Here is a 57,074-nt window from a genome sequence, read left to right as displayed (position 1 = left end):
GCCGGCGGGCCGGGGCCGGCGCGGCCTCCTTCCCCCTCCAGCCTGCTTCCCCCTCCAGCCTCCCCGGGCGGGCCCCGACCGTGGCGGTTTCTCGCTCGTTTTCCCCGCCGCCGGGCCGGGGGGCCGCTCCCCGCCGCCGCAGCGCCATTTCCCGCCGCTCGCGGCTCGGCGGCTCCCGGCCAGAGGCCTCGTCCCCAAGCGCCTGCCCGCGTGTCCCCCCCGCACCCCCGCCCGGGGGCACCCCCGGTTCGGCCGGGTTTAGGTCTGTTAAAAAAAAAATATATATATACATATATATATAGTGTTTCCCTGCGGGTCATGTGCAAAAAGGCATTTTCCACCCCAAAAAGCCCTGTCCCTGGCCAAGCTCGGTGCGGACGGGCCTGATCGGGCGGCTCCTGGGGGGGCAGGGGGCGTTTGGGGGGGTTTCGGAGGGATTTGGGGAGTTTTTTGTTGCGCCGCTACAATGAGTCACCCAGTGCCCGCTGCCTGCGCCCTCACACCGCCCCCGGATTTCTGATTTTTAAATAAAATTTGCCGAAATTTGGGTACTTTGGGCTAGTCTCCCGTTTCCTGAGCCGCGACTGTCTCAGCAGGTGCCTGAACCCTCACACGGGACCATCCCTAGAGAGCAAGAGGAGAAACCCGCGGGAAATTTAAGGGCATTTCTTATCAACCAGCAGTTCCTTGTCGGGTGCTTCTGCAGGCCTTTCCATTTGGTGTTTATTTTTCCCGTTTTTCCCCCCCCGCTCGCCGGGTTTTCRCTGTCTAAGGCGAGAGGGCAGAGCCCGCGCTCGCTGGCACGCGCACACATGCCATCCCGCTGCGGCTCCAACAGCCTCTGCACCATTTCCATCTTTGGGCTTGCTACCGCGTGGCCGCCGCTAGACATCCCTAAAGCTTCCCAAAAAGCAAGGAAAGGGACTCGATGGCTGTGGACACACAGTGCCGGGGCGCTTTGGTAGCCTGAGATGAGGCTGCTGCTGGGATTTGCTTGGGATCCGTGCAGGAAAAGCGCSCAGGAAAACCCAGGCGTGGGTTTCGTGCTGCCTCTGTGCCGTAATTCCTCTTTTTTGCCTTATTTTTCAAGCATGCAATAAGAAACCTTTTTATATGTTCCCAATGCAAAGTATGTTCTCTTCTGAAGGAAGCCGCCTTGTTTTGGCGTGGAGGAATGTCACGCACGGCAAATGGCTTTCAGCRAAGGCTTGCAGGGGGACACGGATTTTGGGAAAACCGCTTCCGATGCCGGAGAGCTGCTGCTGTGGAGGCCTCCAGCAGGGCTCCCCAGTGCCCCTCYGGAGCTGGGATGGATCCCTGGAAGAAGGGCAGGGAGAGGGGTGGTGTAAACACTTGTCCAAAACCTTCCTCGGAGCATGGCCCGGCAGCCTGCTTGCTGGAAGCAGTTCCACCTGCTGAAACCAGAACGGATGGATGAGGGAGACCCGTGGGTTTGCCTTATCTTAAAGCACATATATCTTGGTTTCCATGCAGAGGAAGCAGACCGGCACTGCCCTATCCTGATTCCGCCTGGAAAAGGGAGCAAATGTGCAGGGGGAAGGGGGAGGAACAGAGTTAAGTGGAAGATAACGATACAGGCTGTGAGTCCACCTTGCTTTTGCGTTACTATAACCTTTAGTATTCAACGAGACACCCCTTGGTTTTGAAACCGTACARAGTTTGGTTTTATATGTTTTTTTTTTTGCTCTGTATTCTGCCCCATGGCAATTCTTAAACAGATTTTAGATGCTAGATGTGGTAGACGTGGTGTAAATGTTTATGCTCTAATTGAATCACGGTAAAAATAACCGCTGCTTTCGTAGCCAACGTTGGAAGGCTTCTGAGCGGGAGGTTTTATTTAGACAAAAAGTAAACTTCAGTGAGTCCTTAAAAGTTCCTCTCTTGCCCTCCAAGTGTTGCTTAGCATTAACAGCTTGGTAAGGAGCAGGCTTGCATCATGGGACGATGGCTAAGGAATCTTTTCCGCTCTCGTTTCTTTGAGGGATAAATGCTGAATTTCCATCGTTCTTGAGGAAAAGCTCTGTCCTCGCTCTGGGGGTCTTGGGGAGTTCTGCTCGGGTAAGGCAGGYGGGGTGGGATGCACAGAGCCTGGAATTGGGATTGTGTCCGGCACGGGTGCGTGTCCACCGAAGGTAAGTGCCGCGGATTTGGGGACGGCAGCGGATGTGACTGTGGAACGGAGCTGGATGGGGTGCCATGAGACCGAGCGCCGGGCAGCTGCTTGGGGCTGCTGCAGAACCCCACCGCTCTAGGAGCGACAACAGTCCCCGGCGGGAGACTCCCTCATTTTCAGGCTCCTCTGGGCTTTTCCTAAGGCCTGAAGTGAAGGGGCTGGCACGGCCGAGCGGCCACGGGAAGGCTCCAAACTGCTGTATTRGATGGAGGGAAACCTGCCCCGCGAGGAACGGCTCCCGGGCTGCCCGGTGCTTCCTCGCGTGGGACCGGTCCCCGGCGGCCGTGTCGCCGTGGGTGGCTCTGCTGTGCTTGCCGGCACCGCTAGGTGCCTCTCGGCTTTTGCGAGCGGCGCCGCGGAGGCTCCCGGCGGCGGGCGCCCGGCGAGATGCTCTTGTGTTTCTTGTTCTTTCCACCTACCTCTGCTGTGGCTCTCCCTCTCCCAGAGGCTCGCTCTGACCGTAAGGGTAGGAGCGCTAATTTGTGCATATGGTGCGGGAATATGGAATTGTTTAAGGCAGCGCTGTCAGCGGCAGCGCTCGACGTGTCAAGAGGCGCATGCCAGAGATGCGCAGGCAAATCTTACAAGTGTAAAACCAGCCATCCTTCTGGTGCTGCTCGTGTAGCCGGCCCGTGCCGGGAGCGCGAGGCGGCTGATTTATTTGCCGCCGCATGTGGCTGYCAGAATCAATGGCTCAAAATGATTTCTAGACTTGCTCAGGCTGTTCTTGGCTCTGCGAGATCACGTTTGGGGCTATAAAGTTGGGCTSCTTCTTAGCCTCTTCCTGTCTCCGTGGCCGGGCAGGTGCCGGTCGCCTCGAGGCCGCTGCTCGTGTTTATTGCCCGCTCCTCATGCTCAGCTGCAGGTTGCTCGGGGGCAGAGGGGACCAGGAGCATCCTCATCGTGTCCCTGTCCTGGCAGCTCTGCGGGACAGCGGACGGGACCTTCATGGTTAATGGTTCCTCAAGCTATCGCYGAGCGCCCATGAGCGCGACCCTTCCCCATGAGCCGCCCTGGCCGCTTTGGTGCTCTCCGTTCGGCGGCTAAGCAGCAATTCCCGCTTATTCCTTCCTGTGAGGATGCAGGCAGCTCCGTGATGGAGCCGGTCATCGGGATCCCGTTCTCGCGCCGTGTCCAGGGACGGCGTGTTCCGAGCGGGGCTGCACGTGGGAGCGCCCGGCGGTGGCAGGGACCTCGACGTGCTCCGCTGTGTCACCCGCGGCGCTTTTCTGTCCCGTGCTCCGCTGCTGCGCTCGGCCAGGCCAGCCGGCCTCTGACAGGCGGCCAGTTTTATTAGTGCTTTTAGCAGAGACCAGGATCCCACCTCCTTTGGCTCGAGAACAACCTCCCGGCTGAAGTCTGGGAGCTGCAGATATTTGTGTGCGTCTACTGGGCCCTGTGTGAGGCCAGCTCGGGAAAAAAAAAAGAAAGGCAAGAAAGAAAAACAGAGATTTGGAAATGCATCTGGGACCCCTCGGGGGACAAAAGAATAACGCCTAAAGAAAACAGTTGAACACTTAAGGAAAACATCTTGCTTTCATTTGCTGCCTTACCTTTGGGTTATGGGGATTCCCTTCATTGCAGCTTGGGATGAGTAGGACGCAGGTAGGCAAGGAAGAAGGGGATCAGTGGGACCAGGTTCAAAAAAGAAATGAAGGAAAGGAAAAATATTCCAAGAGAATTGCAAGGATATTCCAATAATATTTTCCCTTGATTCCTGTGAATGTGGCTTTAAATATTGCTTTCATTAAATGCACGGCTGCAGTTGGATGGGGTGGGAGACGATCTTCCAAGGCCTCGATCCCCAGGCCATGAGAGGGGCACCACAAAGCCCTCGCGTTAAATATTCTTGAATTTTGAGGTTGAAGTATAAAAGGTGGAAGGCTAGACTTTTAAACTGTGTCTGACTCTTCACCATTCAGCTTCAGACATTTTATAGAAACCTTTATTATTATTTTTTTCTCCAGAAGATATTACTCCCTCTAAAACTCGAAGCCATTTCTAATGTCTCTATTTCAGCACTCCAGATTGCTACTCGCTTCTAAATAGAATTATTAGTCTTGGACTTTTTACTCGTATTTATTGCTTCTGATGAAGGAGAAGGTGTCAGGAGAGGAAACCGAGTGGAGGCAGAGGAGAAAATTTAGCAGAAATTAAAAGAAGGTAGAACAGGCAGCAAAGACATTGATGATTTTTTTTTTTTTTTTTCCCTCCTATTTTTCATTTTCCTTAAGGATGATTGTGCTTCTCTGAAGGCTGCCTCCTCTATTTGACATGTTAATATTTGATCGGTGGCTGATGGCTGAGGGCTCCCATTGCTGCTGGTTTGGCCGGGGAAGCGACGGCAAGCGCTGGTTTTTGTGGGATGCTGCAGGGCACCTAAGGAGGGTCACGGGGCAGGTATTTGAAGGCTCCTTGCCTGGCACCAGTGAAGCCTCCTCGCCCCCAAACTTCGGGGCTCCCTGTTGTGTTGAGGAACCCCCGTCTGTGACGCGTGGGGTCGGGAGCATCATCCAGAGGGGTCTGCGAAGCGGCCACCTCCGCGGTGCTGCCCTGGCCATCCTGCCCCAGCGTAATACTTGTTAGCGTGAGGTGCTGAGGACTCATCTCCATCGCTGGAGCATGTGATAGCTCGAGGAGCTGCAATATTACAGTAACCATGGCGACCAGTGACTTATCTGAGGGAGTTTGACTTTTGTTTTGATTTTAAGTGTCTTAATTGTAGTTTAAAAATCAGAATCGGAATGTGTTTTTTACTTGGGCGTGAAACCAAAGGCATTAAATGATTTGCATTATTAAAATACCTACAATACCACCTTGGAAAGATTCTTGGAGAAGGCCCTTAATATTCATCCCGTAGGTTCTAAATAAAGTTACTCCACAGCTTTCTGCTAATTCTGCTGCCCTTGCTGTAATTYGTTTTCTTCCTGCACACTTGAGTGCTCAAACAGGGCCCTTTTGTGATCCAAAGGCCTTTGTTTATCCAAGGAAAAGTGCATGCATCCAGGGAAAAACAGGGGCATCCCATGCTTTACACGCAGGCTCCTTTTCCTCCATCCTGTTCGGTGCCTCCGCCACAGGCTTCTACCTTTAGGGCCCGTGTTTGCCGTCGAGGCCGCCCCTTGGAAAGCTGCCTTGCTTCGGAATCCTGCCAAGCCCCTGGAGCGTCTCCTGGATGAGAAACTGTCGAGCGCCGCCTGCCCAGAGAGAGAGAAAACGGGGGTGGCTGTTGCTGGGGATGCTCAACTGGGATGCTGAGAGCCTTGGCAGCGCCAGGACTATCCGTCCTTGCGAGGAAGACTATGGTACAGAGGAGGAGTAGCAGGAGGTCAGGCGCTTGTGCTGCCAAGTGTCCCTCCCGCTCCCTCCGACGGCTGCACTTRGAATCCAGACGGGTTCTAAGTCCCCCCAGCGCGTGCGCAAGTTGCAAACAAGCTGAAATAGGAACTCATGCTCGGTAAGCTTTTAATTCCCGCTTTGATGTTTTTAATCATCAGCGAAGATTTGGTGGAAATGATTCCTTAGCTGGAAGCACTTGGGCTCTGCGTGGTGGAGGCGTCAGGGGCTGGTGGGGATGATGCCGAGGTCGCAGCATTCGGGATGCAGGTCTCCTTGGGCCCTCTCCTGAGCTCAGCTGAACCCGTGCCTCAATTTGGCCTTCACTGCTTGGAGAAGAATTGATGCCGCTTGGCGTGAGCGGCCCTGCTGCGTTTGATTCCATACCTGTAACACGGGAGCGAGTTCCTTTGGTTCTGCTGGGACTCACGATGCCCGACCCAAACCTGCTGCTCGTGCAAACAGGTCTCTCCCAGAGCAGAAGTCCCTCACGCACCCTGCTCCTGTCCTCCATCCGCTTTACGTTTCCCCCTGCATTATCAGGAGTGGCTGTAGGGAGTTTGGCAACGCGATGACTATTTGTGCGGCCTCGTCCTGAGCGGCTCCGCAGGGGAGCGCGGCTCCCGTATCCGTGTCCGCAGTCGCGGAGCCAGGCTGCCGTCTCCACGGGCTGGTGAGCATCCCAGGTTTCCCCATGCTTGCCTCCTTGGAAGGAAGGAAGCTGCCACGCGGTAAGTCGGGCCAGCAATGAGCCCTGAGCGCTGCTGCTTATTGCTGGAGAGCTGCTTGTGTCCCTGGTTTTGTTATCCCATCCCCTGACTCTTTCCAACCTGATCTGCTTCCCGATGGGCTCTCCTTGGCCCCGAGCCCTTTTCCTTCAGCCTTTACAAGCATCGTCCCCCTGAGCGATGGGGCTGCCCCGGGCCGTGCTCCTGGCCATGCTCATGCAGCTGGGCGAGCAGCGACGCTCCGCGCGCACCTGCAGCGGGTGCTTTATACGAGCAGCTTTCCAGCGAGCTGTATGGGATTTTTGTGTCAAGCTCTTGCTCTTCTACAGAATATTTCCGAGGCCAAATTGCGGGTTGTTTCTGGAAATCCTCCTCCGAGCACTGGTTCCCGTGCATGTTGTTTTCCTCCCGCAAAGTGGTATGTTGAAAAGTTCAGAGCTCTGTTCGAGGTGTAAATGGATCCCTACGATGCCCATGTGAGCGGCCCCATCTTTGCTCGCCCCATCGTGCCTYGCTCGGGGTGCCGGGAGCAAAACTGCTCTTTCAGAGGGGCACAGATAGAGCCTCCAGCAGCCCCRTCCGCTTGTGCGGGAGCGTTTCGGCTGTTCCTGGCACCGGGAGGGCGGTCGAGGCCGAGGGAGTCTYGCAAGGCAGCGGCGCCGAGGGAGAGCCTTTGGGAAAGCCAAGGAAATATTTACACTGGGAGGAGACTGTTTACAGGGCCGGGCGAGCAGCTGACGTTGTTTAGAGCGGCCAGGGCTGTGCAATATTTTGCTTTCGCCCTCCTCAGGAGGGTCAGGCCTAAGGAAAGGATCAAATAGGGTCAGCAGGGCTGTGCTTGGGGCGTGCCAAATATCCAGCAGCTGCAGACGGGGTTGGTAGCGAGAAGAAAAAGCAACTGCAATTCAGTCTCATGCTTGAAGTCAAGGTCAGAGTGGACTCGGGTAGACTGGTGGGGACGGCAGCATTTGGGGAAGTCTTGGCCCCGTTTGCTAACGGTTGGATGGTTACTGAAGCCCTTGTGTTCTGYGGTGTTGGCAGGTTTCAGTAATAAGAAAATGTGATTTAAAATTTTGGAAGTGTCTTCTGTGCTGGGAGAAGGGGATGAAATCAAGGTACCGATGCTGCGAGGTCCCGTGTGGCTRTTGAGCTGGGAATTTGCTTTCAAACCGCTCCATGGCAAAGCATCTTCCCCAGCCCACTCTGTAGGTAAACCACATATTGTTTTAATTTAAACCCGGCCTGTCTCTCTTGTTCTGTTTTTAGCATGGCTGACAAGAACAGCACCCTGAAATGCACGTTCTCTGCTCCTGGCCACAGCACCACTCTGCTGCAGGGACTGGCCTCGCTCCGAGCCCAGGCTCAGCTGCTTGATGTCATCCTCACTATAAATAATGAAGTGTTTCAGGTTCATAAAGTTGTCTTGGCCGCCTGCAGTGACTATTTCAGGTGAGAATCTGATAGGGAAGCAGAAGCAGGCATTTTTCCCTTGCTGTTGATGTGTTTTTCCCCTTCATTCCCTTCCCTACATTCTCTCCTTCCTCTTCTAGGGGAAAAAGCCTTTGGAGGCCCTGCGGCCACCCAAAGCCGCGGGCCTGGAGCCCGTCCTCCCGCACGCAGATGAGCTGGTTCTGCTGCAGCAGCTGGGCAAAGCCCCATGCTCCAGGCTCGACCCTTCCCAGGCAGCCTTAGTAGCTGCTCTGCCTGCTGAAGGAAACGGGCTGCTGCCTCCGAGCTGCTTCAATGGCGAGGTGGCAGCGAGGGCTCCAAAGTGAGTCATCGCCCTGAAGGATGGTGCCCACTGGAAATCACAGCAATGCTGTTTTTAAATACCACTGGTCTGTGTGTAATGCTTATTGTCCTGCCTTGTGGGTGTATTCTCCGGACGCCTGGGAGATGGGGAGGAATTGCCCGTGTTGTGTCAGCAGGACACAGAGATGAGTTTCCTTAGCCAAATTAATGCAGAACGAGCCAAGCGCAGAGCCAGAATTCAGCTGAGTACAACCCTTAATCCATTCTGTCTTTCAAACCCTCATTGCAGCTTCTCTTTGACTTGCAGTTACCTCTTTCTTGAGCCATAGAAGGATCTTTCCTGGCAATACCCAGAGCAATTTCCACTGATGGACGTGCTGAGGGCAAGGGAGGGATATAGGGGGGAGCACGAGCTGGTTAATGACCTAGATGTCAAGCCCTGAAAAGTAGGGGTGCAGAAGGCCTCACCAGAAGGCCTCATCTACAGGGGTCTTCTCCATCACCTGAGCACATTAACTTGCTGAGCACGTAACCAGGACCAGGGGACTTCAGCATGGGCATCTCTCCATGTTTCTTTCTACCATTTCTTCATCTGCTGGTGGTATCTACCGCACACTTGTATTTTCAAGGCTCTTCAAGGGGCTTTCTCTGTTCTCACTCCTGGTAACAAGAGCTTGGGAGGCTTGTCGCTCTTCCTAACAGGCATGCAATTAATGATGGATTATTTGATCTTCCACCAAATGCTAATAGCACTATTTGTATTCAGAAACGCTGTGTGCAATGCCACTGCTAGTGTGTTTTCACTGTCGAAATATAATTGCTGAGTAGGTTTCTTGCTCTAACTTCTGTTGTGTTAAGGAAGGTTGTCCTGGGGAACAATGGCAGAATAATCCAGCTATTGAAAATAGTCTGTTTTTATGCACAAGGAGGGAGGGAAAAGAGTGGAATAGAGGCATTTATATAATCAGCATTTTAGAACCATAACACTTTTTAAAGGGATTGCATTCTGCGTGATGATTTGCCCTCATCCTAGCAACAATAGTGCTTCTTGTTGCCACTGCACGTTCAGCTCCGCAGCTAATGCATGAATTCACATATGTCCCCGTGTCCCCAGGGGCCAGGGCTCAGGGCCGCACGCTGTTCTGTGCCATGGGATACGCAGGGGGGTTTTAGCAGGCTGCTCTCATCTGCTCTGTGGACGAATAATTCCTGCAACCAGCATTGCTGGTCACTCGGCTGTGGAAAGCTGATTCCATATGCAGATATTTCCCTATTTAGGTCATTTAGCTTCAGTTTCTGCTGGACTGCAGCAGTTCTTTGAGCATGGTTTGGACAGGAAACTTGGAACTCCTGTCTCCTGACAGCATTCCCAAGCTATTCCTTTCTTCCTGTGTCGATGCAGAAGGGGTTCAGCATTTCCTCTGAGTATCGTGCACCTTGGAGTCCCTGCAGCTTCCTAGAGCCACTCTAATGGGGTCGTACATCCCAGTGAGCCAAATTTTCCCTTTTTCGTGCTTGAAGAGTATCCATGTTGGAAAAATGGCCCCAAATGTGCTCAGTTTAAAAGGTTTTATCGTATTGCAGCCTTGCTAGTTCTGCTGTGGCCTTTGTGCAGCGGCATTGCCTGGCCAAAGCGCTTGTCACAGCTCTTCCAGCAACCTGTTTCGACTTTGTTTTCCCCAGAACTGCTCTGTGCTACTTGTTGAGTAGCATAAACAGCACAAACCTTTGGCCCCGAGCTACCTCTATGTAACAAAACTGCTGAAATTTAATGTAAGCATATTAAGAAAAAAAAAAATGCGGTTTTATCCCCATCACACTCACAGGCCCTGTATCTGGGAAGCGCAGTGGGGCTCCAGGAGAGCGCTTTATGGGATGGCTGTGCACAGCCCTTGGCTTGGTATGTGCTTCCTGTGGAATTTCGGAGCCTCCCAAGGAGGCCATCTAGGACCTAAGCTCTGCCTGGCCTGGTCAACCGATGTGCTTGCAGCTGTGCCGCAGGAGGAGAATCTTTTTCTTATTAGGATTGTTTTAATTGCCTGCAAGCCCCCTGCTGTTGTACTGCAACATAACAGATGCTTTCTGAAGTGGTTGCAGCCCATGTTTTCTTCAGGTGTGGGGAGGGAGCCTTGGAGGAGGTTTTGTTCTGCTTACCAGAGCTCCTCAAAAGCCCTGCCTGCACCTGCAGCGTTTAAGCCGTGTAATCACTAGGGTGCAGCGCAACGGGCTYGCGGAGACCCTCGGGATCGCTGACCTTCCCAACACACGTGTCTCCCCAAAGTGTGTTCTTTCCCTGTGCTCCCAACTCCTGCATGCTTAAAAATCAGGTATTTAGGGTTATGGGTAACAGATCTGTTGCAGATCCCTTTGCTGATCCATTTGCTGGTAAGTTTGTGAATTCGCTGGCCCAGATTCCTGTGCTTCCAGCTCATATAGTCCTGCCTATTTCTTGGAGCGTTGTCCTATGGACCGCTCTTATTTATGCTGTCAGCAACTGCAGGATTGAAAAGCTTAACTTTTCTGGATGTTCTCCCTCAATGCAATTTTGTGCAAGCTTTATATAAGTAACTCTTTATTTCTGTTRGCTTTTAAGGCTTTCACCTTTTCATTTTTTTTTCCCCCTCTCAACTCCCTCATTCTCCCCCAAAGAATCAATGTGCTGAAAAGCAACAAAAACACCTTGAACTGATGCATCATTTACACAGGTTTAAGAGAGAGGGAAATGTTTGTTTGTGTTCTTGACCTTCAGGGCGATGTTCACAGGAGGCATGAGAGAAGCCAGCCAAGATGTGATCGAACTGAAAGGTGTCTCTGCAAAAGGCCTGAAGCACATTATAGACTTTGCCTACAGCGCTGAGGTGACTCTCGATCTTGACTGCATTCAGGATGTGCTGGGAGCCGCCGTCTTCCTGCAGATGGTGCCTGTCGTGGAGCTCTGTGAGGAGTTCCTCAAGTCTGCCATGAGCGTGGAGACGTGCCTCAACATCGGGCAGATGGCCACCACCTTCAGCCTCGCCTCCTTGAAGGAGTCGGTGGATGCGTTCACCTTCAGGCACTTCCTGCAGATCTCCGAGGAGGAGGATTTCCTCCACCTGCCCCTCGAGCGCCTCGTTTTCTTCCTGCAGAGCAATAAGCTCAAAAGCTGCAGCGAAATCGATCTGTTCCGCGCTGCCGTGCGCTGGCTGCAGTACGAGCCGGGCCGCCGCGCCAGCGCCAGCCAGGTGCTCTGCCACATCCGCTTCCCGCTCATGAAGTCCTCRGAGCTGGTGGACAGCGTGCAGACCTTGGACATCATGGTGGAAGACGTCTTGTGCCGGCAGTACCTGCTGGAGGCCTTCAACTACCAGATCCTGCCCTTCCGCCAGCACGAGATGCAGTCGCCTCGCACGGCCATCCGCTCGGACGTGCTGTCCCTCGTCACCTTTGGGGGCACCCCCTACACRGACAATGACCGCACCGTGAGCTGCAAGGTGTATTACCTGCCCGACGCCRGTGGGCGCCAGTTCAAGGAGCTCACGGAGATGGAGGTGGGCAGCAGCCACTCGTGCGTGGCCGTGCTCGACAACTTCGTCTACATCGTGGGAGGGCAGCACCTGCAGTACCGGAGCGGCGAGGGCGCCGTCGACATCTGCTACCGCTACGACCCGCACTTGAACCAGTGGCTGCGCATCCAGGCCATGCAGGAGAGCAGGATTCAGTTCCAGCTGAACGTCCTGCGCGGGATGGTCTACGCCACCGGCGGCAGGAACCGCTCCGGCAGCTTGGCCTCCGTGGAGAAGTACTGCCCCAAGAGCAACGAGTGGACTTACGTGTGCTCCCTGAAGCGCAGGACGTGGGGACACGCCGGAGCCACGGTGGGAGACAAGCTCTACATATCAGGAGGCTACGGGATATCCGTGGAGGACAAGAAAGCCCTGCACTGCTATGACCCTGCAGCGGATCAGTGGGAGTTTAAGACCCCGATGAACGAGCCCAGGGTCCTGCACGCCATGGTCAGCGCCAACGGCAGGATTTACGCTCTAGGAGGCCGCATGGACCAYGTGGACCGGTGTTTTGACGTCCTGGCCGTGGAGTACTACGTGCCTGAAACGGACCAGTGGACAACCGTGAGCCCCATGCGCGCAGGGCAGTCGGAAGCCGGCTGTTGCTTGCTGGAGAAAAAGATTTATATTGTAGGAGGCTACAACTGGCACCTGAACAATGTCACGAGCATTGTGCAGGTCTATAACACGGAGACTGACGAATGGGAAAGGGACCTGCATTTCCCCGAGTCTTTTGCTGGCATAGCCTGCGCTCCCGTCATCCTGCCGCAGGTGACAACGCAGAGGTAGTCGCGGGTGYCCGTGCAGGGACGCGGGCTCCCCTCCTCTGTGCAAATGGTGGGGTGCATCTTGTGGGGGCGGGAGGGAGAAAGATCCCTGGCGCTCCCTCCTCCACAACAGCCCTCCTCCTCCTCCTCCTTCATAGTGTTCTGGCAAGCGTGCTCCATCAGAAGCACTTGTCAGCTAGTTAGACTTAACAGATGTTACAGCTGGAAAAAGCATTTTATTTTATTTTATTTTATTTTATTTTATTTTATTTTATTTTATTTTATTTTATTTTATTTTATTTTATTTTATTTTATTTTATTTTATTTTATTTTATTTTATTTTATTTTATTTTATTTTATTTTTTGGTGGGGGAGTGAAGTTTGCCAACTTTCCATCATTTTAACAACATTATGTCTTGCAAACATTGACAGCTCAGGAGTAACTCAGTACTGTGGTATGTTTAAAGGAGTTCGATTAGATCTTTTTTTTTTTTTAATTAATAGTTCCGAGAATCACTGTATGTTGATTTGTTATTTCTTTTTCAACCAACAAAAACCAAAATCTGTATAACATACTGACCTCCAGAAGCAATAACGGGACAATGGGAGCGAGGAAAGCTCAGGTGCCTGGTTTCTGAAGGCAGGTGCTTTCTTTTCAAAGATTTTTGGGTTTGTTTTTTCACTCTCCTTTTCCTGGAAGRGGAATACTCATCCCTGCCCATCTCTGGGCTGTGTTGGTTCTTTGTGCTTCAGATTACTTTGCAGTTTCAAATCACTTCCACACWCCCTCCAGGTATTAGCATGATAGTCCAGTCTAGAAACTCCCTTAATTGGGACACCCGAAGTTTGCACCAATAAAGCCATTTGGTAGCTTGATTATGTATAAACGGGCATGATTTTTATAACTGCCAATCATTTGCTTGTCTTACCTGGCAATAAGAGCTCTGTTCACGTGTGCCCAAGCGAGAGCCGCTGCGGGTTCCCTGGACTTGTCCATCCGAATCTTCTCCCTGCAGCAAAGGGGCTGGGTGCTGCTTGTCCAGGGCCTTGAAGGTTTTCTCCCTTGGCCTATAAATAAGATAGTTGGTACCACGATATGATGGAAGTCAAAGTGACRTGGGTTTTGTTGCCATTGAGCACTTAAATGAGCAGATTACTCTTCTGTGTGTGCTGAACGCACATTTTATGCTATTTCTTAAGCTTTTCCTCTAGGTCATTTTTCCTACTGAATTTGGTTGATCAGTGAATTGAAGATATCTCCTTTTTACCAGATATTCTGTTTCAAGGACTTTGTTTTGTATCTCTAACTCTGATTTTGAGTATGCAGCCCCCTTTTGTAGAGAAACTGTTGCATTCTCTGTTAAATAAATAAGGTGCTGCAACCTTTAGAGACAATATGTAATATGTTTTGCTAATGAATCATTGATCAGGTTTATTTAAAGCATGAACTCCATACCTCAAATTCACTTAAAGATCTTTTTCTCTGATAACTGAATCAAAGTAACGTTGAATATGATAGAGTGAGGACATGTGCTTCTCAGTTAAGCTTGGCATCTGAATTTTAGCTAAAAGGATACGGAGTTTTATCCGTGTATCTCTCTGCTTGCTGGTTTGCCAATAATAAATGAATGACGAATCCTTGTTTTGGAGCAGTGTGTAAATTTACCCCATTGCAATTAATTTACCCCATTCTCTCTTCATTTGATCTGGCGTGGAAGCTAGAAACACTGCAGAACAGCCTTGGCAGATATCAAATGCATTTTGGACAGAGGAGATTTTACTCAGTACAGGCTTCAAAGTTGCAAAATAATGGATTTTTAAATATAAATGCTTGCTTATGTTTATGGAAGGAGTGTTTTTTTTCAAGGTGAATAGCAAATGGAGAGTTATTCGCTTCTCTTTTTGCCAATAGGRTTCAGCTTTGTGTGAGTATGCCAGTCTCCCATTGTTGCCTCCCCAAAGTGCTCAGTATTCTTCAGTTTTCTTCCCTCTTTTACCCAAATCTTCCTACCAATAGTCTTTCTATGGCAGCAATTGATGGTCTGGGATCTTCTCTAATGATGGAGGATTTTCTGAAGTGCTCACAAGCCATTCTGAACCCATGCTGTGACCACATTAGCAACTCTTCCTAAGGAAACTGTTTTAATTTTCACTTCGAGCTTCTAAGGTATGTGTATGGGGAGGGGGGGAGGAAGAAAAAAATCCTTGAAAAGTTGTATTTGAGTTTTACTTTTAATGTCAACCTTGCAAAAACGGACTTGACCTCTGTATTGGTTTGTCTTGGAGTGGTGGTTGTGTAGACAGGAGGATTCCCAAAGCCATTCTGTTAAGTGCAGCTCGATAAACACCGAGCTCGGATCCGGCCTTCCCACTCCCCGGCATGGCGGGATGGGTGCTGGGAAGAGCCTTCCGGACTCTCTTGCTGAGACTTGGGACAGAGCACTGCTGTGCACCATCCCTCTTTGTTAAAGGAATGTGCTTTTTATAGAAATAAAAATGATTATTTTTCATAATGTTAGCTAGAAATATTCTAGCTGTTCTTAGTTTAGCAGAGACTGGCTAAAATATTTGTGAAAATGCATGGCATCCATATGGATAATAAAGTTTTACTCCTGTAAAGCATGCCTCTGAGCTGTTATGTACATAGGCTGCGAATTATTCTGAAAATAAACCAATCTGACCGTTTTCTTGTATTGAAACAACCTGATGCAGAGGGGAGGGTATTTATGTGAACATTGAAGTGATCCTGAATATTGATTTTGCTGTGGTGGGATGCAGAGCTTAGTACTCCTGATTCAGCTGGAAAAACGCTCCATGGGATGCGCTGTGTGAAACGCAACCGGCCGGGGCTCCTCTTTTCTTTTAAGAATGAACAAAGCCGAATAAATGTTTGATTGCACTCGCAGGCATTTATTAGTCTCAGAGCAGCAATAAACGTTATGGGGGTAAACCTGATTTGGTACATTTTAAAATACCCTTGAACAGATGGGGAACAGTAAAAGCCCAGCATCATTAGCTCTCGGTATTTGCGTGTCCCCTTGGGGACTCCTGTCACGGCCGGCATAACAGCTTCTGTCTTCTCTGATGTTTTATGGGCCTGAAATTGTACTTAAAACTATAAAGGAGGAGAGCACTAGAGCTCTTGGCAGGGCGCAGACTAGCGAGAGATGGGGAACGGCTGCGTCTGATTAACGGTGTCGCTGACCCTTTTCCGAGGGGTCTGCTGCTCAACATCGCACTGTCACTCCTGCCTATCCGAGAACCTCCCTGCCTCTCGTCCTGATGTCTCTGAAGTTTACGGGTGGCAGGCATCCTTGTTTCTTTGATTTAGGGTGAATGGAGCCACTTTCGCTAAGCTGCGGGCTCCCCATGCGCCGCTGCAGCGGCTCCGGAGCCCGGCACAGCTCCGCAGACGCCCGGGCTGTCGCGTCTGCCACAACGCCCCGAGCTGCTGAAATGCTGCAAACTGCAGGGACGTTCATCATGCTGCAATTACCGAAGCCAGGCTACTGTCAAAATAAATAAAACATGTTCCCCAACGCAACTCTAATTATGATTTTTAGCCAGTTGTGTAATGTGCAGAACTTTTATTTACCATCAATCTTCCAGTTGCTTGCACAAATGAATGAGGTTTCATCACTTGTGACTTGAGGAGCAGGGCAAGTTAGTGGGACTGAGCAGATTTACAGCTCAGCGGCGGCGTGTTGGGCGCGTGAGGACGCAGAGCCGCTAGCACTGCCTTCCTCGAAGTCCCTGCCATCTTGAGCTTCACCTGGGAGCGCGTACAAATACATCTATCTTTCCCTTAATATTATTTTTTTTTTTACAGAGACAGCTTGGATTCTGCTATGCATTGAATACTGAGTAGGCACAGGATCATCCCACGGACTCCTGAACCATTTTTTCTCCTTCCAAATTAATAAGAGAATTTCAGTAATGCAAGGTTGGTGCTTTTGAGTTGAGTATTTCAACTGTTGGGGGCTTTTTGGAGAGGTCTTAAAAGTTTATTTATGGGGACAGTTGTGATTTCAGCTGCTGCAACCCTGAATGCACTGTGCAATGATGGAGACCCTGCCTGGCCTTTCTGCTGGGCAGAGGCAGCTGCTGCTTTAGGTGTGCAACCTGAAATTACCCTCAGTCTGTAAAACTAARGCTGAAAAATCAGTACAGAGCAATGGCAGGGGAGGCTTATATTAGTGTGTGCAGTTTGCAGTGGAAAATAGAAAAGCTGCTGTGGCAAGAGGTATTAGGAAGGTTTTATAAGCTGTAGAGAGCAAATCAAGGGTTCTTGGCTTGGTCCCTGAGGCTTYGCAGTCACTCTTTCACACCCAGGCTCATGTCATGTAATTAGCTGAAAGTGTTTTATATGGCTTCTTAGAAAAATTAAAAAAAAAAACTCCTTTTTCTTCTCTTGTTTATGCAGGCCACCAGCCAGTCTGCTTCTGGCTACACTGCTTTGTATCTGGAGTAATTCCTTTGAAGTCACTGGACTTGCACTAGATTAACACAGGAGTACCTAGAGGAGAATTTATCCTTTCAGCTGATTTGGTTTTGATCTCTATCTTCCCGCCACATTGCTTTGAACATGTACTGGGAAGTACTGTACACGTGGTTATCTGATGTTTCTTCTCAGGCTGCTAATCCCTGTGTCCCGACAAAGTTTGCAATCATTYCCTTTATATTCGTGCTCGTTTTTCCTCCTTGCTGTGGCCTGGGGTCCTGTTGAAACACGCGATCCTCATCGTGGATGCAGACGTCAAGCGTTAGTGCCATAAGGACAGTGGTTTACAAGTGGATTTAGAAAGCAGTGTATGAAGCTCGCTGAGGTTTGAAGAGAGACGTTTGTCCTGTGGTGCAGCTAGTGTGTCCGTATCTTAATTTGCTTGTGTCACCTCTCTCATGACAAAAACGTGAGCCTGCCATTCCTTAGAAAGCAGAGGAAAGCATGGGAGAGGAGCAGGTTTAGTCCTGGGTGAGTGGGGACGAGCTGTGTTGTCTGCCCTCGACTTGTGCGGGCTGGGGCACTTGTCCTGTGCTGGTAGCAACAGCCTCTACTTCATGGAGGGCTCTGCTGTGTTTGAGGGTCTCTTTTTGGTATCTGAGCCTTTCAGAAAGCCGGGTGTGAGCTCTTTGGGGCTGCAGTGGTTGGGTTTAGTTTAGCTGGGGATAAAGCGGCCAAGGGAGGGAGGTTGTCCCTCCTGTGTTTCGTTTCCTGGTCGTATTGACACAGAAATGTGTCCGCCTGTTGCTCCATCAAGGCTGGAACGGCACCTTGTAGAGAACCAGAAAAGTGAACCTTGATCCCTAGCCAGATACTGGGCAGCCTTTCAGCTCAAGGGTTCTAGTTTGCAGCGGGGAACCTGTCATCTGCACAGCGAAAAACAAGTTGTTAGGCTCCTTTGGAGGACTTGGCAAAGAAGTGAGGAGCCTTCATGTGAATGAGCTGCTGCTAGCAGAGGAGTCTGAAATGAGGTTCTTAGAAATGCACTTTTCTCAAGGTAGGAACCTTCATCCGTCAAGTGCATGCGCTCAAGCGCAGGGCACCCTGTGCTGCAGGGTGCTCTGAGCTGTAGGTGAATGCTGCTAAATGTTCAGTTTGCTGCTCAATGCCATTTTTCTGAACTAATAATGGTGGTAAAAATCGTGTGGTTGAAGCTGCTGTGGACTGAGGGGTTTTGCTGAATTGCAGCCTGCAATGGCTACAGTCAGCAGCCAGGTCTGTGTTAGACCTTGTGGGGTGTGTGGGGAAGGGCGTCCTCTCCTCCCACTGCCAAAAATTTGGATTTGCCCCCACAGAACTGCCCTGACAGGCGTGTTTGTCAGTGCAGCTTGTTTTGCTTTGGTGGCAGGAAGAGGGAGGGGAAAGGCAGCCTTTTGACTTGCACAAAAGGAGGTTTGTGGGTATGGCTGCATCCACAGAAATGCTTTGCTCGTGCGGCCCAGCAGCAATCTCATCCCGCACAGCTGACCTCCCCGGGGCTGAAACCTGGGCTCCTTTTGCACAGCTCCCTCCTGGGTGTGCAAAAATTACTGATACCTGCAAAAAGTGCCTGAATTCTCCTTCTCTATTTATGTTTTTTTAATAACTTCAGCCTTTAATCTAAAGGTAAACATCTGTCCTACGGCATGGAAAGAGTGGTGGTTGCCTCTCAGTCTGGGATAGAAGTGGGCAGGTAGTTGACTGTGCAGCTTCTGGAGGTTGGAACAAGTGGAACGCTGGTGCTTCTGCTGCTTGAACGTCTGCTTGAAGCACAGCAGGAGCCAGCAGGCCCAGAACTGCTCCTCGGGGAGTTTCACAGCAATCATTGTTGCCTGGCCTACAGCTATTTTATAACAAATGAGCGCTTAGGAAACTTCTGCAAAAAACTTTGGATTTAAGTCTGTTACTTACGACCCCTTTAGCACATGTACCTCAAGCCGAGCCATGAGTGTTAAAAATAAAATATTTTGTYGCTACCTTTATATGTTTGAATGTCACCATATTTTTTTGAGCTTCGATTTGATGGACGGGTATGGAAGGCATTTTCTTGCTTTCTGATGTGCTTCAGCGTCTGATCTATGATTTGATTTGCAGTGGGGCAATCTCTTAGCACTAAGAAGTGTTTCCCAGTTCAAGTGCATGATTCCCAGTGGCGCAGAGCGAGTGTACTCACATGCAGTGCTCCTTGCCCGCCCTTCAGGCTGCATCGTTGGGAGGAAGAGTTGCTGCTGCTTCATCAGCTCACCGCATCACCTTGGAGTTGTGGGAGCACGTCTTGGCATGGATCCAGCCCACAAATCTGGGGAAAAAAATAACCGTAACAGGATCCTTTGTGTGGCTGCCAAAGCTCTGCAGAGCACCAGCAGATAAGGCTTGCAGAAATCTGAATACTTTCTGTTAGGAGWTGTGTTTGCTCTCTTTCTATAATTTTGGCATTTATGGGGAATGGGAAAGAAGCTCAATTGGAAATATGACAGTGGTATAATCTGGGGAGTAGAGTTTTTCTCCTTTTCTTTCCCTCCCTACCACCTCTTCCCCCCTCAAAGCAAGCAGAACCAAGAGTTCTGTGTGGCTGCAAATTAGTTTTGTCTGGTTTGATGAGGAAGATGAGACGCACAGACTTGGTGAGTAGGGTAGAGAGGGCAATTTGGGTGGATTTTATCTGCTTATGGGAAATAAGGATACCTAAAATTCAGGATATGGTCACAAATTCCAACTGGGAAAAGAAAAAAGCTTCCCACAGAAGGCACATTCTGGAGCTCAGCTATAAAATACAATTGAAGCTAAGGGCTCTGGGGCCTTGACAATGTACTCTTTTTTTGGAGGCTGATGGGAACATTAAGCAGGACGGGCAGGAGATAAAATCTTCCTGTCCATAAGGAAAAAGTGGCAGCTTCTTTTTGGGCCGAGGCACAATCTCATGTTTGCTGTTGCGTAAATGGTCCAACCTCCCGCCTGCCCCTGAAGCTGCTATGGGAGAAGAGGGAAGTGGCTGGATCTCATGTGCCGGAGTGCTTCCAAAGGATAGCAAACATGGGATAAGTAAACAAACCCTCCTCCCTGCAGCCTGCTCGCTCGCTCTCGGCTGCATCTGCGCTCAGGAGCTGCAGGTTGCGGGTTTGTTTGCAGCGAAAGCAGATGTGAACACAACAGCCCGCTCCTCCAGTGCCTCCTTTGTTTGCTCCAGAACAAAGCGCTGATTCTCCGCAAAGAGAAACTTTTTCCCTAACACATGTCTGGAAGGCGGACGGAGACGGAGCTGCTGTCTCGGGGGATCCCATCGCGGCTTTCTAGTGAGATCAAGTTGTTCTCACATGGCCCCATATGTGCTCAAGGTGAAAACAGGAGGAGACATAAATAATACTTGGGGTATGAGCTCATCATTTGGTCAAAGGCATGGCATATCTCCTTCGGTGGAGGAAGAAGGAAACCTGGCACCAATCTAAAATGTCTSCTTGCCAATGCCTTAATGCAGTCAAGATTTATATTGTCTGCTAGGTCATGCACTCAGCAGCCATTCAGATCCACCCACACCCCAAAACGCGGAGCCGTGAGTGGGTGAGAAATTCCAGAAGCGGATCAGCCAACACGAACATTGCGTTAGAGAGAAGTTGATTAAGCAGATTGCTGTATTTTTTTCTTAAATCAAAAAGAATTGAAGAACAGAAGTGGGATCCAGGTTGCACCCTGGAATTTCATCTGATAAAGCAATGCAGGCAAAACAATAAGAAAAGGGAGGCTTCTAAAGGGAGGAAGTTGTAACCCCCCCTCCCTCCTGGGGCCATCTGCGTTCCTTCCCTGGGAACCAAGAACAGGAGTAGCCGTCGGAGGAGATTTCACTCTGTTCAACCTCCGGAGATGCAAGAGAGGACAATTTATCAAGTCTCATCTTAGGCACTTAATCTTTTGGAGGTTAAAAAGAGGCAGCTGGATCTCCGGTATGTTTGATATTATCACCTACAGCATTAAATCCAGGCTAACTTAACAAACTATTTTATCTGCTTCCCACTCGTCAAGCAAAATGCGATGTACTCAGTAGGTATCTCGGTGTTAAATCTCGAGACTTACGTGCTTTTAGCATGACAGAGCAGCCTTGCAGGTCAAACACTGTTCATGTGCACAGCTAGGGAGTTTTCAACGGGATATTTGTGCTGAGTGCTTGTTCCCGGTCGGTGGCGTGGGGCCAGGTCGGGCTGATGCCTGTCAGGAATGACACGGAATGACGCCTGTCAGGAATGACGTGGATGTGGCTGGCCCCACAAGAGGGTCACCTCRACCTTGATCTTGCAATTCCATTCTTGCTTTTTTAATGGTATTATAAACAYTTTAACTACAAGCCGACAAGTAGGTTCTTAGGGTAGGATGTGACTTGGTTGCGAATGCTAATCCTGATGGTGCCGAGTTTCACCCATCCATCCATCTTTCTCCAACAGCCTCGCAGTGGTAGATAATCATAACCTCTTACTGTTAGGTGGGCAGGYAATGCCTATAAAAGCCTGGAACACTGGTTAAAACAAAGCCACGGAGCTGATCAGTAGCAGAGGCGAGAGCAGAGTCTAATTTCCTTGCTCTGGCAGTCCAACCATCAGAGGATTCAGTTACTGGAGGGAGCACCAGGCAGGGACAGAGTCACRCGCTGAGAAAAGAAGAGCGCCCATTTTTCTGCCGTTGCTCCATAAAAAAGGAAAGCGTAAAGGCCAGTGCGTGGGTGTTGGTGAATGGCATTGTCAGGATTTATTAGTGTCCGATGAGGGTGGCTGGCGCATCCCGGTGCCGCTGCGAACGCCGCTGGAATCTCCAGCTGTGCAGCCCAAGCTCCCACCTGGAAACACTCCCTGCGACTGCCTGTTCGCATCCCTGCGGCAACATCGCTGCCCATCCAAGGTCCTGAGGGCTCCGTGTGGGAATTCGAAGCTCTGGATCCCCATCCTGGGAGAGCTGCATGTGCAGAACAGCACAGGAGAGCACAGAGAAGGGTGCAAGCAGCAGTGCTTGCACTTGCAACATCCTGGGAAAACAGGAGCCTTTGCTTCCCAGAGCTCTGCCAGGTATCCCTTGGCTCCGTATTCCGGCACTGATTTTCACTCCACATGCATCACTTTCCTTCACATCCCTACCCTTGTGTGAAGAGGCAGCAACTGAAAAGCAGGAATTACTGCTTATCTTGAATGCCCGGCTAATTATTTCTTGCTTTCTTCCATCTTGCTTTCCTCCGTCTTGCTTTCCTTATCGCTCTGTCTGAGCCAAGGATGGGGATCCTGACAGGGGCCTGGTCTGTGTGAGCGGCACAGGGAAGAGCYGGTTTCCCTGGGCAATTCTCCCACCTCCATTTTCTCAAGGGGGGAAAAGCAGCCCTCTGAAATAAGCTACTGATCCTCCAGCAGACAGGAAAAAATAGGAGGAAATGGCTAAAGCTGACTTGCTGATTGAAAACTATACTTTCCTATTTTTGCTGTTTGAGATTTCAGGTTTAATCCTCGTCTCAGGGCTTGTGTGTGCTGGACACACCGGCATTTCACCCCAGAACACTTCTAGCATCACCTTTTCCAGCTAGCTCAATTCCAGGCTGGCTCCCGGTGTTACAGAGAGGTCAGTGCGGGAGCATTATGGAATTATTTTTGGGAAAATAGATGTGTCGAAGGAGGCCGGGGCGCCTCGCGCAKGAATCGCCTCACGGCGGCGGCGGGCGCACTGCGCATGCGCACGTCACGGCCGCGGCGGGAGGGGGAGCCGCTCTACTGCGCATGCGCCCCGCCGACTCCCCGCCCGCCCCGTCTCGCTGGTGCGCAGGCGCCCTGGGCACCTCCCGCGCCCGCCCGTGCTCGCCGCACGGCGCATGCGCTTCGCCCCCTCCGGCGCGGGGAGGGGGATGCGGACGGGGGAAGATGGCGGCCTCGAACAACCCGCGGAAATTCAGCGAGAAGATCGCGCTGCACAACCAGAAGCAGGCGGAGGAGACGGCGGCCTTCGAGGAGGTCATGAAGGACCTGAGCCTGACCCGCGCGCACCGGGTGAGCCCGCGATGCCGCCGCGCGCCCCCCCACCCCCCGCCTTGCGGAGGAGGCGGGCGGGGGAGGGGCGGCGCCCCCCGCCGCTCCCCTCAGCCCGGGGGCAGCGGCGACGGCGGCGGGGGGGGGCCCGGAGGGGGTAGCGCCCCCTGGCGGGGGCGGCTCGCGCCCTCCGCCCCCACCCGCCGCCGGGCCCGGCCCGCCCGGTTTGCGGAGGGAGGGAGTCTTGAGGGGGGGGGATGTTGGCGAGAGGCCGCCGCATCCTCCCCACAGCGCCTGGATGGGGGGGGGAGGGGGCAGCTTCCCTTTCCTTCCCCCCCCCACCCCCGACGGTTATTCTGTGTGTGGAGGGTAGACCTGGCCCCCCGGTTGTGGAGGGGGTACCAGGTAGACCTGGCCCCCCTGGTTATGGGGCAAGAGGGGGGTAACGGGGTAGACCTGGTCCCTCGGGCTGGCCCTGTTATTGGTGGGGTAGACCTGGTCCCCCAGGGCAGGCCCTGGATTCTGGGGGTGATCCCCAACTCCCCAGGCTGGGGCCTGGTGTGAGGGGTCCCATCTCCCGAGGCAGGTCCCCSCTTCTCCCCTGGGCGATGGCCACCTTAGGTCCTGCCACGCCAAGGCGTTTTGTGTGTGYTGGGCTCTTCCCTTTTGGGTCAGACCCACGTTTTGTGGGGGCCGTCCCAGCCGCAGAGCCGCCCACGTCGGCATCGTGGCCCCCCGTGCCGCAGGGAGCAGCGCGGGGCCCGGACCCCTGCCTGCTGCCGAACCCACGCGGCSCAGGGAGCCCCCGGGGCCCGGGGAGCTGCTCGGGGAGCCGCTGCACTTAGCGTCGCTGATGCCAGTTCCTGTTATGCCCCCCTGGTCACCGGTGCAATTTGCTGCACTCCCAAACCTTTCTTGCCGTACAGCRTCTCTGCAAACCACATCACTAGAAATTAGCAGTGTAATGAAGGCATTTTTCCAGGCGTCAGATGGGCTTGCTGGTTTAGATCTACATGTCAGAGCTTTTCTGTGTGCGTCTTGTTTCACCTGCGCGTGTCAACGTTTTTTTGTTTCTGTTTTAATTGCACAAAGAAAATTTACAAGCTTGTTTGTGGTTGCGTGCTAACAGAAGCGGGCACACGAGAACAGAAGCTTGAATTTGCAGTAAAATTCTTCCTTTTTATTTCTCTGTGTCAGAACAGGGTAAATATTTGATTTGAATTCGTGCTGCTGCTGGTCAGATGCAAAACAAAGGCACGCTGCGGCTCGGGAAGGTGCAGGGTTGAAGCTCTGTTCGTGCTCAACTATTTGTTGCTGTTTCATAGGGGATGCTGCGTGCAGGTACTACAGCAGCTGCAAGCACGATGAGGACCATTCAGTGATCCTTCGCAGCTGCTGCTCCCTCTTGGTCTTGAACCTGCTGTGCTCGTGTGCCTCACATTTTGATGATCAATCCCTTTGGATGATCAATCCCTGGATGCTGCTCCAGAGTCGGATGTTCCTTAGGCAGAGAGTCCTTGAAATCTGCAATTACAGCCTGTTCTTTAATTAACTCTTACTGTTTAGCGTTTGCCTTCTTTGAGGTAAGGGGGTTCAGAAGTCAGAATCCTAATTCAGGTTTGCCCGAGTGCAAGTGTTCCTAATCTAAGTTTGGCAGATAAAACTCTTATTTTCAGGAACCTTGTGTTGAGAAAGGACCCAAGATGAATAAGTTGTTTGAGGATTCTGGGTACTGAAGTGATGGAAATAGTGACCAAATAGCTGAATAAAATGTCTCCTTTGTAGACTTTTTTTTTCTTTTAAATTCCATGATTTCATCTGCCTTCAAAATGCAGTATAAAAGCAAAAGGGGTTAAGCACAACTTCGTTCTCATTCTCATTTGGCAGCCAACACTTTACTGTCGATTTGAAAATGCGTTACTCAGTTTGTGGAAGCAGCCCAAAATTTCTGTTGCCTTTTCATTATTAGCAATTGTCTTTTTGCAGTGTTTACCCTCTCGTCTGACTTATTGTTAGTTACTGATCATAGCAGAGGCAGAGAACTCCTGCTCCACCATTCCTTGTGTACAMACGTTGTTTCTGAGCTTTCCTTTGGGCTTGGTCATCTCCCGCCTATTCATACTGCTCAGTCCATGTGAGATGTTGAAGTTAGGATGCATCCTTCTTGCCCAGTGTGAAGTAGAGCGCAGTATTAATTCTTTTTCTTTCTCTATTGCCTTCACCATACACGCAGAAAATTAATTCTCTTGGAGGCTGGGGGGCTGATAGAAACACTGGATCTGGCTACTCGTCTCACAAGTGGGACCCTTGAGTTTATATTCCAGAGATTTCTGTGAGTGCTCTAGTAACAAAGCAGGTGAAAATAGTTGTGTGGGGTTTTTTTCCTTTTTTTTTTCCCTCAATGGCTTTGACTCCTATATTGTGCTTAAGGGCCTGCTGCTTTCCTTTTCTTTTTAAGGCATGAACTTGTAGAAGAACATTTTCTCGTGCAGGTTTCTGTGTTTCAAGGATGGGTTGTTTACAGGGGCCTGCTCTTCAGCAGAGCCCAGCTACACTTGCTGCTTTGCATGAATTTCCYTATGCAAGGCAATAGATGCCCTTTAAAACCATATTTCACAAAACACTAATATACAGAACAGCACAAATAATGTTGAGTAACCAAATATGGCTCTTCAAATGCTAGAAAATCCAATGTTATAAAGAAATTTGGGCACAGCTTGTGACCTGCCTTTTAAAGGTGAGTCTTACCCTGTTGGAAATGTACTCAGGATTCCAGCTTTCCTTTTATTTTTGCTAAAATCACTTGGTTTTGAGGGATTTGAGCCAGAGCTGTGTTTGAGCTCCCTCTTATGGACTTCACAGTGTAACCTAAGAGAAGTAACCCCCCTCTTCCCAAAAAAGCYCCTGAAACCTCTGAGCCTCAGGTACCTCCTGCTTCCGAACTGTCCGGAGAGCTCTGCTGTTCTGAGTAATCCTGGAGCGTGGAGAGGGAAGGAAGCAAATGGGGAAGCAATAGGAATCTTTGGAGATATTCCACAAAATCCCAGCACTATTTTTACAGCCTTTCCAGGCCCCCCAAGCCCCCAAAAACACATCCCACATGAGAGGTGTTTTGGTGAGCCTTGCTACTCAGAACGGCACTATTAGAGGACCTCTAATAATAAGGTATATTCCTCCTTGTCACACAATTTATTATGTGTTCCAAAGTAAGTAATTCAATGCCTTGTCAATCCACATGATGCTCTGCTGCTTTATTTTACTTCTACCTGCTGCAGAAAACATCCGGATGTCTCTTTGCACATTCACAGATCGTGCAGTTAGATGGAGATACTTTGCAAAACAGTATTTAAAAGCTTAGTTAAATCAGCACTGCTAATCTGTACTTTTAAAAATGATGAATACTAATGATAACAGTGTCGCAATGATTCCTAATGTATTCACAATGTTATTAAATAACTCGATTAAAAAAAAATCATCAGTACGTAGTAGTATTTTTGTATGCCTGAAAGATATTAAAGAAATACATCAAAATCGAGACTRGGCTCTGTGAGCATGGAGGTTAATGCTTGCAACTTGTTCAAGTCAATCGTATTGTGAGTTTCTCCAAAATGGAAATAGGAATTTTGTCTTCCAGCTCTATACAGGTTTTTTTTTTTCTCCCTGTTTTGTTCCTCCCTGGAACGCGAGTTTGTGCCCTGTATTTGCACATTTTCAGGCTAAGAAATAGGTKGCCCTTTGGGCACTGGTGCTGCCTCCTCTGTCACCCCTGTGAGGTCGGTGGCTTTGGCCRCCGCTCTCCCATGGGCTCTTTGTTCTTTGGATCCCCGCGGGCTTAAGGCGAGTAAGCGAACTGAACGTGCTGCAATAAAGGTGCCCTGTCATTAATTCTTTGAAAGAATTATTGTAAATGAGACAGTGAAATGTAAAGATGAACTGCCCACCAGGGCACAAAGAGGCTCTRTTCTCCCTCAGCCCTCTGCTTTCCTTACCTTGTCTGAGCTGTCCAAGGTAAACAGCACAAGGCGACTTTTGATATGCCGGGCTAGAGAATGTGCGTGCTTTATTTAGCAGTGCAATATTTCTTCTTGTAAGCAGACTCAGGTGTGKTTTTTTTATTATTTATTTTGAGGAGACAATGACTTTTTTCATTATTCCACCATAKCCCTGCATTGGARCTGCTTCTGCTAGGAGAGAGAGGCTCTTCCTCACCAGTGGAATCTTCTTCTGGGGGCTGACAAGTTTGTGATCTGTGGGCACAAAAACTGTATGGAAATAYAGCAAAGTTGCACAGTTTACTATTTGTAATTTACAGGAATAAGGTGGAGTTTGATTCAGTTTGCTGCATTTCAAAGATACTTCAGCAGGGGAACATATTTGCAGTGGAGCATGTGTAAACATTACACATTTTGCAAGAGAATACCTTCTCAAAGTTACATATGGTCGGCTCTTCCAGCTGCTGGAGAGGGCTTTTCGAAGTGAATTACTGAGTTAGAAGGGCCGTTTTGTGAAAATTAGCTTTGCTTATGGCTGAAAAGATTAAGATTTGGGATCTGATTTTGTTTTTCATCGTTGCATTTGCAAATTAAACTGCATTTCTGATGTCTCTGATGGCAAAATGTGCAAGTTACGACCCTCCCATAGAAGTTACAACCCTGACAAATGGGTGAAGAGTTCAGTCTGTATTGACGTGTGTTGGCATTAGCAAACAGATAAAAGAACTCTGTATGAGCAGAAGGTTGTGGCAATACACGACCATTCAGCGGGAGCTTTGGAGGATTTTTCAGGAGTACGCTGCATTGGAAACCAGTTGTAGAGCTTATGTGGCCTAGATGCAAACAAGCCAAAACTAGCCTCTCCTCAAGAAGTTCATCCACTGCCTGCACGAGCAGACAGCACAAAAAGCCATTTTCACCTGCATTTAAGCATCTCAATCACACAACTTGTTAATTTTTCCATGCCTTGGACCTTCCAGGTAGTGCAAGCTTGGCTTTTGSTGCAGGTGACGTCTGCTCAGTGCGTTGTCCCATCTTGTGCCCCACGTCAGGTCTCAGCTGCGGTCGGTCGTGGGAGCGTTGAGCCCGTGGCGCGAGGGCTTCCATTTGAGGCCAGCTTTGGCCTGGGCAGTTTCCTGCTCTGACTAGACATGAAAGCTGCACTGCAAGAAATTATCGAGTACTTCTAGATACTTCCACTGTAGAATTAATAAAATACTAATCTGGCCACAAGTAGACCATTTTCTCAGAAGTGATCAATGGAAATTTAAGCGAAATGTCTTGAAGGCTAAATATTTGTCTTGGCTTATTGTTATTTATCTCTAATTGCAAAGGAGTGTTTTCTGGGGCTGAATTACAGCCGCTTTTGTCAATCTCGCTGGCAGCATCGATCAGCCTGTCTATAATGGCATGGTCCCTTCTGGCATCAATATTTCTGGTCCTAATGCACATTCTGAAACTCAAGTATACTTCAGTGCACTTTCCCACAAATATGATACTGTTTTTTAAAAAATAAAGAGCTGTTTTATCTTAAAAATCACATTTCTGCTCATAGTGACTTGGATTTTACCCTACCGCTTTTGTACCTGTGTGGGGTGGCTCTTGATTTGCAGTCCAGGATGTTAGGTAGCTGCTGGGTTTAGGGTAAATGGGGGGGGAAAAGACCCAAATTGTTGAGACCTGGAGGGTATTTTTGATGAAACTAAACCTTGGCCTYGTGACAACAGCTAGTTGTGACCCGAGTTCTTCTTCCCTTGTTTTCTCTTGGTCTGAACCACTTGCATGTCAGTGAACAGATACTGCCCGAAAGGCCTTTGGGGTAAACTTGAGGTGGTAGCTAAACTATAAGTATCTGTTAAGCGATTAGCTAAAAGATCTGTGTATCTGACAGCGTGTGGGAGYTAATATTTTAAATGCTGCTGTGATTTGTTTTAAACGGTTTGCAGAGAGGAGTTAGTATGGTGCAAATGATCCCCGGGAAGAAAATTTTTGCAAAGATCTCCAGCGGCAATTTTTGAGCCAAATGAGCGTTGCAAAAGAGCATGAGTGTCAACCAAAGATATTTTTGTATGATCTCACTGTTACTTTATAAATTATAAACTTGTAATCGAGTGTTGATAGTCTTGTTTTGTAAACTACTTGCCAGGAACTAATTTTTTTTTGCATGTACCAGAGAAATCTTTTGCAACAAAAAACCACTGCCACTCACTAACAAAGGTGGGTCTTAATAACGAAGTAGAGGAGTAGAGTCCATTTTTGTTGATGTTGTTATTTACAAATGAATATATTTCTCCAGCRCTTGGTGCTCCTTGTAGAGAAGCCTGCATTTTATAGCAAATGTTCTCAAAATGCGTATTTTTATTGGCTTTTAGCTATCACTTTCATGGTGACTGGGAAAACACCTTCTGTGATTTCCCTGCTGTTAATTACTAGTGTGGTGTTACCAGGTTTTTGTTTTTACTCTCCACGTATTCAATGGACAGTGATTATCCTTGTTGAAGTTTTTCCATCTTAATTCCTGGAAATTGCAACCTAATGTCACGCAAACCTCCCTCCGCGTCCCCCGCCYGAACTTGCCTCTGTATCCTCCCTCCAGACATAGGGAAGAGTCAAAACATCCTCAGTATTGCCCAAGTTTTCAGGAGCTTCCCCAAACTCAGCTGTCTTATTGACCTTCTGTTGGAATTAGCTTTTTTTTCACTTTGCAGAGAAGTGGTGACACCGCATGAGTTTTCTGCATTCTAAGAATTTTGACTCTAATGGCAGATCTTTTTATATCCCTACGGTGTCGTCTGATGCTGCATCCTAAAGCTATAAGCTGTGATATTAAGGYTTAAGGTTGAGCAACAGAACAATTCGAGGGATGGGATTGCTGAAGGGAAGCCCTTGCTGCAGAGTCCGTGATGGTTGAGGACGTTGGAGTGTTACCCTTGTGTCACTAAGTGGCTTTTGGCTGTGTGGGAACCAGTGCAATGCTCCGTGGTGGCTAAAATCCCATTTTCTCTGTAGAAAAAAAAAATCTGCAAAATCTGCAAAAAATCCGGGATTTGCAGCAGCTTGTGGCTGCCTGCAAACACATGGAGAGGTGTTCCTGGCCGCTGCCGAGCTTCAAAGACCCTGCATGTGTGCTCCGTTTGTCTCCATTTGTGAAACTCGTAGCGTTACATAACCGAATTTTCATTTTTTGGCTAAAAATAAAAAATGGAACATAAAAGCTATTTTTATCTTGCTTAATGAGGGCATCTCTGCTTTTATTTCATCTTTTCTGAAGCGCTTCGGTAGGAGATGCGGGCATGGTCTAGGAGCGAGTTTTTTGGCTGGACACTTCATTCCATATGTACTCTGAAATGTTGCCCATCGCCCAGCAAATGGACATGTCAGCCTGCCCAGAATAAGCATTTTCTTTAAAAACCTGTCAGTAACTAAAGAAGATCAGTAAAATACTTCGGGTTATGCAAGCGTAGCGCTAGATGTAAAYGTTTCAGAGAAGCAAAAAATCCTTTTTTGATATCAATTAATCCGCAAACTTCAAGTAGTTGTTCCCTGTAAAGTGTTATATTTAATTATCAGTAACGTATACGCTTTATTTTGAAACCCTTTCTGAAGGGTGGCACTTGCAGAGCTGACACGGGATCGGGTTTGTTTTTAGAAAACAGTGCAAATCGGGTTTGGTTCATATTGTAGCTTAGCTTGGCTCTCTGCCCAGTGATAGAGCAGAACTCTGAAGAATAGTCACTATTTTAAGTCGCTAGTTGTGCTGTATCCTGTTTTTACTTGCTACTCAGTTGTGACTGTTAAATTTTAAGCTGTAAACTTTTGTTCACCAGAAATAGCAGAGTGTTTTTAAGCATGGAGTAAGAGCCTGTTTATGACGTTGTACTTTATATTTGTATTTCCCTTACAAATCCTGCAAGGTGTGATCATAACCCAACGCAGCAATGAATCAGGAATGACAGTGAATGCTGGAGGACTTCATAGGTCTGATAACCCTGTCCCACTCCTGCTCCCATAGCTGAGAAAATCCAGGAATTTGGTTTCGGTGCATGGAGRAGACTCTGCTGGTGCTGGGGAATTTGTAGCTGGCTCCTGACGGGACGCAGCAATCCAGTTAAGTGATTGGAGGTCTGAAATAATCTCTTCACCAGGAAGGTGAAGAAAACATCATGAACTCATGAGTAATGATTGGCGCTCTGGAAAGCAGAGAATGCGGCGGCCGCTGCTTGGCAGGGCCTCGAATGATKCCTGTTTAAGTGTTGCCGATCAATACAGATCTCGGCTTTGTGAATGAAATTTATTTACTGGGCTAGAACGACTTGAACAAGGCATTATTTCAGTCAACAGCTGCAAGAAGTTTAGTTCAAGTTGCGGTTGTGATGTTTTGCAGCTAAACTGCGTGCAGTGGCGGGGCCTGACGCTTCCACGGCTGCCTTTGCTCCTGGTTTCTGCTCTTCGCAGCGTGAATCAAACAAGAAGCCCAGGCGACTTTTCTAAGGGAAAAACCTTAGAATGATCTATCTAATACAGAGGCCTCTTGAAACAGTCACTGCTTCCGCTTGCACTTAATCGGGTTTATAAAATCTTAAGTCTAGGTGGGTTGTTGTCTCTCCTCCTGTATCTTCACCGGGAAGTCTTGCAACGTGGCCAAACCAAAGTCATTGCTCTTTTGTGCCTGCTAAATTCCAGCAGGTTCCTGAAAATAACAGGTCTTTTTTTTTTTTCCCTTTAATTTTTGTTATTACCGGCTATGCTTGGACTGAATTGTAGGGTTCTTTTTCCCTGTGCATCCACACATGCCCATGTGTTAATGGAACAAATACTTAAGAGTGACTTCAGTGGCAGTTACGGTGATGGAAGAGTAAACAGTGATGCAGCAGTTCTAAAAGCAGGAGGTCAAATCCAGTTCATCCCATATGTCTGGATTTTTTCGTGGTAATTTTCACTTAGTTTGTAGTAGACATTTGGCTTCCTGTTTTGGCTTGGTAGTATTTTCCTCCGTAATATCTATTGCGCGAGGACACTAATAGCCCTGGGAGACCGAGGATGATTGGCAGAGGCAACGAGGGAAACTTTTGCTCTGCTTGTCTGCGCTTGCTTCTAGGCAGGGCTAAAATCTTCCCGCTTACGAAAACATACTAAACCTCAAAAAACTTGCAAAACGTTTTGTTATAAAGCTGGTGGTGGAATATTTGAAATCCCCCGTGACCCAGACAGAGCAGCTGCTATCACTGCAGATTATACCTTTCCTCCAAACTTCAGGCTTCATTTCCTTTACCAGCCTTCCTGGAGCAACAGCTGTGCAGTTGGATCCAGTGCTGCTGTTGGATCAGCTCTTGAAACTGCAGGAAATAAGTTACTTTAAAAAGCTGCCGTGATGGACTTTCTTCCTGATCGTGACAGCACAAATGAGGGAGAAATGCAAGGGATTTGCTTTGCTTTGGTCAGTTGGGCTGCGCAGCCTCGCTCCGTCCGCCCGAGCTTTGGGATGGGGCTGCTTCTCTGCCCTAGTGTTTGTGGGTGTGCACGGTTTGTGCACTTGCTTTTCGCTGTCGTGCATGGCTGGATGTTCAGAAATCCTTAAACGGTGTCACTGGCTCTGCACGACGAATATTCACAGGTGTCCTGGTTTTTGAGTAGCACATTTTTTTCCGAGTTCTCCAGTTATATGTGCGGCATGAATTGGCTTTAAGAAGCCGAGAGCAAACTGTGTACTTGTGTATGTGTGTGTACATATATATATATATTTTTTTTTTCTAGTTCTATGGGTAAGCCATTTTCTGGACAATCAGTGCCTAAAGGAACATGAACTTTAATATTGCACATTGCAACATAGAATTAGATGCTCTGAAATACAGTTTAATAGAATGTTTTTACATAATATGGTTTATTTTTCATGTCCATCAGGACACATTTTGGATGGGAGGGAAGCTCCTCTCACATACATGCTCTATTACTGCTGCTGAAAAATGCTTTTAGTTGGTCATGTAGTATCAGAAGGAGCTTTGGTGGCAAAAGCAAGAGAGAAATAGTGAGCAAATGGCATGAAGATTTTGTGCTAGTTTAGCTTCTTCAACCAGATGGATTCAGATGCCGGGAGAAGGGCAACGTTAGGAAAGCAAGTGCAGGATTTTAAAAGTTGTAATATGGATTTCAGAATTTTTACAAGGTTAAAATATTTTAAAAGGCTTTTATGGAGGTGGGAAGGAGAAGACACGTTTTGTTGGTCAGAGTTGTTAGTTAATTGCTGGGTAGTTTTTAGCAACATAGACAAAAAAGTCAAGAACTGGAATTTAATAGATGACCAATTAGGTGATTTTTAGCTACTGGCTATATTGCCACTGAGTCTAAATGCACTAACTGTAAATCATTAAATTGATGTTAACTTATCTTTCTTTATAAGACTATTTGCTTTTCTTACCAACGTGAGGATTTTGAATGGGAAGAAATCTCCCTTTGAAGAAAATATTTCCATTGGGATTTTGAGGAACTGCCTTGCCTTGTGGGTTTGTTTAATTTAGTGTTTAATTTCATGCTGGAGAAAGAAATCGKGTGAGTTTTGGAGTCTCCCTGTGTTCTGCTCATGGAGCAGCAGAGCCTGCACGTTGGACTTGGAAAACTTTCCTGCGGAAAAGTCTGGTGCTGCGGATAAGAGGGTGCTCGGGCTCTGCCTAATTTTGTCATTTTGGTGGTTCAGCTCAGCGCAAGAGCCAGTTTAAGTGATTTGTCATTGGGGTGAACCAAGAGCTGGGCTCTGAGGCCGTTCCTAGGAGCGATCCGCAAATAGCCGTGACTTACAAATGGGGATACCAAATCCATCCCAGCCCATTTAAAAATTCCCAAGCCACCGTAAGTTATTTGCTGTGGCAGTTCCTGCCTCTCTCCGGTTGCTTTAGGAGCAGTCGTTCCTGCAAACTTCCAGTGTATCCAACTGGGAAGTTTGCACTGATTGGAACAGCACAATTTCCCCGTTATTCTGCCCTCGAACTTGCAGTTTGCCCTTTCAACATAAATCAATGTCCAATTTAAAGCCTTAATATAACATTTCTAATCTTAATCTGCACTTCGTTTCCTGCATACTAGCCCCAGCACACGAAAGAAAGCTTTTTAAAGTGAAAAACTTGAATTTAGAAGAGCGCTGGGTATGGAAACTGCAGAGCAGCAAAAGAGCAGTTATCGTGAAATCTTGCTTCCTGTATTCATCAGATAGCTCAGAGTTTCTTTTTTTTTATCAAAAGGATACTCCACCCTTTTATTATGCTTGCGGGAATTATATCTTTATGTGTAAAAAGGAGCATTTTTGAAGAAACGGTTGTAATGGCTTTTGAAGCAGTTAATTTCTGGGTAAAAGAGACGTTTTGACAATAACCGAGTTCTGTTCGCCCGTTTCTAATTTGCCTCAATCTTTGTGGGGAAGAATTTAGAGGTTCGAGTGTTGAATTTTAATAAATGCTTCCTTCGATTCCCAGGGGCCTGTTCTGGACACTCTAGGAAGTGTGCAGGAAAACTGGATATACTTTTAGGAATAGGTTTCTCTCTCCCTTTTTATTATACAACTCGAATCCCTCCCTGCAAACACAGCTGTATAGCCTGAAACTTTAACCCAATTTAAGTGGAAACAGTGAGGTAGTTTGTGTAAGTGGGTTCCCATTAAAAAGGAGGATTGAGAAGAATATGGCATTGTTAGTGATGACAGCAAGTCAGTAATTGGGTTAAATTTAAAATTCTTGATTCCCTGCTAAAGTTACATATGTCCAGAGCAGCTCTAGTGACCTGAACAGGATCACATAAATTTCCTGCAGTGTTAGATAAGAATATAATGGCTTGCAAATGCTTGCAAATACATATATATATATATTTAAGTAAAAAAAAATCTTTTAAGAAGTGTTAGAGAAATGCTGGTGGAAGGGAAATTACTGCTTCATTTCAGATCCGTTGTTTGAGAAACATTCCTTCTCGACAGGCATGCCAAGGAGAAAGGAACGGTTTAACAAGCAAAAGCTTTTTCCTTACCAAAAGCTTTTTTGGGGAAAGAACTGGAATATTTAGCAATATTTTCAACTGTCAAGCAGCCATTATCTTGGACACATAATAGAGAAGTGGAAAAGCTGTAATGTCGATTCATTAAGTCCTCGTGGCTCAAGAAATTAATGCATCTGGTGAGCACTAAGTAATCCATTATCTTACTGCACTATCTGGATTCACCCCGAGAGCAGGCAGCTGCTAATTGAATCTGGAGCTGGAGTTGTCATGTGAAATGTTTAAGATTAGGCTCAATTTCTCTATTAAGAAGAGCTAGTTTGGTTGGTTTCCGAGATAAAACCCAGCAAAAAAACTCCTCTGCATATTTAACCCCTGCAAACTATTCCCAAGCAGGACAAAAACGTCTTTTTTTAAGTCAAGGTAATCAGATAGCTTGATGTATTGAACTGAATTGCCCATATATATGTGTGTGTGTATGTGTGTTTATACATATATATATCTATATGTATTTTGTGTTTCTTCATTCCTGCACTACACTGCCCTGTAAGACCGAGCGCTCACGACCTCTGCATTRCATTGTACCTCCCATATACCAGGAAAACCCAAATCCTTCTTAAAAAAAACCTAAAGCAAACGCTCCCCCTTGGTCCCCCTCGCTTCCCAACACCTGTTGAAATAGTTACTGCAGTGCTTGGCACCAGGCCCAAACAAGCCTTTTTCTTCCTTTTTTTTTTTCCATTAACAACAAAAACACACGTAGGGGCCAGACAGGCAGCRCAGCTAGTTCTGCTGTGGTGCTTTTAGCTCTCTGCAACTGTGATTTAGGGGGGGGTGACTCATTAAGCGATAGCGGAGCCGAGCGGTTCTCCAAATTCAGGTGTTGCTGAGGGAGCTGCATCCTAATTGCATGTCGAAAGACTGCAAAAAAAAGGGCAGGGGGATCTCCTTTCTTGCTCTTTAGATGGGCTCTTTTTGAACCTCTTGGTATTGCACACTGTGAATATTTCACACTTCTTTGGGCTGAGGGAATTTGTATGTCCTTTTATTAATAAAAGGAAAACCATCAGGCCCTTTGTACTTGATATTTTGCATGCGGTTGTTGAGGCTCTTTGAGGCTGCCTGTTCACGGAGAAGTTTCATCCCAAAGAGCTGCCTGGCAACTTCTGGATTTGTTCTCAGATAAAGGAGTAGATTTGGGAAACTCTGTGTTTGGAAAACTTACGGCTTCTAGAAGTCCTGTCATTCAAGGATATTTGAGTTGTTTTCCTAGTGATAATTTCTAAGTCCCAAGAATACACTCATTTCTTTCTGTGGGGTGGTCTCACCTATTTATATGGATTTTTCTTCCTTGTTCTATTTAGGAATATCCTAAAAWATACATTAAAAGGGTGAGGCAGAATAAAAGAAATTGATCTCTTTTGCTGGCTCAGTCTTGGTGTTATCAGGGGGTGCTGTGATGAGTATCTCCACTCTCAGCTCTACTCAGCATCCTGCTCGCTCTGTTACTGGTGTGTCGAAGGACTCTGCCTAGGTAACGTTTTTCAAGGTTAAAAGTGGCACCGGTTTCCTCTGCTTTGCTCTTAAGCATCTTCACTTAACCTCAGTTTTTGTGGTGAATGGGTAGAGCCGCCCATTTCCATCCTGCTGATTCCCTTTGCTTTAAGAGCTCATAAGGAAAGCAAACCGCGTAAACAGCCAGCTTTGTGGATGCCACATTTTCTATAATTTTTTTTCCAAACTTTATTCTTCAAAATTCTGGCATTCCGCAGCGAAGGCTTTAAGATCTATTTGAATGAAACTACAACAGATTTGTTGATGTACACATTGCCGTACCTTAGCAACCAACCTGCATCTAGTCCAAGATCTGAACATTTAGTCTTCTAAACAATTCTTTGCTACCAATCTAGGAATGTTCTTGCATTGCAGAGTGCAAAAACAGCCAGTTGACATCTAGTGAGGAACAACATACATTATAAAATACCTACTCCTCCAGAGTGGGTGGAGAGGGGACTTATATAACTGCATTTCTTTGCTGGTGTAATTGTAGTGCCTTGAAGCCTTGGAAGATGCATCTCCAGAGCAAGGCTGTTGTATACGAGTGATTTTTAGGCTCTGCTTTTTCAGTGTGAAACAGCTTTTTCAGTGTGAAACAGGGCTTTGGTAGCAATGGGGGATTAAACATGGGTGTGCTGAGAAGGGACATTACAGAATCTAACCAGAAATCATATTAAATAGCAGCTTTTGTCTTATTTAGTAGTATCACTCACTTTAAATGGAGAAGATTGATATCTGCTCACTGAAGCTGCACTTGTGCCGTGTAGAGAAGGCATCCATTCCTGGTGCTGCCTGACACGGTGTAGAATTTAGTTTCTTAAAAGTGTTGCAAGGGAGGGAAATGTTGGTCTTAAATTTCCCCCTTCTTTTCTTTTAGTTACAGCTGCAGAAAACCCAATATTTGCAACTGGGACAGAGTCGTGGCCAGTACTATGGAGGGTCGCTGCCAAATGTGAATCAGATTGGAAACAGTGCCATGGATCTGCCCTTCCAGGTGAGTTTGATTATATACATTTTTGTTCTTTTTATTAATTAATGCAGTGTCAGTGTGTTATTTTTTCCCTCGCAGGGGATGATGAAATAGCTGCTGGTGCAGCACACAGGACCCCAGCCACAGCAGGACACCCTAAATGCTCTAAAAATGGTTGTTCTGTGGGTCTGGGGCACTGCTCTGCACAGCACACGTGTGTTCTCCTGCTGTGTCAAGGGCTTGTTGGGCTGTTGTCCGTCACGGTGCTCTTGGGTCAAGCAGTGAAATCCCTTTCCTGCCTCAAGTTTATAATGGACTCTCTGCAGAGACCCTGTACATCCGAAGCAAAAGTGGAATTAAATAACATGAGGTGGTGGAGAAACCRCTGGTAGGTGGGAGTCTTGAAGAGGATAACCCAAGCCTCCATGCATGGGTTTAGAAGAGAAAGGGGAATGGAGCACAAATTAGTTTAAAAATACTTTATTTGGTCTGTCTGAAAGAAAAAACGTGTGGTTATTTTGTTTTCCCTCTGTGAACAGCAAATGGGTGTTTCACGTGCCTGTTCTGCTCTTGGTTTGGACAGGCGATGCTGAGTGGAGGACAGGGTTAGGTGGCTGATGCTTTTGGCACTGCTAATTTCCATAGTTAGGTCATTAAGGCTGTTCAAAGCAGTTAAAACTTCTGTATCGCTTTTTCTAGTTTTACACTAATAACAWTTAGAATTTGTCTCGCAACAGTGTGGTAAGAATGAAATTCGGTAGTTTGCAGTTCTTCCAGTGAAGAGTGGCTTAATAAGAGGCCATCATTAACAGTTTTRCTGTATTTAACTATGCATTTTGTAATACACACAAATGAATTTGCAAAAATTTGCAGGCAAAAATTCTTAAGAGCTTAAATTTTGGGCAGGAGGACAAGCAAGAGCTACTTTAATTTGATTGATTTTAGAGAGTGCARTGCAGAGTTTTATTATGTTATGTAGTCTTTAACTTCAGTCCATGGGCATCAGRTCTTTCCAGGAGCCAGAGATTTTTGTCATTAGTTTCCTGTTGAAGARGTTAATGATTACTGTTCTTTATAGGCAGTAGTGTTGGAGTACTTCTGTGCTCCATGGCTGTCACAGACAGTTAATAGATAGAATCTTTTTAGTTCTGAAACTAATCTGGTGCTTAAAAGTGAGTACTTAAAAGTTTATGGGTGAATAGAGGAGAATCTGAAAGAAAAAAACTGATCCTCAAACTCCAACTTTTTATACGTTCTTCTAAAAAACAAATAAAGGATACTATTACAGCTAATAAATGGTGACAAGCAACAAAATAAAAATATGTATTYGTTTATATCAGATGTGAATAATTTCCACTTTTCTCAGCTATAAGCTAAAGTACGATGCCCTTCGCAAAAGCTGTTTGCTCAACTTGCTGACGAGGCGATGCCCGTGCGGGGCCTCTAGTTAGAGGGTTAGTGACCTGAGAATCTTGGTTCTTTGCATTTACAGCACAACGGAGCTTTGGCAGAAGCCTTTGGAGCAGTTCCTGTCTCTTTGGTAAACAAACATTTAGGTTTGTGCAAATACGTATTTAGGACTGGCGTTCTCTTTGCCCAGGTAGATACGTATTTTAGCACGTGGCACTTTTTTTGGTATGCACAGTATTTATCTGATTCACCGTTACAGCTCCCCAGGAGTTATGGTCTGTCACATAAATACAGGTTTTGCCATGCATCCCAGTTTGGAACATGCCTAATAATTCCTGTACCGACTCCCTGGACTTGCTGTGGTCTGCCGTGCGATTACCTGGGGTTTATGGGGAGCTAATTTGATGCAGGTGGTGGTTTATTTGGCACTGTCTTGGCCTGTGATTTAAGCCATCTCCGAGCATGTGCACTTAGCCTGCATGCTGAACCCCCCGGGGAAAGGAAGGATGAGGACCGAGGGGCGCTGCAGTGGAAGCTACTGGCAGGTACCACTCCTTCCCTTTCCCCCCCATCCACCCTGCTTGCTTTTATTCATAAATCAGCCTTCATAAATCCTAAAGAGACACTGCTGCTTTCAAGCAGCGAGCTTTTTCCTTCCTGTCTGTAAGCATTTAGCAATTTTTCAGCGTCTTGCGGAGCTTTTGGTTCGGTTGTGGTCTCAGGGCGCTGAGTTGTTTCAGGGGAGTGAAGCGGTTGTTCTTCCCTGCCCAAATCCAACTGACACCCGCATCTGTTCCCTTTTATTGCAGTTTTGCAGTGTAGTTTCAGCATCACGGGCCCTCCCGGGATGGGGATTTAATGTAGGTGRCTGCCTGGGGTTTGGGGCCGATTAAATTTCATGTCACGGCTGCTGAGAGAAGCCAGAAGGACTTTGGGAGGCGATGCCCGTTTTCTCAGGCGTTCTGCCTTCTTTTGTGACTTCCCAAAGCAAGTTARGGATTCTCTTGGAATCTTGGTTCCTGCAAAGGCAGAGAACCCCAAAAGAAAGGCAGGAACCCCAAAGGCAAGAGAAAGGCAAAAGAAACCCCCCAAAGAAATGCAGGAATCCCAAAGTTCCAAGTTTATTTGATTCTAAAGTGTAACCCTCCATTTGTGACCATCTGGGGCATGGTCCGTGTTTACATTTTCCACTCCTAGATCCAAATCAGATTTTTGCTCTGAATTTATTTTTTTTTAATGGAAGGTATGCCATGAAACTGCTTGGAAGCTTCAGGAAAAAAAACAGTTTGGGCATTTACATTTATGCCTGTATACTCRTTTGCATCAGCTTGCTTTTAAATTGCAGGTGAGATCTGTGTTTGTGTGTTCTTCAGACCAGCTTTGCCTTTCTTAGTAACGCTGTGGTTGAGACCACGGACACAGGAAACCGCTTTCCCTGTTGATGTTCCAAGCACACATGCATTAATTTGGAAATCTTGCTGTCATTTGGGGTAGAATTGGCCTCATAAGAGGACAAAGAAGAATTTGAGCTGGTTTTTTTTTAGTATTTTGGGAATTAGGAGTATTTTTCATTTCTGTATGAGACTAGTTAGGTAGAACTAGATGGTTGCTTTTTTGCAGCGGAGCTTAATCCAGCCAAGAAGTCTTAATTTAAAGCACTTGAATTTAAGATGCTATGAGTTGAGGTTTCTGTATCTTCATACAAGAATCATGCTTATTCAGGGGATGAAGCAGAATATCAGCATTTTAGCAGGGAATTTAGAGCCAGAAGTTACTGTRTTCCTGGATATGCAGCGTCCTGCTCCGCAAGCAAGAAAATAAACGGCCCCTTTGCACTATTTGTGTAGGTCATGCATGCAGAGAGGGAGATGCTAAACAGAATGGCATTAAAAATATTAGAAAGATACTTTAAAAAAGTTATTACAAGAAGAACATTTCAGTGTAAAAGGCTTTTAAGCGATGGTCACTTCAACAGCCTAACTGGACATTTTTGAAAAGATTGATATGGAAGCCAGATGGTTTCATGGCTTGGCAGACCGGACGGTGCGTTTGCCACATGCATCACCTGAATGGAAGAGCAAATTTTGGGTCTCCAAGCAGATGGTGTTTAGGGACTCAGCAAAGCTGTTCACGTTGGCAAGGAATGGGAGAGGATTTAGCTTTTTTTCCCCTAGATGCCCATGTATTGTTTCTGAAGTGTGTGGAGAGGCTGGTCATTCTTTTTCCGGCTACGCACCGGGTTGGGCCTTTGCAAGTATAGAAGTTTTCCAGCTGAGAGTGGAAATTTACCTTCCTTATCGTTGCTGTGTTGTCCTCAGATTCTCTGAGGTCAGTTGCTGACAAGTAAACACTGTCAGGATAAGATTTGGAGAGTGGAAATGACCCATCTAGGCTCACTGTGCAAACATCAATTGCAAAAGTATTGAATGCTGTAACTTTTTCTAGACAGAGGAAGGAAACGGCTTTCTTTTTTTTTCTTTTTTTTTTCCTTTTTGTTTTGTTTTGTTCCCTGTGTCCCCTGCCGTGTCCTGGAGAGAGCAGAGTGTTCCCCAAAAGCCCTAGTGGGACGTTAGGGTCCCCGTGCATCGTCCTCCTGCATCTGGTGCCCCGGCAGCCGCAGCTGTGGCCGCGGGCACGTGCCTCCGGGTGCATGATGCTGCATGCGGCRCCGAGGGGACGCGGACAGCAGCTGTCAGCAGGCTCCTTGTCACCAGCAGCTCCGGGGGCTCGCAGATACGAAGTGGGGACAGCAGTGCTGCTTTGCAAGAGGGCAGACCCAGCGTAGCCTGCTCCCACACTCCCTAATCTCTGGCTGGAAGAGATAGCCTTGGTAATTCCTTTCCATGGCTATAGTGAAAACGTTACTGACGGAAAAATATAAGTGATGCAGTTTGTCCATGGCTTTTTTTTTTTTTTTGAATTATAGTTCTTAAAATAACACAACTGTGCATACAGTACTGATAACTGGTGGGCAGAGAGCTCACGCGTGTGTTTTGCTGCTTAGAACTTAACGCGYCTCTCTCAGACTCCTTTTCAGTCGTCTGGGTTGGACACGAGCAGAACGACTCGGCACCACGGTCTGGTGGACAGAGTATATCGCGACAGAAACCGCCTGGGATCTCCCCATCGCCGCCCCCTCTCCGTGGATAAACATGGAAGACAAATATCCTTTGGTTTAGGAGGTGGCACCAAATACCTTCCTCTTCAGCTGCATCTCCATTCCTGCAGTTTGCTCCTTCATCCCATCCTCACCCATCAGAGAGGCTTCTCATTTCTATACAGTTAGTGTCCCCTGCTTTTCTGAACTGTGATCCATTTATAAATACTTGCTCTTCTGTAAACTAAGCATTTACTTTTYTCAGTGTTGGTTTCTTCAGCTCTAAGTGGGGATAATGATAGACATGAAGCCGAGAGGGATAGAAATCCTTTACTGAAATATGTAAGACAGTATTCGTGAAAACTTAAAAACTGAGTAAATCCAAAGCAAAATTCCSTGCAATTCAGTGTGTGTTTTTATTGCACTTGATTCATTAGTTAGCATCTACCGGGCACTATTTTTCGTGTCGTTTGTGAAAATGAATTTKCTCCTTGCTGCCGACTGGCTTAAATTGGGCTGCACTAAGCCTGGGTTCCTGGCGGGGCTAAAAGGATTGTGCAAGTGGGAGAGTGGAGAGAGCAGCTGCTCAGGAGCCGAGAGAGGTGCTGAGAAGCAGGAAGGAGGTGGCCACCCCGGTGCTCCGACGTGCTCCCCAGCCCTGTGCCCGTGTTATAGGGCTCGTTAAGGATTGCTTTCCTTCGGAACATCATCAACAAGGACCAGCACAATCTGGGAAGTGGCCAAGAACCAAGACTGACAAGTTGAGGAGTCACTCAGGTGGCTTGTTTTGGKGTAGGAGGCCAGCGTTTTCTCTGTATTGTCAGGTTTGATGTTTTAAATTCTACATCATTTCTGTTCTTTCATTCTACATCAGCTATAAAGCAGGTATATCTTATTTTGAATGTCCTGGTAAAGTCAGTGTGCTSTCTATGGAGAACTTGCTTTGCCTTTCTCTTTTAAGCTCAGTCACTCTGACAGGTTGATTTGAATTATTTCCTAGGGAAAGACTTCAAATAGGCCGGTTATTTAAGCGAGAAAATGCTGTTCTTCCCCTTAACTAACTGAATCACGTGGATAGTTGTCCRTATGGGACTGTGTATCTGTCACCTCCATCCGATACGAGCTGGAGAAGGTTAGTAGCATCATTACATGTGCATTAGTATTTAGTCTGCATTCTCTGATGCTATGCTAACATCTTCACATGTAAAAATGGATTTTAATATTTCCCGTAGCAACTGGTCATCTGAGCTGCCAAGATTTAGTGAATTTAGACCTTGATTTTTTATTTTCTTTTATTCTTTTATTATGCTTAGATTGGCTTTTAAACTTCAGCTGTGTCAGCTAGTGTGATCTCTGGAAGGTAAATCTTGCCAGCCTAAAGGTGTAACATCCGCCCAAGCTGTTGGACTAGAAAGGACTTGGATATTTCTCCCTGTACAGAAGCTGCCACCGAGTAGCCAAAGTGGTGGCCAAGATCGAGGGCTGAAGGACAATTCGCCATGTGAGAGTTGTTGGCTATGGAGACCCTGTGGTTCCTGGCTCCACAACATATGTGCATCCCGGAAACGGTCGCTTTCCCTCCCTTTAAAGCAARGATGCTTTCTCCTAGGCTCTTAAAGCTGATTATGGTTCTGCTATTGCAACAATTATTCTTCAAACATGAGAGAACTTGTTCTCAGAGTTGATTGTTTCATAAAGAAGTTGTACTTCATAAAGAAATAATGGCACRGACCAAAGACAGATTTTGGTTTTGTTTAATGCAGAGTGTATGCAGTTTTTCCTGAGTTAATTACCTTTGCCTGAGACTAAACATTCGTTAATGTAGAGAAGCTGACAATAAAAATATGGTTTTGCGTTTCCCTCAGGACAAATTCCGATTCTGCCCTGCACCAGAGTACTATGACTCCAACTCAACAAGAGTCCTTTTCGGGAGGATCACAAGACATGCAGCAGAAAAGAGGTAAATGGACAAAAAGCGGTGAAAATATTTGTCACATTCAAAGAATTCTATTTAGATGATATGTCCGTGTATTGATGGATGTCTTTATATGGACATGTATGCGTAAAATTTTCTAACTGAAGTTACATGGGATTTGAGGTTTCCAGAGTGCAGGAAGTTCTGCACTGTCAGTTCAGGTGGGGCTTTGAGCAGCTCTCAGCAGGTAACAGCTGGATACTGTGCGACAGTGAGATTTTTCCTTCCCTGCATATGGCTCATATAGTTGTAGGTATTAATTAATACTCCAAGCCCTCAATAATATCAGTAACTCTGATGGGGAAAATTGTTGTAATAGGTGTTTCTTTCAGATATTGGTATTAATTTGTCAGTTTTATTTTAGTGACTTAGGACAAGTTTTGCATTGGCAACTCCATTAAATATCAGAAATTAAATTCTGAAAATCCATTTTACATTGAGCTGTTCAGGACTGCTGAATTTTATTTCTAGTAACCTAGCCTGCCAGATACCTGACTTTCCATCTCAGGCCAAAGTAAATCTGCCCTAAAATTTCCCTTGAGATTCTTCATATTTACCTGTGATTCGACCTGTAAATTACCTTCCTGAGCTAGCCTCTTGCGTAAATACTGTGTCAAACAACAGAAGTCACTGGGCATAATTAAGATACAATACCATATGGCAGCAGGATTCATCTGTTTTTTTGGGGGATTCAGGTCAAGCTTTTGGAAACGGAGCCCTAAGGAACTAACAATTTTGGTGCCCTCTGCTGGTCCTTGTTTCTGATGTCAGCTTGAAAAATATTTTAAAAGCTCCTAAGTCTGTCTTGAGAAATTTAATCCTCAAACATCTACCTGGTGATAGAGGAACACTCAACAGTCCCATACGTGCACATTGTGTTGCAGCTGTTGTGTTAGGTATTCCATATAACACTTCTGGAACAGTATAGCGTTGAATAGAGACCATCTTAAATAGGATTGTGTAAATATGGATTTGATAAGGGAATTACTTAAGGTATTTGTGATGCTTCTTCACCTGTACAGAAAATTTCTTTTCRAAAAGCTTAGTGTTATGACATGATTTCTTTCGTGCTCCCTTTTTTAGTTTTGTTACTGACTGTCCCTGGAATGGAGGAAACCACCTCAGAGGCAGACAAAACCCTCTCCAAGCAAGGATGGGACACTAAAAAGGTAGAAATTTCATGTTTCAAAGCATAGAGCATTTATTTGTCTACACACAAGCATTTATTTGTCTACACACATTTGGGTAAACAAATGTTCTAAATATTGCTAACCAAAACAAACTACTTGCCAGGATTAGAGATTAAGTGCTATATTTAGCTGCAAATCACTTGCACACAAACTGCCTTTCTGATCTAATGTGTGGCATGCCTCAAGCGGCAGTGATGATACATCTCTTCTGAAGAGCTCCATAGAATCCTTCCKTACAAATGTATTAAATTTACTGATTAAAATTTATCCTAAACATTAATTTCTGACAATACCGTTACCTTTAAAGTATATTTTCTCTATTTTAGACAGGATCTTCAAGACCTAAATCATGTGAAGTTCCAGGAATCAAGTAAGCTTTCAGCTTTTTCCCCCTTTTCTGAGCATTGTGATCTTTAAAAAGTGTATTGTAGCTTGGAAGTCCTCTTACTTTGGAGTTTTCTCCCCTGTTTAGCATCTTTCCATCAGCCGACCAAGAAAACACTACCACGCTGATTCCTGCTACACATAACACGGGTGGCTCCCTGCCAGACCTGACCAACATCCATTTCCCTTCTCCTCTCCCAACACCATTGGATCCTGAGGAATCCACATTCCCAGCCCTCAGTAGCTCCAATAGTACTGGAAATCTTGCTGCCAACCTGACTCACTTGGGCATCAGCACTGCCAATCAGGGTAAGGCTGTAAAAGAGAGATTTGTGCATAATATGGCACTTGTCTGACATAACCCGAGTTGCGTTTTGTCTTGCTGTTTCACATCCCAGGTGACTAAGTCACTGCTGATTGACCAGGGCGATCACCAAGTATTGTCTTTTGGGCAGTCAAAATGATATTAAAGCCTTTGCAAGGCACAGAAAGCATAAATGCCCTTGACTGTTTTGCAGGAACTATGTGCATTGTACAGACATGCCCTCAGCAGCCCCGAGAAAAGGTGGGGGAAAACACCTGTTAGGTTTTAAAGAAATGCCAAAAACGTAGAGTACGTTTGTGCATTTGAGTGTGTTGGTTCATGACACGTTCCATGAGACAGTGTTGATTTTGAAAACATGCTACGGGAAAGCAGGCAGCCTTCATAATCTGCTCAATTTTAGCCAGTTTGCCTGCTGGCTCCTTGGCAGCCTGGACTTCCTGGCTCCCTGGCAGCCTGCCTGGAAGCCTTGAACAGTTGCCAGGTGCCTAGGAGCTCCCAGGCTCTTGTGAATTCCTCCTTTCTGGCAGCTCTAGAACAGCTCACTAGCTGGATTGTCCTGAAACCACTTTCCAGGGTGTCTCAGTTCTCCAGGGCGAAGGAGAAAATAGGAAACATTTTATGGCAGATTTCAAAACCTCAGTGCTTTTTTATTTAAACAAAATGACGATGCTCTAATTGTCAACCCCAAGAAACTTTGCTGGGARGGACTATCTTCTGTTGATGATCTCCTGTTGGATGCATCATCTCCATCCTGTCAGAAACTACCCTTGCACTGAATAGGGTCCCAGACTGTCCCGTTCTTTGGCATTTTTTACTTATTTCCTGGGTGATGCTTATTTTGCTGTTTCACTTAAGAATTGAAGCTTTGTAGCTCCTAAAGGCACCACAACGTTTAACTGCCAGATAGCTTAAGGAGATGTTTTTTCAGGTGTTGTTGGCCTTGTGTCTGTAGTTTTATCTCTTCTGGGCCATATGATAATGGAAAYGAGTGGAGACATGTTTTAGAATGGCTCCAAGAATTGCTCTTTAGTTGAGCTGTTGTAAATGCAGATTCTTATACGAGCTTTGCTGCCTCAATTCCCTTGCTAATCTTAAACATAGTTTGTGCTAGGTCACAGCTCTTTAGAGTGTGAAGAATATTTCCTGCCTTGCTGTGCATTAGTATGCTTTCAAAACTAGAGTATTTCCTGTGTAACCAGTTTTCTTTGCATAAATAGATTTTTTTTAATGTCACAAGTGCCCCTTGCTTAGTCTTGTCGCATGCTCTGTTTTCTTATTCCTGAAGCTTGAACTCTTAGAAAGAAAACAGAAGTGGTTCCTTGACAATGTGCAACCCAAAGGGTGTATAAGCCTTGTTAGCATAGGCACATTCAGCACTAAATGCTCAGCATTAAGTATTTCTAGGCTCCAGTCATTCATCGTTTATGTCATTACCTCCATACAGGTCTCAATAATCCATTGCTCTGCTCCCATCTAAGCTGTTTTTCCCCTTCCCAACAGGAATGACAACAACGCCAGCCCCGTCCCAGCAGCACCGTCAGCCGACCGTCAGCCCCCTGTCCTTGAGTGCAGACTCCCGGCGACCACAGTCACAGCAAATGTCTCCTACGCTTTCCCCCTTGTCACCAATTACTCAGGTAGGAACTGGCTTGGAGAAGGAAAATTTTAGACCACAGTTGATTTTGTTTCACTCTACCTAGGGAGAGGCTAGCTGTAACTTCATCTTTCTTGCTGTATAACTTCATTCCTTAAAGGTCTTCATTAATTCTGTGTCTTTATTTCTTTTTGTGCTTTAAAAAAAGGTTGTGTCCTTTAAAAATGGGTTGTAGAGGTTGTGGATTTTGCTTTTACTGTGGCAGATCCTTGGCAAACGCCACGAAGACACTCTTAGGGACACAGCCTCAAAGTCGGTCATGAAATTTGGAAGGCGTTTCTCTAGCTCGAGAGAACTCGAGTTCTCTCAGGTTCTGAGTGCAAAATGTAGAAGTTTTCCCGTATTTGATTTCATGACTGACTGGGTTGTCAGTTCCTGACGTTCAGCTGGGCTTTTGGACACAGTGGGTGTTTTTAGTACATTGAAAACGATACGAACTCCCTTGAAATGTGTTCTTGGCCGTTTTAAACGTGATTTGTAAATGCATTTTGTTTATTTACTTGAAAAAAATGTTTGCTATAAATACAAACGTGGTAACTTCTGGAATTGCTTAGTCCTATTTAACTGATTTCAGATAAATTAAGAGGAATTATCTGCCAGCCTCCCTTGTCTTGTTTCCTCTCTTSAAGGCCGTGGCTATGGATGCATTGTCTCTGGAACAGCAGCTTCCCCCATACCCGTTTTTCACCCAGACAACTTCACAGCAACAGCAGCAGCCCCAGGTGGCCAGTACCCTGCCTCAGAACACCCCCTTAATGCAGACCTCGGGTCTCCAGCGAGGGACCCAGCTCCCCCCTCTCTCTGTCACGGTACCTTCCACCATCCCGCAGTCGCCTCCGGGGAGCCAGAGCCAGCCCTCCATGGGAATAGACATCAACTCGGTAAGTTTGGGCACCCCTGAGATGGGTCAGCAAATGTGCCGTGGAGCATCAGCCCTCCTCATAATTCCAGAAGAGTCTCCAGTATGCATAGAATGGTTGCATTGAACCAATCTTTGTGTTTTAAGGACAAAAACTGATTTTATTATGTTCTTAGGGTGGCCATAGYTTCCAGCTGTGCCCCTTATAACCCCATACATCTGATTAGACTGAGATAGAAGCATTTTTCTTTTTCTTTTTTCATACCTTGCTGCTGCACAGATGCATTTTCAAGGCATTAAATGTAACGCACTTTCAACATGCTGCGTGTTACAGACTCAGGATAAGGAGTTAACAGGACTTAGGTAAATCTAACAATCTAACGTATTCAAAAAGCTGGAGGAAATCAGACACAGGATAGCGTTTCTATATTTAGAACACTTCCGTTTTAAGGAATTTGTAGCATACGTTATTATCCTCAAAAATTAGATTTGTGGTGCCTGCTTGCAGATCCCCCTAAGGAATGGAGTGTAATACATATTGTGATGATTTACGGACAGATTTTTTTTTTGCTTGCTTGTTTTACTGTGGTCTGTTGTGAATTGTTCTGCCTTTTTCCACATCTGAAAATCCCAAATGCAGACCAGGAGAGGATAACAGGGTAGCCAGGGAGGAAGTTCATGGCTCATTCTCTGGGCATTCTGCTCGGCATTAAAGGCTTTTACATGTCTGACCGGTTGTGTTGACCTGGCAGTGTTGCAGTGACACTAAGTGGTTTGGTCATSAGAAGAGTTCATTCTCTATTGATCTGATATTGAATCACAAATTTCATTTGGGGGTTGAGATTTTAAGTTTATGCTTCTTGAAAGAATCTGCTCTTCTCTCCATAGAAGGGAAAGAGGAAGGACAAATCTGGCAGTGGRAAGGATGTTTGACCCATTCAAACGTGTCTGAATATTTTGATTCTTATAGTTACCAAGAGTTACCAATACAGATTAATCTGATTTTCATTCTTTGCTTTCTATGTTGCTTTCCTCATTCTCAGCTTCTTTATGACCTTAGCTTTTCAGGGCCCTCCGTTTACCTTTTAAAGCAACTGAAATTGGACATGGGTAAACTTAAATCAGATTTTTCAGAAAGCCACTTGAGCTGTGGGACAGTCTCACAACTCTTACACAGCTGTTTTTCCTTAAAGCAATATTGAAGTACACTTTCCCCTACTTTGGATGTCTGTTTGGAGGGCAGAAATGCATATAAGAAATATTTTCTTGATATCCGTAGAATTCTGTGTCAAAAAGCCCTGGATTACAGGTTTTCCTCAATCATCTGTTGGTTTCTAAGGGCAATATAGCAGACAAAGAGCTCTACTTACTATTTATGTTAATTAGGATGACATTCTATTCAGATGCCAGTAAGATTATTCATTTGTTCAGATCCGGGGGTCTTTGCCAAAAAAACAAAGGAAAATCTTTGAAAATCTAGTCTSAGGAAGACTGAGAACAGTGTTAATGTAGCTAAAATAAACCTACAGGACAGTGTGGATTCTCAGACCACGTCTGTTTCATGTACTGGCCTAAAGTGCCAGATAATTCCCCKTAGCCTGGGTGTGAAATATAACAAGGATTTCCTAAGCAAGCCCTACAGAAATGGAGAATGTGGCCATGGCAGTTGAATTTCAAGTGAATTCCTTTTGGGTTATTCCCAGATTTGGAGACTACTTTTCCATTAAATTGTTGGCTGACCAGATTTTTTTTTTCCCCCTAACTAAACACAGCTGAAAACAGAGGAAAAAGAGATTTGGAGAGTTTTCCTTGTATGGCAGCCCTGCCCTGCTCTTAGGTGGGCAGTCAGACACRAGCCCCAGTGAGACCTTAACCCTTTCCTTTTAGCGACCTCATTCCCAGCACTAGGGCCTTCATAGCTACCCGGGATCGCTGAAGATGATGGTTCCTCAAGCTGTCCACCAGGAACGTGTAATTCTCCAGCTTTCCCTCACTGCCGTGCTCTTTAATTCTGTGTTGTTCTGTAGGCTTCACTCCAGCAGTACCGCAGTAATGCTGGATCCCCAGCCAACCAGTCTCCCACCTCTCCTGTCTCCAATCAAGGCTTCTCTCCTGGCAGCTCCCCTCAAGTAAGGGACTCTGTGCTTCCCCAGGCCTCGCTTCTCGTGTTCGCTTCCAGTCTCTCCATCACTGACCCATAGTCCTCWCGCTGTCACTGTGTGTGCCTCATGCATCACTGATGTCTCATCTCGTTGGCAGTTCCATTCAGAGCCAGAGGTTTTCAATAGCTGGTGAATTGCCTTTTTGGTGATCAAGGCTATTACGTGAACGCTATTAAAGTCCAGTTATTTTGGAGGGGAGCAGGGTGGACAAAAGCTCCAGGTGGATCCCTCTCCGTAACAGCATCGCTTAGGGTTGGACACATGAGGTTGGGAGGATAGGGACAGGAAGGAAACTTGCTGAGTGCCCCCAGCAGCAGAATAGCTTCTTGCTGCACTAAGTGCCACTTATGACCCAGTGCCTTTGAACCAAGGCCTTTTTTCASCTGGGAAAGAAAATGCAGCAAATATTCTTAAAATTAGCAACTGTGTCTCATGGCTTGAAAATAATGGGTTAGCAAACATGCCTTCTTGCATACTAGATGTTTTTTCATCCTKTGTATATATAAATTGCTCATTTTGCATCCTATATATACAAGTCAAATTGGATATATATGTAAAGCTGTGAAGGGAAACTTTTTATGTGCTATTTGCAAGATAGTTAAGAAACAGCAAGGCAGTTTTGGAGGTACCCCTTAAGTAAAGGAGCTTAATGCAGTTTTGGTACAAAAATCTAGCRTTGCAAGAAGGCAGCCAAAAGGCTTTTCCCAAATCCCACCTATAGTGACAAGGTGTAGGAAATTCTTACGGAGCATCACAACAGAGTCTGAAAATACATATTCTGTTTCATCATTTAATGTTGAAGGCTGTAAGAAGGATCCTATGTAAATAAGTGCTGCCCCTTCCTGGCTGCAAAGCAGAAGCTTCGTCTCTCCTTGCCATTAGCCAGAGACAGGTCGCTGGTAAGCTCAGTAACAGCCTGAGTGTCAGGATTGTCCGGATTTTTTTTAACCYGTGCTCAGTGGCTTCTTAACTTCTTTCCTCTGCTGCTTCTGCCACTTGTGCTGTGTCCTGTGTGTGGCCCAGGGACAACGAGCAATTTTACTTCTCTCGGCTGTCGTGTAGAGCAAAGCAGCTGCTGGCCCTGCTGCAGTTCTCAGGGTCCAGGTGGCACCTGGGCAGCCCATTTGATTTGATTCTGATTTTCTTCCCCCCTTGACTTCTCAATAACCCTTTCTCGACTTTATTTTTGCCCACAGGCTTGATGCCACCGCTCAGTGCAAAGTCCCAGAGCGCAGCAGGCTCTCTGCAGCGGAGCACAGAGCTTAGTGTGCAGCACTGCTGGCATGTGTGCTATCCTCTGAAAAGAAGCTTTACGCAAAAGCTGTAGGAAAGCACCAAAAATAGCTTTTTTTTTTGTTAATAAATTAAAGAAATTTTTGTTAATAAATTAAAAGAAAATAGCTTTTTTGTTCATAAATTAAAAGTAGCACAGTTTTCCTGCCTCTGTCAGGGAGCCCAAAGGTAGTAGTGTTGAGAGCTCTCTGTCGTAGTGGATCTTTTAAGATTGTAAATACTAAGCGTGGAGAGAAGCCATGGGCGAATTAAACCAGATTGGAAGTAAAATCTGGGTTATGATTATGGGGGCAGCGTGCAAACAGCAAGATCCCTTAGCCACCAGCATGATGTGCCAGCAGCAAAGGCAGGTTGGTTACAACCTCAGAGTACACCCGGTGGGGAACAGTCTGGCACCGGCTGAGAAGAGCAAAATAAAGTAGGGGTGACCGGGGAGGTGTCTTGCATTTGCTCCTGTTTCTCCCCTTCATTTTAGGTTAAATCACTCCCCTTCATTTTAGGTTAAATCACTTTGCAGTATCTCGATACGAGCGGCGCATTCTCAAACCCGAGATCTGTGGTTTGATTTTTTTATCACGTATCTCATTCACTAGAAGTTCCTTCTCATCTTTCCCCATCTCCAAACCTCCTTGCTCTTGTGTTTTAGATGGTCGTTGCCGCTCTACGAAGGCCTTCCTGTGAAAACCCGGCTTGAAAAGCTCTGCTTGTAGCCCCCAGCTTTGTGTTTGCATGGCTTTTCATTGCCGGCGGCTTGTTTATGACTACTTGGCTTTTCTCCTCTAACACCTGGCCTACTGTTCCAATTAGAGAGAAAATTGCTTTTTTAGTAGGATGGCTGAATACTGGATAATATGGTATGTATTTGCAGACCAGCAATTTAAGGCAGGGATTTTGTGGTTTGGGTTTTTCCTTTTTCCTTCCAGTCACCACATCATTAACCCGAGAAGATGTACTGTTGACAAAACAGACCTCATCTAGTGTTTTGTAGGCGCTGGTGTGAGCAAGGTGTTTTTCCCCGGAGTTGTTGATAAATTATTCCAGGACTCCGAAGTGTTGAAGTAATGTTGTTTCCAGCTGATTTCCTTGGGGAGCTGCAGTACTTACAACGGTAATAACCGAGACACTTTAGAGCAGAGGGAAAAATAGAGGCCTCTGCGTTTTGTTAAGGGTTATTAATACAGACTTGCACAAATGGATTTTGGCCTACTGTTCATTATTTTCCGTGTTACCCAACTTCTTAGAATGGGAACAACGTGTAGCGGAATACAGGAGTTTTCATGTGTACCCTACTTTGGGAAAGCTCCTGTAAAAATGAAATGGCTCAAATTAAAGGAAAAAAAATGCCACTTTGGTCCTGTTTGGAGCCCTGGTGGCRGTGCTGCTGCTGTGACCTGGCTTGGCTTCGCAGCGTGACGTCCCAAAGGACACATTTATCGTTGGAAAAGCTCTAAAAGCTCCCATGGTTTGGAGACCTTGCCTGCCGTATAGATGAGGATACGTTTGCCACGATAGAATTAGGCTACCCAGAGCTTTCCTGAGCCAGCTCTGTGGTCAACCTCCTTTTTTTTATTTTTTAAGTGGCATAAGTAACATCTTGAAGTAGCGCTGACGTGTAAATCAACATGTAATCATGCAGGAAGAGGCGAGTGGTTTAAAGAAGAAAAAAAGGTGTTTTATTATATGAAATATAAATTGGCAGTAGTGCTTTGCTTTTCTCTCATCAGGTACCGTGTTGGACTTCATGCTCGTAGGCCTATCTCGGGACAGGGCAGTCACAGTAACTGAGAGGAGTGGAGGATATATTGGAAAATAAGTTCCATTTTAGGAGAATCTTCCACTTTACTTGTTTCTCACCAGGCCATTCAATAGGGTATAAATGACAGGGAGACAATTCCTATTCTGTGGTCACAGTTCCGACAGTTCAGAAAGGCACAGTAAGGTGAATCCCATGAAGGAAATCTTTTTTGGTCCATAAAATCCTGGATTTGGCTCAGGCACTCGTCCCTGACAAGGATTCACAGGCTGGTGCCGGCCATTCCCAGTGTCCTGCTCCAAAATCCGGCACCAGGAAGCTGCTCACAGCCTCTTTTGGCTGTTGTGCCCTGATCCAGCAGCATTTGTCTTCCCAAAGTGTCTTCTGTCCTTCCACACACTAGGCTCTTGTTTAAATTCATGTGCTGCTTAGCTTTTCTATGGAGGAAGTTCGTAGCCTTAGTGTCTTAATGTGTAGACAAAACAGCTGGAAAATGCTATGCAAGGTATTTACATTTTTTTCCCCTAAGACTGATGCAAACTTTCCATGGAAATTGGCTTTTATGGACACCGGCTTTGCCGGAGGCTCTTTGCGAGTAGATTCTTTTGTTTATTTGTTTTCAGCTGGAATTTCAGAACTGTTTGTTGATAGTTTTACGTATGTGCTTTCCCGATCTGGCCTCAAATTCGTGGTCGCCTTCAAATAACGCACAAATGATGGAGAATAACCAAGAGAAGCTCGATGGGCTCGAGGGGGCTGCGGAGATCCACAGAGTTTCCAGCCTCGGAGCCACCCATTCCCAGGCTTTGCCCGTGCCGTATCCCAGCCCCGGCGTGCTGGCCATCCCCCGTGTCACCCAGCACCCTGTCTGCATCCATAATCCCAAGTTTTCCATGTCGTGCGTCCCCTGTGAGGCAGTTTGGTGGGCTCCCTGCCTGTTCCTTGTGCTSCTGCAGGGCAGCAGCCTGCCCGGGGCTCCGTGTTGCGGGCGATGATCCATGTGTGTGATGAGCTGGGTCGGGCGCCGGTGCCCGGCGGGCAGCTGGAGACGCTCGCACACCGTGGGGCCGCCTCTTGTCAGACACTTGCACCATAAAGACTCTGTTTTGTTTTCAGCATTCTTCCATTCTGGGCAGTGTATTTGGTGACTCCTATTATGATCAGCAGATGACAGCTAGGCAGGCTAATGCCCTATCCCATCAGGTGAGCAAATTCATCTCCRATTTTCAGCTCTGTCTCAGCCACGTTCAGCTTAAAATAGTATAATTCAACTTGGGATTAATTTCTGGGGGCTCACGTTTGGTTCATGTTTTCAGTTTGCAATACTCAGGTGCTCCCCTTGCTTTTCTTTTCTTCCTCCCCTCTCTTCCTCCCTCCTGGCCATTCGAGCAGATGTTTTTCAAGGTGTTCTGCCAAGTCTGTGGGATTAAAAATAATGAAAATAACAAAACCATTTCTGACAGTTGTTCCCTTTGGGAGGGTTTCACTTGTAGGTGGTAACAAAAATGTACTTCGGAAATTGGCCAACAAGCTGCATTTTGTACCCAAAGTGACCAGCAAAGRCGGCCTCATCTGGCCGGCCGGTTCACCTGATAAGTGTGCTCTTGTAGCAGGGGAAAAAATAGATGTTTTTGGAGAGATAAAGCTCTCTATGGGCAGATACCTGCTTCAGTAGCATGAATTGTTTGCCTTGCTTTGGTTTTCACTTTATTTTAAAACTATCTTTGCTTTTGTTCTTATGCTTTTGAAAGCGACAGTTTTGTTTTGGYATCCGCCCTTCCCTCCTCCTCTTGCCCTCTGAATTTGGCAGTGACCTATTCTGGAAAGCGAAGTGGAAAACGGACCATGTTTTGATGAGCAAAACTTAAAGATGAATTTGTTWGCCTGTGTTTTTCACTGTCGTTTCCCATCCGCGAGGCCTCTTAAGTTGTCGTGCTCTCTTTCCTGGTGAAGCAATAACTCGTTTGTACCTTGGTCTCTTCAGCTCGAGCAGTTTAACATGATCGAAAACGCCATCAGCTCCAACAGCCTGTACAGCCCGTGCTCCACGCTCAACTACTCGCAGGCGGCGATGATGGGGCTCACCGGCAGCCACGGCAGCTTGCAGGACTCGCAGCAGCTCAACTACTCCAGCCATGGAAACATCCCCAACATCATTCTCACAGGTAAGGCCGTCCCCGACGCCGCGGGCAACTTGGAGCCTTCCTGCTCGTGGGTTTAGTCCGCATGGCCTGACCATAGCAGTGCCTGGAGCCGAAGCGGGGATGCTCCTGTTGATGGCCGTGTTGCRTCCCGAAGGACTTTGTGGTGTTGTCTTTGGTGGCCAGTCTGGTCACGGCTGGATGTTGGAAACCATCTTTGCACTGAGCAAAGGGCTCAGTCCATATTTCAGCCTGTGCCTCTTGCTGATCATGGAAACCAGGGCTTTCGGTGCTGGGTTTACAGGGCAGAGGAGCCTGCAGCGACACCAGTTCGCAGGCCAGAATATATGAATTTTCCTTKGTACGTTATGTGTCGTTGTCATGGTTTGGAGATCTCTGACAAAGCTGTAATCCATCCAGATGGATGTAAGGTTAAGTTTTTCCCTTCTGAGCTTCAACCTCAGCTCGGAAAACTTATTCCAGGTTTTTTTGCAAGCTGTTTTATGGCTTTTACGCCGCCTCAAGAGGAGGTGTTTGCTCAGGGCCTCTCTCTTCCCCTTCCCTGCAGTGACAGGCGAGTCTCCTCCCAGCTTATCAAAGGAACTGACGAGCTCTTTGGCGGGCGTGGGGGACGTCAGCTTCGACACGGATTCCCAATTCCCCTTGGATGAACTCAAAATCGACCCTTTAACCCTGGATGGACTGCACATGCTCAACGACCCCGACATGGTCCTGGCCGACCCCGCCACGGAGGACACGTTCCGGATGGACCGGCTGTGAGGCCGCGCGCGCCCCGCGCTCCGCCTCGTCCCTTCCCTCCTTTGCACTAGAAGGGGCGTCCGGGGGCGCAGGGGGAGGCCGCGGCGCCGGCGCATCCCGCTCCCTCGCCCGGCCCCGCGGCAGCTTCGCCCTTCCCGGCGGCGCCGCTCGGTGACGGCCGCTCCGTAGAGCCCAGCGCTTGCCCCTGCCCGCGGCCACGTCCCTGCCCTGCCCCTCGGCCCGCCTGCTCTCATGCCCTGAGCAAACCCATGTCCTGGAAAAGCAGCCCGGCAGCCCAGCGGCCTCTGCAGCTCCTCCCAGCCAGAGAAAAAGGCAGAAAAACAACTGTAAAAACACTATTTCCAAACTTTTATATATATATATATATATATATATGTAATGGATATATTTATATATGTATACATATATATATAGCATTTCTGAGCACACAAAAAAGTAATATAATTCATTACTTGATTAGCGTGGAAGGAAGGATCAGAACCTTTTAAAGCAGCTAAGAGATGTAGGAGACTTAACCTGCAGAGCACATTTCTAATCTTTACTTTGTGAGAGATTCCTGGGCAACAGGAAGGGCATTTGCACAGCGATGCCTGGCTCAAATCATGAGGACTATTTTTTATTTTTTATTCTTATCATTACTTATTCTGTTACCATTATTTATGATTTTTTTTTTTWATTTAAGTATTTGGATATTAGACAAGTAGCTAAACTACATACCGCCAATTGAAGCACTCTACGTAATACTTGTACAGTACATCTTTTTGTGTTT

The 57,074-nt window shown here is 46.8% G+C and overlaps 3 protein-coding genes across 5 annotated transcripts; all 3 read left to right on the top strand.

The window, feature by feature from the left end:
• Positions 1 to 6,438: 6,438 nt before the first annotated feature.
• On the top strand, positions 6,439 to 7,711 carry LOC112946854 (kelch-like protein 13). Its single transcript, XM_026038801.1, is given in 2 exon segments — positions 6,439 to 6,484; positions 7,374 to 7,711. Coding segments are annotated over 2 exon segments (384 nt in total).
• A 262-nt stretch (positions 7,712 to 7,973) lies between these two features.
• Positions 7,974 to 12,412, top strand: KLHL26 (kelch like family member 26). Its single transcript, XM_026038845.1, has 2 exons — positions 7,974 to 8,029; positions 10,760 to 12,412. Exon 2 carries the CDS (start codon positions 10,764 to 10,766, stop codon positions 12,339 to 12,341), a length of 1,578 nt encoding a protein of 525 aa, XP_025894630.1. The 5' UTR covers positions 7,974 to 8,029; positions 10,760 to 10,763; the 3' UTR covers positions 12,342 to 12,412.
• A 10,272-nt stretch (positions 12,413 to 22,684) lies between these two features.
• On the top strand, positions 22,685 to 56,392 carry CRTC1 (CREB regulated transcription coactivator 1). 3 transcript variants are annotated; one of them, XM_026038889.1, is made up of 15 exons: positions 22,685 to 22,810; positions 37,190 to 37,306; positions 38,775 to 38,822; positions 41,718 to 41,855; positions 42,860 to 42,921; positions 43,655 to 43,749; positions 44,848 to 44,933; positions 45,281 to 45,324; positions 45,427 to 45,647; positions 47,164 to 47,300; positions 47,947 to 48,198; positions 50,204 to 50,305; positions 54,501 to 54,587; positions 55,369 to 55,549; positions 56,094 to 56,392. In XM_026038889.1, exons 1-15 carry the CDS (start codon positions 22,685 to 22,687, stop codon positions 56,303 to 56,305), a joined length of 1,908 nt encoding a protein of 635 aa, XP_025894674.1. In that variant the 3' UTR covers positions 56,306 to 56,392. The 3 variants fall into 3 exon arrangements, with proteins under 3 accessions (XP_025894674.1, XP_025894675.1, XP_025894676.1); XM_026038890.1 differs by lacking the exon at positions 38,775 to 38,822; XM_026038891.1 differs by lacking the exons at positions 38,775 to 38,822; positions 54,501 to 54,587.
• Positions 56,393 to 57,074: the final 682 nt, after the last annotated feature.

This window comes from Nothoprocta perdicaria, unplaced genomic scaffold, assembly GCF_003342845.1.
Source record: "Nothoprocta perdicaria isolate Ctin4 unplaced genomic scaffold, notPer1 scaffold_218, whole genome shotgun sequence".
NCBI classification, from domain to species: domain Eukaryota; kingdom Metazoa; phylum Chordata; class Aves; order Tinamiformes; family Tinamidae; genus Nothoprocta; species Nothoprocta perdicaria.
The sequence above is the reverse complement of the archived record's forward strand: the minus strand, read 5'-3'. Positions and strand labels throughout refer to the sequence as shown.